The sequence below is a fragment of the Marmota monax genome, unplaced genomic scaffold (assembly GCF_021218885.2).
Source record: "Marmota monax isolate L192 unplaced genomic scaffold, Marmota_monax_Labrador192_F-V1.1 WCK01_AAM20220418_F8-fsc00010, whole genome shotgun sequence".
In the NCBI taxonomy this organism is placed as follows: Eukaryota; Metazoa; Chordata; class Mammalia; order Rodentia; family Sciuridae; genus Marmota; species Marmota monax.
The window spans coordinates 13,971,615-14,043,703 of record NW_026692321.1 but is presented as its reverse complement, the minus strand read 5'-3'; the positions used below and the strand labels follow the sequence as shown (position 1 = coordinate 14,043,703).

Sequence of the window (72,089 nt, the reverse complement as noted above, 5' to 3'; positions counted from 1 at the left end):
ATATCAGCTTTATGATCAGTGAAAATATAACATGGCAATTTAAAATTTCCCATTTAGTTTATGATGCTGTATTTCAAAGGTACATTTAAATGATAATGGGAAAAATGATTAAAGTTGGCCCAGTGACATTTTTCAGATAGCTGAGAAAAAAGAAATATATTTTACCCTTCATAGCTTTAGGTTTCATTGTTATTAAATGATATGTTCTTTTGCTAAAGAAGCGAGCTGGTGGGGGGCGAGGGTGTCCATGTACCAGTTGAGTTCATATTTCCAATTCTAAACTATTTCATCTTTTTAAATATCAATGAATTTTTAAAGCAAAAATGCATCTTATTACTAAATAATAAAAAATAATTAAAAAGCATACTCAATGCTTTTTCACAGAGCAGAACAATGTTTTATAAAGCATAGCACTAGAAGGAATTTCACATGACCCAAAGGAGAAACATCCTCTGTTAAACTGACCAGAGAGTAGAAATTGCTGAAGTTTATATATTGCACTAAGAAATTATTTTTTGCCCTTCAATAGTCTCTAAATATTGTACTGTATTAGATTCTCTTGTATCATGTTATGGTAAGAACACTTAGCAATCTACCCTCTGAACAAATTTTTAAGTATATAATACATGATTATTGACTATAGGTACAATGCTGTACAGCAATTATCTAGCAGTAATTCACTTTGCTTGACCAAAGTTTTATACCTATTGATACTTCTCCTTCTCCCTTCCTCCTCCCCTCTGGAAACCACCATTCCATTCTGAGTCCATGAATTTGACTATTGTAGATGCCTCCTAATAAATGGAATTATGCAGTTTTTGTCTTTCTGTGACTGGCTTATTTTACTAAGCATAACCCCTCAAAGTTTATCCATGTTGTTGCAAATTGCATAATTTCCTTCTTTTTTTTAAGGTGGAATGGTATTCCCTTGTTTGAATATATCATATTTCCTTTTTTATCCTTTGGGAATATATTATTATTATTATTATTTGGGTGCTGGAGATTTGAACCCAAGGCCTTGTGCATGCAAGGCAAACACTCTACCAACTGGAGCTATATCCCCATCCCAGAAATATTCTATAATTATTAAGTACATGTGTACAATATATGTTAATCAAATCAGGGTAACAGCATTTCCATTTCTTCAATCATCAATCATTTATGGGTTGGTAATTTTGTATTCTTCTTTTCTAGTCAACTTGAAATATATTATGGCTTGTTTTGTACAATCATTACCCGACTTGCTAAAGAAGAGCCAAAAGTGAGACTTCCACTCCGTGTTTTGACGTTCCTTGTTGAATTACTGTCTCTCCTGTCTTCCCTTCTACCCTTGCCAGTTTCTAGCAAGCACTATTGCATTCTGTTCTTCTATAAGGCTGACTTATGGGTTCCCACAGATGAGTGAGAACATGGTGCTTTGTCTTTCTGTGTCTGGCTTGTTTCACCTAACATAGTAACTGCCAGTTCCATCCATGTTGTTGTAAATGGCAAGACCTAATTTGTTTTATGGCTGAACAGTATTGCACTAAGTAAATATACCACAGTTCTTTATCCATCATCCACTTAAGAATAGATATAGATACATAGATGTTTGTGTGTATACATATATGTATACATATATTTTTTTCTCTAATCACTATCTGTCAGTGAACATTTAGATTTTCTTACCTTGGCTATTGTAAGCAAAATTGAGATGAAAATAGGAGTACAGTTATCTCTTTGAGATCCTAATTATAATTCTTTTGGATAAATACCCAGAATTGGGATTGCTAGGTTGTATCATAACTTATTAAGTGTTTTAAAATTTATGGATGAAATAGAAAGAGAACAAGTGAACTGAAAGTGATTCTTCAATTATTAATTTTTGTTAATCTTTTAAAATGTGCACCAGATGAAAACAATGCTCTACTCTTAAGATACAGATGTCTTTTTCAAATACAACTGTCCACCCAGGAAGTGTTTCTAACATTACTATGATTTAATTCAAAGGATGGTTTATCCATAGGACAATGGAAACTGCCTTGGAGGACAAAAAGCTTATGTTTCACTTCTTACAGGCACCAGGGACTTGGGAAAGAACAAGTTATAAATGACCTATGAGAACTAATAAGTTATGAATCTCCATTAATCAAGATGTGATTAAATATTTGTCACCAAAGGTAATAAAGATAGCTCCTTCCCACACTCAAGATACAAAAGATGGGAAAAATCTGTTCAATAGATTCATTTATTCACTTATTGAACATGTCACTTTTGAAATATGTGTGGGGCATTGTGTCAGGCACAAATGTTTTATTGTGCCTGGAACTAAGATGACAAAAATGAAAATATGTAGCCTCCACTCAAAATGTTCAGAGTAATGGAAAGACGGATTGCCAAATGAACAATCACAATAAAATCAGATATTTCTGTAACCAAAATATAAACAAACCACATGAGTAACATGAGAAATATAAAATAAAATTTGCTGGGGACATCAGGGAAGTCTACATAGAAGGATTTAAGTTTGTTGGTCAATGGAAAGGGGGCATTCCAGGCATAAATATAGGCCTCATCAAGGACTCAGAATCATGAGACAGCTTGAAATATCCAGGGAACCACAAACTGATTTGTGTGACTTCCGCTGGAAGGCAGGGGGGCTACTGCAGTAATGCAGAAGAGACATGTTCAGAACAGAGGCAGCAAAGAAGGGCTAGAAGAACAGATGGAGGAGATGCTTAGCAGACTTTATAGGTTTCATGATCGACAGGGTGGATGAGTAGGTAAGGAGAAGACATGATGAGTGCTGGGTTCCTGGCTGGGCATGGGAGGACAGCACCACTGACTATAGTACGAGAGGTATACAGGAAGAGATTTATTTAGCTTCACCTTCTGTTTGATATGCCTTCAGGACATCCAATTAAATATGCTCAGTTGGCCAGAATATCTGTTAGATGAGGAGCCCAGAGAAGAAAATTGGGCTGAAGATATAAATGTGGAGCCATAAGCAAGCATAGTAGCAGAAGTTGAAATCACACGAGAGATGAGATAAGGAGTTGCTGGGACAGAGCTGGGTAGAAGAGTGACCTGGAAAGAACAAGGAAAGCAATCGTTGAAAAGTAGGCTACACACAACCTGTATGCAAGCTGGGAGAAGGACTAGCAGAACATAATGGCCTGAAAGCCACCAGGAGAACAGGGCTTCAAGACACAGGCAATGGATGGTCTGCTCTCATTTAACAGGATAATTACTTTTGTCCACTAGGTTTGATTCCTTAGGGAAACTAAGTCTTAAAGGAATGAGGGTTCATATCTATCTGAAAGTCTTTATAACCCTGGTTAAATAAACAACTGTTATTTTAGGTTATGGCAATACAATGAATACCCTAAACATATATGACTAGAAAGATCTACACAGCTTCTTGTCCAAGCTTTGTTTAAGTGTAAACGTTTATAAAATTAAAGCTATGTAGGTTTGATATCGGCGAGATAACCAATAAACGCTGTCCTTTATACATGGTACTGATATAAAATGGCCACATTGTCACTTTTTTAAAAAGCTGACTTACATCTCTTTATTTAACCACACAAATGTTTTATGCAAATAAAATGCATTTATACATCAGATAATAAGTCTATTTCTAATCATTAGCACTGGCTTCCTAAACTTAAAAAATTAAAACTATTCTTTGATTTTTTTCATACTGCTATCCTATGCAAACCTGTGATGATAGTTATCCTACCATAAGGATTCCCAACTTTATTTTTAAAGTTAAAACTAAGTTAGTAGAAGGACATCTGTGTAGTTGTGATGCCAATTATTAATGATTTTTTGTATATTAGATGTATTTGTGTTCTCCAAGCTTTTCAAATGTAAAGCTTAAGAGAGCACTTAACCAATCTGGTGACCTCCAAAACAAAGGTGTGTGTAATGATAGATAGTTGTATGTAATGACAGAAAAATAACAAACTTAGTTGGGGAAATTTTTTAAAACATGAGGGGTGGGGGATGTACATTGGTGTGAAGATCTGCAGTTACTGCTTGTTAGTTTTTGAGGAACCTGTACACTATTTTCCATTGTAACTATATGAATTTACACCTACAGTGTGGAAAAGTTCTTTTTTCTCTACATCCTTTCCAGCATTTATAATGTTTTGTCTTTTTGATTATAGCCATTCTAACTGGGGTGAGGTGCTACCTTATTATGGTTTTGATTTGCAGTCTCCTGATGATGGGTGATGTTGAATAGTTTTTCATACACTCATTAGACATCTGTCAATTTAAAAAAGAGAGCTGTGGTTAGTTCAAACAGAAATGATTGATAAGCTGCCACTGGATTTGTTAAATAGACTTTAGCAACATTAATAAGGCATTTTTGTGTTGTTGAGAGGTAGAGAGGGCCTACACTAGATTGCGTTGAACTGAGCAGTGAAGGGGAGTGAGGAAATGTAGGCAAGGTGTGAAATACATGTTGGAGAAGTTTGTGGGGAAATTAAGGAGAAATAAAGGGTGGTAGTTAGTGATTCAGTGTCGAATTTATTTTTAAGATGGTAGAGATTTAGCAAATTTGTATGCAAACAGCAAAGCACGCTTTATAAGCACTGTTCAATCCTTCTTATATGTGGCTTCCTAGTTAATCCTCAGAATAACTGCAAGAGATAAATATTTAACATTGGTGGAGTACTTACTATGTGTCAGGCATTGTTCTAAGAATTTTACATTCATACTTCACTTAACTTCCATATCTCTTACCAGGCAAGTGCTGATATCACTCCCATTTTGCAGGTGAGAAAACTGAGTGGCCAAGAAGCAAAATATGTCTCCAGGGCAGAGAGCTAGGAAACAGCAAAGCCTAAATTGATCCAGAATTCTTGTCTCAAAGTCTGTACAGTAATAAGATAGTTCTGTTTGACCCAGTGAAAACTGACTCTAAGAGGTTAAACAATTTGCTTATTGTTCTGCCAATCACTGAGCTCTAGAGCAGGATGAATACCCAAGCCTGATTCCAAGGTTTCAGAGAACCATGCTGCCAGTTTCACAGTCTGAAGACAGAAGAGAGAAGGCCTGACAAGTGGAACAAGAACCTGCAGGTGCAGGAGGGGGTGACAACACAGGTGGAGCAATTAGTCTGTTGTCTGAAACATGTCACCAGAGTCAGCAATGCACAAATCACAGGATTGGAAAGAAACCCTGAGAGGCCTCCCTTCCGTCTCTAAGCAGTCTAAGCAGCCCATAAGCAAAGTCAAACAGGAACAAATGTATCTACCAGCCCAGGGAAGAAGTTTGGCAACCAGAGGGTGGTGGGAACAGGGATGGAAATAAACTACCATTTTCTTTTTCTTTTTTTTTTTTAACTGTCATTCAGCACTTTGAGCTACTGAGATTTCTCAATCCAAACAATGGCTTCCTGTCTCCTCACAGACATGGCTCTCTGCAGGGTCTCAAAGCACTAGGAAAATATTTACTCCAGCACCCTCCCCTGAAAGATAGAGGAGATCTAGGTTTGGTGTCTCCTGTGGGGTTGCATTTAGCAGGTAGCATCTTGTCTTGACTTTACTCTAAGGAAAACAGATGAGTTAGGACCAAGTGGGGTTTCTCTACCCTCCTGTACTGTCAGATTCACCTGCTTGGTTTTTCACTCATATACTGAGGATGAAACAAGCCTCTGAATTGTGAACCAGAAGCAAAGAAAAATCAGGAGTGCAGCATTTTCTGCTGTTGCTTGCTGTTCTGCCTTCTGATGTTTCAGGAGGCCAAAGAGAGTGCCATAGATATGTCTCCCGGGTGGACAGCACCATGCCGAGTACTCAATAGGGCTCATGGCAGAACGACTGACAAGATGAATGACAGTCATAAGGAAAGAGAACATAAAGCACATTAATACAGGATGATCTTGCATTTTGTAACTGACCTCACAAAGAAGCTTTGCCTTTAGAAACTATGGCTGAATAAACAAGTGCTAGTGGATCCAGAGAAATGAGAATACGAGAAGATAGTTGTCCCCTTCCTCTTCCTCCCTTCAGGGGATTCGCTCTCTCCAACACCAAGGGAGGCTATCATGGGATGACTCAGAGTAATTATAATTGTATTTTTCTGATAAGATAGAATAAGCCTCTTTTAGTAAGTTTAAGAATTATTCCCCTTTTTTGTGGACTATTTAGATACTTTGCCTGTGTTTCTGTTGGTATGGAAAGATCAACGTTTTGTGATTATCACTACTGTGTGCCCAAGGAGCTGTCCCAAGATTCATAAATATTTTAATGGTAAACTGCAAGTCAACAATTTCTGTCACTTGCAAATTATCATTAGTTTTTCAATGTTGGGTGTCTTCATGAAGCTGATGGAATTTAAAAAAAACTATCACATGGATATATATATCCTATGATATGGTTATACCCCAATATGAATGTAGATTATCAGCTGAACTATTCCATGTTGGGTTAATGTCTGCTTCCCTGAGAACTCTCATGTATAACCTTTAGCCAAAAAGGATCCTACATTATTTCTGTTAATTATTTTTATCCCACAGGTTATTGGAGGGACTGACAAGCTAATGGGCAACACCAGGACATAGAGAGCTAACAGGGCTGGTCCTCAAGGCCACGACTCACAGTGATCTGAGAAAGTGCTGATTTTATGTCAAGAGCATTGCTTATTTTAACTATTTATTTTAGGTTGAACTATAAGAGATTTTCAATATTCAATAAATTTGCCCTATGGAAATTCTGATATGATATTTGGTTCAAACTAATAGTTAGGCGGGCACTTGTGCTTCCAGGGAAATCCCATCCTAGTTGAAGCAGAGGGCAACAGAAGAAGGGCTAGCCAGGGCTGGGCAGCATCTAGGCAAACCAGAGAGCCAGTACAGACTGAGGCTTGGACATGCACAGCAGTGGCAATGTCTGATCCAGTGACTAAGTGATTGCAGAAGGTCTCTTATTTTTGTTTTTGAGCCCCAGATTGATTTATAGTTGGAGACTTCAATACCCGACTCTTAGCAATTCATAGAATCAACAGGCAAAATCAGCAAGAATATAAAAGAACTTGAGAACAACATCAACCAAGAGAATTTAATTGACATTTGTAGAAAATTGCACCCAACTCAGCAAAACACAAATTTTTAAGTGCCCTTGGAACTTTCACCAATATAGACCATATTCTAGACCACAAAAAAACCTCAACAAATGTAAAATAATTTAAATCATACAGAGCAATTTCTCTGACCATAATGGAATCAAACTATTATTGGGTTTGGTCACACTCATCAGGCAAGTAAATTATTATTTGTGTGTTTGGGTATCATTTTTTCTAATATACTATTACTGTGCCTTTCTTTATAGGCTTGTTGATGTTCCTGGGGTCACTTTAAAAAAATCTCATAAATAGCCCAAAATACTTCTTCCAGAATTTCTTTGAAGAAGCCTGGATTCTCAGGTAAATGAACCTTTTCTAATTTCCAGATTTTTCTTTTCTTGCAAGAGACACCTTTTTTCCTCTTGTTTCCCAACTGAAGCATTCACAGTATCTCACCAGCAATCTTCCCTTCCTAATCACACCAAGGCCTGTGGCTGTGTTGTCTCTTGAGCCAAAGGGATTTCTGGCTTGAAGGTGCAGAGGTCCCACAGCCCTCACCTTGCTCTTAATCCCTCAAGACACGTTCACACTGCTAGGCCTTCCTCTGAGGGCCAAAAGTCAACAAGTGTTATCGTTCTTCTATCTGGGTTATTTGGCTGCTATTGACAGGCTAAGTCTTCCGGGCTTGTCCTAACCCTGGAATGGATGTACTGGGACTTCATTGTTATGTAGCCACCCAGTGCAGGAGGCATGCTGCCCAGGGGAGTGCCCTAGAAGCACTCTCCAACAATGTCCTTGCACACAACAGTCATCATGCCAAAACCCTTCTCAGGAAGCCCTTGGATACTGAGGAAGCCACACGTAGGGAGCAATTCCAAAACCTTTTGGGCCACAGTCCCTGGTTAGCTAATGAGCTGCTCATCCTTGAGAGTCTTTCAAAGCCCCTCTCAGGAGACATGGAGCCTCCAGGTCTACACCACTGCCTGCTATAAGAAGCTCTGCTGCTGTTTGTAGAGTCTGCATTCGGGCTGTTATGGGTTCAGCAGTGGCCCTTCAAATTCATACACTGAAGCCCTCTCCTTGAGGTCATGAGTTCTGGACCCTCATGATGGAATGAACGACCTTTGATGAAAAGGCCCCAGAGAGCCCTCCCCACTCAGTCTCCCTCCATGGGAAGACAGAGAAAAGCATCTGCTTGGAAGCCATGAGGAAAAGCTTCACCCTAATCTCCTACTTCCAACTTCCAAAACTGTCAGAAAATAAATCTCTGTCACATAGACCACCAATCTATGGTATTTTTTATGGCAGCATATGCACACTAAAGTACGCACTGAAACCTTAACACGCAGTACCTCAGAAAGTGTTTGTAAAGAAAAGGTTTTTAAAGAGGTCATCAAGTTAAAGCAGGCCATTACAGTGGCCCCTAATCCACTATGACTGGTGTCCTCACCAGGAGAGATTAGAGATTAGACAAAAACAGAGCAAAAATGATATGAAGAAGCAGGGGGAAGACAGCCATCTGCAAACCAAGACCCCAAAGAAACCCACCCTACCAATACCTTCACCTGGGACTTCCAGAGTCCAAAATTGTGAGAAAACAGATCTCTGTCAGCCGAGCCACCAGGGCTCTGGAATTGTTCTGTCAGCTTGAGCTGATGAGTGCACAGGTCGAGTTGAGAGACTGTGGAGCATGCCACATGTGCCAGCATCACAGCCATAACTCAGAAAATAAGTGAATCAGAGATCTTGGGGCACCAGGTGGTGGAGATGAGGAAGACCATGTGAAGGAGAAGGAAGGACAGGGCAGGTCACATTCACAGGAGAGTGGAGATTGGAGCTGAGGTCTGGTGATGGGGGCAGGCAAGTGAATGCCCTGAGAAACAGTGAGGAGAGAAGGAGATGAGAAGGTGGAAGGAGAAGGAGGTCCCACCCAGGAACACTCTCTCTCCCTCCATAAAGTAGCAGGCATCAGGAAGAGGGGGTATCAGGACCCAGAGGGGCAGCTATTAGTCTGCCCTGGGGGCCAGCTCATTAGTGGTATGGGCTTGAAGCTACCTAAGTTTTCTTACTCTCCCACCTTTCAGAAAGCTTCTAGTTTCTCTGACCAGTGAGAGAGCAAGTAGCTCATCAGCCTTATAACAAGGAGACATGGCTATGTTATGATAAAGTGATAATGAAGTAATTATCTGGATAATTCAAGCATTTATCATCACTTTCAGCTAAAATGCCCAGAAGAAGAAGTGCAAGAATCAAGAGAAATACATTGATTTGAGTTCACTACCTCAATTTACCATTTTATATTGGACTTGTCCAGATTAAGGGATACAGACAGCCTCCAGCTCTGCTGATAGTCAGCCAGTGTTCCCCCAGGGTATGCAGTTGAGAGGATGCCCACCTCCCCTCATGCTGACTTGTTCTCTGAGATGTTTTATGGGTGGGCTGCAGACTGCTGATTCAGTAGGATTAGCTATGTAACAAGTCACTTTCACAAGTGCAGGTAGCTATGGGGAAGGACTGAGCTGTCCAAGCCAGCTTCTTATTTACCTGCTTGCAGAAAATATGTGAAGGCATTTAGAAGGGGGAAATTGCAAGGAACAGCATTTACATTAAGAATACACCCAAAGAGCAGCAGCCTCAAGGGTTTCAGCATGTTTATGCTTCTCCCCTAAACACATTTTCTCAGAAATCTGGATATCATCAAAGGCATATCCTAAGAAATGCCCCCAAACACCATTGCCATAGTGAATCATTATGGTATTTCCATGTTTCCTCTCTAAGTGTCCTTCCCAGGAGCCAGTAAGACTCAGAACTCTCCTGTCTTATTTCTCTAACAAACACCATAATGAGTCCTGAATTTCCTAATCCTTTTATTGAGATTCTGGATGGCAGAATATGAACTGCATGGGATATAAATTTGGAACACCTGCATTAGAGTTCTAGCTCATCTGTTTACGTGCCAGATGATCTTGAAACATCATTTAACTCCAGAGGGCTTTGGGTACCTAACCTATGGTATGTAGCATAAAACTCAAAGTTATTGAGATTTAAAAGAAATAACGGATACCAACGTCCTTTATAAGAAATAAAGAATTGTGCAATTGCAGCTCTTGTTAATAAGACACTAAGTAGCTCATTTCCCAGATAGAGGGCAATTTTATGTGTGCTACCAGCACTGAGATACTGTCTTACATTGCTCATCTGCTCTTCATTTATATTTATAATTGTTCCTTCTAGGTACCTGTACTTGTATAATAAAGGCAGTCAAATTGGTTTATCACAGAGAACTTAACCTTGGCTCTCTCATTTGTACGAATGGTGGTTAAAAACATCTATTTTGCAGAGAACATTGAATGAGATAATATATAAAAATTGGCTTCACAATGATTGGTATTATTTTGGTACTTGATAAATATTAAGGTTAAAAAAATTATAATTCTAAGACTATTTTTCAGTTCCTGATCAGGAGCAGAGAGACAAATTGCTTACCGTCTCCTATATCTGGTACCCTGCTACCATTTATTTGTGAGGGGCCCTGACCTCACTCCCTACCCCCATTCCCAATCTCATCCTCCTCCTTTATACCAAAAGTGACCATTCTAAGGTGTTTGATACCACTTTATTTATTGTATTTATTTGTTACATTATTATTAGTAGTAGTAGTAGTATGCTTCCTGTAAAATTGTTGAGCTATTTTGGGTGCTTTATTTCTCTAACCACACATACTTTTTGAAGGAAAATGGAAGAATAGTTTTCAGGGCTTTGGGGACTCCAAAAGGAGCTTGAACTTTTAGAGACCAAGAACTGATCTCTCTCTCCCTCTCTCTCTCTCTCTCTCTCTCTCTCTCTCTCTCTCCCTCCCTCCCTCCCTCCCTCCCTCCCTCCTTCCCTTCCTCCCTCCCTCCTTCCCTTCCTCCCTCCCTTCCCTTTCTCTCTTTCTCTTCCCCTCCCTCTCTCTCCCACCCTCCTCCCCTTCTCCCTCCCTCTTTCTCCCCACCCCTCCCTCCTTCCCTTTCTGTCTCTCTCTCTCTCCTTTGAAAATGCCAGGGCTCAGGGCCTGTGGCCTCAGGACTATGGCTTTTAGCACCAGCTGACTAGCCACTGCTTTGGAAAGCCCCAGGGAGGAGAGACCTTGATAAGGACTGATCTAGCTCATTAAGCAACAGGACTGATGTCATCCTCTGTCATGCCCCATTAACAAGAGGCATAAGAGGTAACTCAGGGCCACTTACAGGCTCACAGATCCTCGAACTTTCTAAAGGAAGGGTCAGAAGGAATCCTCTATACACAAAAATTAATTCAGAATGAATTGTAGACCTAGTATAAGGCCAAAAATGATAAAGCTCCTAGAAAAAAGCAGGACCAAATTTTCTTGACCTTGCTTTAGGCAATGTCTTCTTAGATATGACACCAAAAGGACAACAACAGAGGGAAAAGAAAACCAGACTTCATCAAAATTTAAAACTTGTGAACCTGCATTCTATCAGATCATAATGGAATGAAACTAGAAAATGATGATAAAATAAATGCTACTCCAACACCTGGAGACTAAACAATATGCTACTGAATGAACAAATGGTTGCAAAAGACATCAAAGAGGAGATTAAAAAATTCTTAGAGGTAAATGAGAACACTGATACAACATATCAAAATCTCTGGGACACTATGAAGGCAGTACTAAAAGGAAAGTTCATTGCATGGAGTAAAATCCTTAAAAGAAGAAACAGTCAACAAATAAATGACCTAACATTACATCCAAAAGCCCTAGAAAAAGAAAAACAAACCAACACCAAAATTAGTAGAAGACAGGAAATAATTAAAATCAGAGCTGAAATCAATGAAATTGAAACAAAAGAAACAATTGAAAAAAAATTGACAAAACAAAAAGTTGTTTCTTTTAAAGCATAAATAAAATTGACAAACCCTTAGCCATGATAATAAGGAGAAGAGAGAAAACTCAATTACTAACATACGTGATAAAAATGAAATATCACCACAGACACTACAGAAATACAGAAGATAATTAGAAATTATTTTTGAAAACTTGTACTCCAATAAAATAGAAAATATCGAAGGCATCAAAAAATTTCTAGAGTCATATGATTTGCCCAAATTGAATCAGGATGAGATACGCAATTTAAACAGATCAATTTCAAACAATGAAATAGAAAATACCAGTAGAAGCCTACCAACCAAGAAAACTGGATGGATTCTCAGCTGAATTCTATAAGACCTTTAACAGAGAACTAATACCAATGCTCCTCAAATTATTTCATGAAATAGAAAAAGAGGGAGCACTTCCAAACTCTAAATGGAGAAAAATTGAAAGCATTCCCTCTAAAAACTGGAACAAGACAGGGATGCCCCCTTTCACCACTTTTATTTAACATGTGCTTGAAACACTGGCCAGAGCAATTAGACAGACAAAAGATATTAAATGGATACAGATAGGTAAAGAAGAACTCAAATTAGCACTATTTTCTGATGATATGATTCCATATCTAAAATACCCAAAAAAATTCCACCAGAAAACTTCTAGAACTAGTAAATGAATTCAGCAAAGTAGCAGAATATAAAATCAACACCCATAAGTCAAAGGCATTTCTGTATATCAGTGACAAATCCTCTGAAAGGGAAATGAGAAAAACTACCCCACTTATAATAGCCTCAATAAATAAATAAATAAAATGCTTTGGAAATAATTGAAAGACCTCTACAACAAAAATTACAGAACATTAAAGAAAGAAATTAAAGAAGACCTTAGAAGATTTAAAAATCTACTTTGTTCTTGGATAGGCAGAATTAATATTGTCAAAATGACCATACTACCAAAAGCACTATACAGATTTAATGCAATTCCAATTAAAATCCCAATGATATTACTCATAGAAATGCAAAAAGAATTCATGAAATTCATCTGAAAAAAAATAAGAGACTCATAATAGCTAAAGCAACCCTTAACAAGAAGTGTAAAGCAGGTGGTATCATGATACCAGACTTTAAACTATTCTACAAAGCAATAGTAACAAAAATGGCATAGTATTAGGACCAGAATAGACTGGTAGACCAATGGAACAGAATAGAGGACACAGAGACAAACCTACAAAACTACAGTTATCATATATTAGACAAAGGTGCCAAGAACATGCATTGGAGAAAAGATGACCTATTCAACAAATGGTTCTGAGAAAACTGGAAATTCATATATAACAAAATGAAATTAAACCCCTATCTCTCACCATGTACAAAACTCAACTCAAAGTGGATCAAGGACCTAGGAATTAATGAGAGACACTGTGCCCAATAGAAGAAAAAGTAGGCCCAAATCTCCATCATGTCAGATTACGCCCTGACTTCCTTAATAAGACTCTATAGCACAAGAATTAAAATCAAGAATCAATAAATGGGATGGATTCAAACTAAAAAGCTCCTTATCAGCAAAAGAAACAAGCAGTGAGGTAAATAGAGAGCCTATATCTTGGGAGCAAATTTTTACCACACGCACATCAGATAGAGCACTAATCTCTAGGATATATAAAGAACTCAAAAATCTTAACACCAAAAAACAAATAATCCAGTCAATAAATGGGCCAAGGAACTGAACAGACACTTCTCAGAAGATGATATACAATCAATCAACAAACATATGAAAAAATGTTTAACATCTCTAGCAATTAGAGAAATCCTAATCGAAACTACTCTAAGATTTCATCTCATTCCTCCAGTCAAAATGGCAGCTCTCAAGAATACAAATAACAATAAGTGTTGGTGAGGATGTGGAGAAAAAGGCGCACTCATACACTGCTGGTGGGACTGCAAATTGGAGCAGCCACTATGGAAAGCAGTATGGAGATTCCTTGGAAAACTGAGAATGGAACCAACATTTGACCCAGCTGTCCCACTCCTCGATCTATATCCAAAGGACTTAAAAACAGCATATTACAGGGACACAGACACATCAAGGTATATAGCAGCACAATTCACAACAGCTAAACTGTAGAACCAACCTAGATGATCTTCAGTAGATGAATGGATAATAAAAATGTGGTATATATATACACAATGGAATACTATTCAGCATTAAAAGAGAATAAAATCATGGCATTTGCAGGTAAATGGATGGAGTTGGAGAATATAATGCTAAGTGAAGTCAGTCAATCCCAAAAACCAAATGCCGAATGTTTTCTCAAGGATGCTGATTGATTCATAATGGGGTCAGGTGGCGGCGGGCATGGGAGGATTAGACAAACTCTAGATAGAGCAAAGGGTGAGGAGAGAAAAAGAGGGGGCATGTGGGTGGAAAAGATGGTGGAATGAGATGGACATCATTACCCTAAGTACATGTATGAAGACATGAATGGTGTGACTCTGTGTACAACCAGAGATATGAAAACCTGTGCTCCACATGTATAATATGAATTTTAATGCATTCTGCTGTCATACATAACAAATTAGAATAAAATTTTTTTTAATTTAAAACTTGTGTACTTCAAAGGAAAGTAAAAAGACAACTCACAGAATGAGAGGAAAATACCTGAAAATCCAAAACACAGGAAAAAAAAAACTCTTATAACTTAATGATAAAAAGTCCAAACAACCTAAATAAAAATTCAAACTCAAGGGATCTGAATAGATATTTCTCCAGAGGAGATACACACAATGCCAGGAAGAACACTGAAAGATGCTTAACATTATTGGCCTTTGTGGAAATGCAAGTCAATGCCACAGTGAGACACCACTTCACATTCACTAGAATGGCAAAGACAGGGAGAGATAGGAACCTACAACACTGCTGGTGGGAAGGCAAAAGGTTCAGATGCTTTGGAAAATAATCTGGCAGTTGCTGAAATTATTAAACACAGAGTCACCATACAACCCATCGATTTAATTTCTACATACCTAAAGAGAAACAAATAGGTATTTCCATATAAAATCTTGAACACAAATGTTCCATTAAGTGGAAACAACACAAATGTTCATCAATTGATGACTAGGTACACAAAACATTGTAAATCCATACCATGGAACATTGTTTGGTATGAAAAAGAATGGAATGCTACAATATAGATAATGTTTGAAAGTAGTATGCTAAGTGAAAAGAATACAGATTGCATGATTCCTTATGTGACAAATTAAAAAGAGATCAAAGTTAGATCCAGGTTTGAAGGAATGAGTCTGATTAACTGATCCCAGATTTCTTCGTGGAGTAAGCGAGGACCATTGGGATGGTCATACAATCCAGTGAATACACTAAAAACTACTGAAATTTCACTTTAAATGAGTATATTTTATATTACGTAAATTTTACCTAATAAAATTGTGTTATTTTTTTAAGTCCCTTTCCAGTGTGGACCTTGGAACAGCTAAGATAGTCATTATTTTTAAAAATGACTGTATTAAAAGCTAAGTGTCACCATTAATAAAAAAAGAAATACAATGAAACCCTGATACTAAATAGCATATTTCTACCCATTTTTTGCTTCAGAAACTGTAATAGTCATCTTCTCATAACTATAACAAAATACCTGAGGCTTAGCTTTAAAAGAGAAATTTTTGTTTATGTCACAGTTTTGGAGATTCAAAGTTCAAAATCATGTTTAAGAGGATCTGGTTTAGCCTCTGACAAGGGTGGCAGATGGTGGCACATCATGATGCAGGCACCTATGTGTGGAGACCCTTATAGTATCAAAAAGGAAGTCAGAGAAAGAGGCAGGGGTCAGAAAATTCCTTCAAAGGGCACTCCTCAATGACCTAAAGGTCTTCCTCTTGGGCCCCCAAAGTTCCCACAGCACTTCCCAGTGTCTCCCCAGGGACAAGCCTTTAACATACAGGCCTTTGGAAGACATTCAAACCATAGCAGAGATCAAGTAGCATTGCAGGCTGGGTTCTGGTGGTGGCCTAAGCCCCTGTGCTAATAGAGAAGGAAGGATATACAGAGGGAAACATCAGGCAATCAAAGATGATTTTACAGATATAGAGATACATAGCAAGATTTTTTTTTATTTATTAAAGAGTTAAAATATTCATGCTTCAAAATCCAAACAGAATAAAAAAAGAAACACAGAGGAGTCTCCCTCCCACACCTGCCCTCGGGCATCTAGCTCTCCTCACCTCAGACAACTAATATTCCAGTGTCTCCTGTACGTTTTGATGAATGTTTTATATATACAAAGCAAATACATGAAAAGGAGTGCACAATAATGACTATAATATGTCACCATTTGAAATGATTTGGTTTTGACTTCAGAATACAGGTACAGACAGTGTCAGAGAAACTTGCCCCTCATTATAGACATCCCAGCTTTGCCTATGATGGATGGCCTGTGACCCAGATGGAGGACAGAAATAGCAGAAGCTGAGATGCGACCACAAAGCATTGCTATGGCCGTGCTGGACCCATCTGGCCATCTGTAGGCAGGCTTGGAAGTTTCCCTTTTAGGGACTCTTAATTGCTATGCTAACTGGAACATTACTTGATTTCATCAATTCCATCAGTTAGGCAGCCCATTAATGGATGCCCAGGTATTCTCAGATTGATGAAACATCTATATTGGGAGAAGAGTTGGATTCAATAGCCTATGCCCTTTTAAGACCCTAAACCTCTATTATTCTATGTAGTTAGAAACATAGTAATATTTATTCTAAATATAAACCCACAAAAAACAACCAAATGTTTCACTTTTAATGAGCAATAGATTGTAAGAACTACCCTAATATCAAAGATTCATCTCTATAAAGCAATCTATAGGCAATTTTATGAAGTTTAAATAGACAGTACAAGGAATATTAGACAGTAGAATATATAGAGAGTAGAAGAAATATTCTTGATTATAAACTAGGAGACCCCTGTCCTATTTTCATGATAAAAAAAATATTTTAACCAAATTTTAATACAAAACAATAAAAACTTTATGCTATGTAGGTCTCAGTTTCTCTATTTATGAGAATATTCATATAGAGTAGGTGTCTGAGATGCTCTCTCTGACTCCATGAATTCCTGTTCCTGTATCTCCCTTCACAGCTCTTGAGAAGGAGAATTCAGCCCAGTACTCATGGCCTTCTGTACAATCTAGTTTTAATGCCATATGTACTGCATTTAGTGCCAAGTATATTATGTGCAGTGTTAGAGTAACCCCCAGTTAAATCAAAGATTTTAATTAGCCTGGCATCTCTGTCTCTGGCCCAGGCACAGCCAACTGTGTTCCCACCCAAATCCCCCATCTCACATTGAACTTCTCCACGGACTCCAGTTGGCTGGCTATGGCCCAAATTGTCAGATGCATTGAATATATTCTCAGCTTTCTTCCACTGCTCTTTCAGAAATGCCACTCACTCCAGTGACCCAGATCCTACCCACCATCCAAGATCCAGTTCAAGTCTTACCCCTCCAGGAGCCAGGAGACCTTCCCTAGACAAGTACAGTCTGTGTCAACCCCAAAATTTAAGCACTTTACTTGTGGTTGACTGTGATACGTGATTAAACCCTTCTCCTCATTTGTGAGCTCTCAGAGGACAAGGTCCAAGGCCTCCATGACACTTGAAGAGAATCAGCAGTCATGTAGGAGTGGGAAGCTTGTTTATCCACCCAGCATTCTACCCTCAGCACTGGTCTCAGCCTTCTGAGGGTATTATGTTCTGGGTCTTAGTCTTGTGAGGACATAAAGAAAACTTATAAAAACTTAGTAAAGAGCAACTGGCAACACCAAGTTAAATCCAAGAGAGAGGTTTTCCAAGGTCAAGGCCAGGATGAACCCTAAAGCAAGACTTGAGGAAGAACTTCCTCAGAGTTATGAGTCGATGTTCCCCAGTGCTTCCAGGAGAGCATGCCTTCTCCTCACTTGGAAATCTGTTTAAAATTTACCTCCTGGACACATGAGTGTAAGTCTGTGTAAAGTAGGCAGCCTTCCAGAAAATCCAAATCCATGCTCCTCAATGATCCTGAATCCTCAGCCACAGCTCCCAACCACCCTGAGGTTCTGGCCAGTGTAACTTGTACCTTTCTTTCTTAAGTCACAAAATTTCTATAGAATCACACAGGCCTCCCAGGTCATCTAGTCCTTCCCTGTCACACAGGTGAGGGACTGACAGCATCTCAAAGGCTGTCCCATGACCCTTACTCACAGGTCCTGCCTCAATCATGCATTCTGGGTATAAACATAGGCAGCAGCACCCAAGAGTAAAGAGAAAGGTATATAGGAAGGAGACCTTTCTCGCAAGGACCATGTGATGTTTCAGCCTTCACTCTTTAGCTGTGCTCTGCCTCACCTGGTGCAAGAGGTCAGGGAGGGAGAGAGAAGCAAGACACAAGGTATCAACTACACATGGTGCTTATCCTGAAGATCAGCTCTCCAGTTGACAATGTAAGTAGGTGAAAGTTTTTAAATGTCACAAGAGAAAAATAACGAGAGTAACGAGTCATGTATAAAGAGCCCTCATGATCCATTGTCTTATATAGAAATTGACTGACAAGGAGATCAGGGTCAGAAGACCTTACTGGGATGGTTCCAAAGACAGATTCCTTGCAGGAGGTGAGTCAGCTGGAGCTGGCTATGGGAAGGTGGAATGAAAGATCTGCATAGTGAAGGGAGTGACAATTCATATGTGTAGGACCTTGCTCCACACTGAATCCTCTTGACCTCTGACTCCTCTCCCCAGTAAGAACTGCTCAACATTCTGACCTTATCTCTTAGATAGCAGAATGAGGGAATAGGACTGTTTCTTTTTACTTTCATGGGAGGTTAATGCATGTGCAATGTCTGCATTTGACTGACACGGGCCCACTTAGCATCTTTCACCTAAGTACATCATTTTTTCCTTAACATTTCTCTCGTGTGTGTGTCTATGTATGTGTGTGTACACATGCCAACATGCCTTCTCAATGGCATGTTCAGACCACACTGAGTATGATTTCATCTACAAATTCTTGAAATTTACTTTCCAGCTTCTGGGTATTGTTTGCAATTATAATGCTGTCATAGGCAGAAAAGAGATAGGCTAATTAATCATTGTCAATACTGGTCCCTATTTGCCAGATGAATTTTTTGAAGACCGTGGCTAGGAATAATTTTTATTTTCTTGCTTTATGTCACTGAAAGCATTTATTTAGCATCATGGTCACTGTACATAAATATCTTTGAAGCAATGGGGAATAACTAAATGGAAGATTCATTCATTATATTCAGCAAATTATGTACTGAGTACCTACTTCAATATGTGAAATACACTAAACTCAGAATATTGGGCTGCTGGGGAACTTTAATAGCTTCTATAGTTCCCTGAACTTAGCTAGGACCCTTCATGTCACCTGCAGATAGGCAGAATGGATAGTTTTGCTTCTAGAGACTGTAACTGGGACATTGAGCGTGATCTAATTCCTTGAAATTCCACTAGTCAGGTGGCTTTCTAATGGGCACCCAGAGCCCTGTGATTACTCAGATTGATGGTTCACCCAACAGGACTTTGCATTCATGAGCTGATAAGTCACAGTGTCATAGCAACTAGCTGAGATTCATCTGCATGACAGCAGAATGACAGTCACTAGTCTGATAGCTTTGGTAAGGCCTCCATTTGCTCAGAAAGGACAGTGATTTCAAATCTGAGGAATCATCAGAATTGGATGCTCAGTCACGGCTACACAGCACCCTTGTTCTGGCCCTTTTCCACTCCTGCTCCCTTTCATAGGCTCTGGCTTCCTCCCTGTGTTCTGTTAACCTCTGTTTATATACAGGTTGTGGTTAGCCAGCTCACAGAGTGCCAGCAAACACATTCCCATGTAACACACAGAAGGCATAGTGACAGTCACTTCGCATTAAGTACCTCTTATTTCCTGGGCATCTTGCTAGCTGTTTTATGTTTACATAATTGTTTTACCTGATTTGCACTGAAATTCCTAGGTGGTTGATAGCATTAGTCCTATAAACATACAGAGTCCTTCAGGGGATGTCCCTTGCCCGAAGTTGCAAACCTCACAAAGCTAGGATTTCAGATCAGTTCTTCCTGAGTCTAACAACCACACTGACTTCCTTTACAACTGCTGACCTCTTGGCACCAGGATTTTCTCTGTTAAACAAGTACCTTATACGCAAATATTTCCTGATTCCTAATCCTATCTTAAGTTTCTCCTAAAACTGATCATTATCCTTTGAAACCCAGAACTTGTTTAGGAAAAAGAACTGCGAAAAGTTCTGCTTAAAGGAAAGGGGATGAAGGGGGGCATCTGTGGTTACACACAGTAATATATTTGCAAATAGCTTTTAACAAAAGATATGAGTATATTTTATAAGCTTAAAAAATTTACATATTTACATATTTATCCTTACAGTATTTCTGTGGATGTACGCAAGTTATCTCAGCAATTGGCCGTTTGCTCTGTGGTCCTGTATGCTGGATCCTATTGAAGGATGAGTACCCAACCCAGGAGACATTTTCCAAAGGCCATCAGGGAAAGAAAGGGAAGCTGAACAGAGCATTTTGGAATCTCACGTTTTCTCCTTCAGAGATGGTGACTGCTCATGCTGGGGTCTTCAAACATCTCACAGTGTTTCCCTGCATTGAAGTTATCAGATTCATTTGTAAATATCAAATTGTAAAAATTATGTTTTCTATTGATGCTGACCTTAGCATCTATCATCCAACAGAGAAATCCCAAACTTGTGCTTATAAATTAATGTTAACCATCTCTTTTTGGTTTCTCTGCTTCTAAATATTCTTGCCCATTCTCCTTGAAGTGAATATGCATGAGAACGGGACCATTTCCTCAAACACTGACAGGGCTAGTCCTGTGGAAAGTCAACCCACATAAAATAAGGCACATAAAATACTGAGAAATGGTGTTTCTAGGCAATTACTTTTCCAGGCCTTTCATATTGCATGAAACCAGCGGTACACATTTGGCCAACCTTGGGTTGAGACCACTGTAATATCCACCTTTAACAATGATGCAAAGCAACTGATCACTAGAGAATTCAGGGACACCCAGGGAGTTTGTGACTACAGACAATACCTATAAGAGATGTGGAGGCCCAGGTGTTGCAAACAAGACAAACATCATGGTATGTCTCTTCTGAGGAAACAGGTGCTTTTATACATGAATTGACCTTTCTGGAACCATCTGCATGCCATCAGAACATTTAGACATGCCATCAGAACATTTAGACAATTTTACAAGTAGTTTGTTGCACACATCTGGATATAGCTTACAAGTCAAACAAAGCTGACACTTTGAAGCAATAAATACTGACTTCCCTAATGCTTCCAAGATACAGTCCCTATTACTCCCACTCCTTTCCTCCTGGGTTACCACCTAGTCTCACTGCTTAGTTAGTGCCCCTCCAGCAATTTTAACCACCACAGTTCAGTGTTCTTTACATCCTACCTTGATGGAGTACCCACAGTTTCCTGTCAATGCATCTTCGCTTCACAACCAGATAAGAATGCCTTGAATTAAGACATAACCAGGCTCAGACATTCATCCATCCTGTCAATAAACCTTAATGATTGATCTTGGGTTAGTGAAATCAAGACTGCTAAAATGTCTATACAAACACAAGTTCCTGTAGCCAGGAAGAGGAAGAGAGGGCAAGTTTTCTCTGGGTCCCATGACCCAGCACTTAGAATTCTGAGAAAGAAAGGATTCCTGAGAAGGTTCTGGGCTATTGGTAGGGAATGTGCTCTGTTCACACCTTACCTCTGGGGCTCTTCATTGGCCTCTCACTATAGGAGGAAAGTGGGCAGATGGGGAGCGGCCTCCTCTCCTCAGTTTCCCAAGAAGACCCTGCCCAGGGGTCACTCTTGGGAGCTATCTCCCCTGGAACCATCTTCACTGGGTTTCTGAAAGACTAGGGCACCTGGACTCAAACTGGGCCTGAGAAGGTATCCACCCCTCAGGGCCAGTGCCCATCACTCATCAGACCTTCCTAGTTTCCTCCCCTCAGCCACACGTACTGATCTGGAGTGGGCCTTCCCTGCGGACCCAAAGTCCACCCAAATGGAAAAGGACTAGGAAAACATCTCAATCAGGAGTTAAGAACTGGTTTGCTAAAGGCTCCAGAGTCAGCGGGAGGGGAGTGGATTTTGTCCTTGTGATCAGCCAGCTCCCCAAGGCAGCCAGCGCAGGCTGGCTCCTCAGGCAATAAGCCCACTGCCCCCACCGCCCACCTCCAAGCCCCAGCAGGCCAGGCCAGGCAGGAGGAAAGCTCCAGGGCGGCTGTCGCTGGGTCTGAGGTGAGCCCCCTCCCAGGCCCCTCCTCAAGGCTCAGAGACAAGCCCGTGTGGAAAAGCAAACAGGCCAGGGATGCGCCCTTTGGACCTTTTGCAATTCTTAATCCAGGGCCTCCTATAAATAGGGTGCTTGCGCGCGGGCGTGCAGTCCCACCCTCCCCTACTGCCCGCGGAGCCAGTGTAGGTCTCAGGGCAGCCTCTGAAGAGCCCCTGGAGCCAGCAGCGGCGCCAGGCCGTGGCCAGGCCACAGCCAGGAAGCCAAGGAGCCTTCTCACCCACTCATCCGCCATGGGCCCGGCGAGGCCCGCGCTGCTGCCGCTGCTGCTGCTGCTGCTGCTCCTGGACTCTGGCGCCTGGGCCCGTGAGTAGGACGGGGTGCAGGGGGAGCCCCGGGTGCGGGCTGCAACCTCTGACCATGACCTAAACCGGAGCAGGTGGAAGCCCATGGCGGGGCCGTGGCTGGGGCAGCTTGGGCTTGGGTCAGAGGGAGGGCAGACACAGGGCTCACAGGCTCACTGGGACAGGGACCAGGACGAACTGACAGCTCCTCCAGACTCCGGGTAGGATGGGCAGGTGGCAGGCCTGGGGCCTGAGCTCTCCAGACCTGCTTCCTGCAGGAAAACAAGACCTATGCAGTGGTCCTCCCTGTCAGACCCCAGGACCTCAGTAGGACATGGAAAAACCCAGTCTCTTTTTTTTCTTTTCTTACAGAAGACGAGGCGTTGGAAAATGTCAGCCCAAGCTGTTCAAGTAAGGCATTTCTTCACTGGGCATGGATCGGCACCCCCCACACCAGGCCAACTGCCCTTTTAGACCTCTGGTCACCAAGGCCACCTCGCTCTACATAGTGTTGTATGTTCAGATTGGTGTTTGCTGCTCAGACCCTAGGAAACAAGTGCTTTGAGCCTCTGCCCACCCCCAAGGGTCTCCACCCTCATCTACCAGTCCTTTTGTTCCAAAAATTTGGCCTGGGGATGGGGAAGGGAAGGGACTGCCACTCTGACAGCCTTATGAACACTTTAAAGAGACATCACTGTCCTGTTTATCAGTTATTAATCATTGATTCAGAGTGTGTGGGGATGAAGAAATACTGACTTTAACCTTTGTGCAAAAATCCAGCCCCCCACCCCTTGGTGTTTACCTGACCCCTGGAGGTCAGAGGAGCTGGCCTTGTGCAGTACTCTATGTTCTCTAGAGAATGCCTGAGCTGACCTCTGATGGTGCCACACCGCCATCTGGTGGACACCTGGAATCACTACATTGGGCTCATGCTGTTCTGTCTCAAGTTTATAAAATTTCCTCATAGTGGAATCCTCCAGAAATTTCTTCTTCTTAAAGTTAACCAGATATCCCTAATGCCTAAAGAAATTTGCCTAAGGTATTTGAAATAATTTAAAAAATAGTCACATAATTTTGGTATTTTCAAGCTGAGAAAAGTACTATCCCTTTGCTTAGTGCTGTCAAATCTTAACTTTTTCAAAGTTCTCTTCTATACATTTTGGAGCCCCATTATTTAATGCCTGGCACTCTCTTCCCTGTATCTCAGATGATATGTTCAAGGAAACCCAGCTAATTTAAATATCAGGTTCAGCAATGCTTAATTAACATAATGTAAAGAAAATTAAAAATAATTTGAGCTCAATTACAATTTTTAAAATTATCTATACCACCACCCCTCTCTGCCCAGAACTGACTGCCTGGGGAGAGCTATTTCTGATATGCAAACTTATTTCTCATTTTAGAAGAGGCAACTCGATTCAAGCACCTCCGGAAGTACATGTATAACTATGAGGCAGAGAGCTCCAGTGGTGTCCCTGGGACTGCTGATTCAAGAAGCATCACAAAGATCAACTGCAAGGTATGGAGGATGGGCGCTGGAGGAACCTGGAGCCCAGGCTTGCTCCACAGGTGCCCAGAACTGGACCTTCCAGGAGGTCCCAGCACATGCCAGAACTGTTGTGACCTCAAAGTGCTAGAACTGGCCCTCAGCTTGTAAGTCAGCCACATTGCTGAGAAGCTGTCCACCACAGAAAATTTTGCCTGGAAAAAAACATTCTTCCTTTAATTTCCATGCTACAATTTGAACACATGGTCTAGATTTACCAGAAATGTAGGACTACAGATTTCAACACAAGGGAGGCCCGGTAAGTAAGCTAAGAGAGGTGGGCAAGGTGGTATTTACAATCAAAGTCAAACTGTTGCTAGAAAGAAATGGAAAAAAAACTTAGCATGTAAACATGTAGTTCATTCTAAAATGAAACGTTGCTTATTCTTGAGACTGGCTATAGTCCTGTCCCTGTCCATATGGAACAGATCAGAAGGGTACTGTCAAGGTTCATATGGGGAGGAGGAGGCAGGTTGAGAAGCTTCCCTGTTCTCCATAGGGCTCTGTAGTCCTTGTCTGTGCTGTCAGATGAGGTAAGCATTAGCCACACGTGGCTATGTAAATTAAATAAAATTAAAAATTCACTTCTTAGTCTTATTAGCCACATTTCAAGTGCCCAATAGCCGTTGTGGCTCATACTACCATATCACACAGTACAAATATAAAGCTACCTGTCATGACAAAAAGTTCTTTGAATAATGCTGGCTAATGCTCTTTCAACCGCAGCTGTATGTGAGACCCTCAATAGGCCCTAGAGGATACAGTTTTTGGGTGACATGAAGGAAATATTTGCTGTGAAAACCAATGATAGCCACTTACTACTTCCTATTTTTCTTACTAAATTCTTACTTTTAGTCTTCTGTCTTCTAACTAAGTGCACCAAGTTCTTTGTAACTGAAGTGAATAATTTAAAGCCAATAAAAAGACATCCTCCTTCCCATGCGTAGGTGCAAACTTAAGAAACTTGTTATCCTGAAAGAGGAAAAGACCAAAAATAGGACAGAGCCTAGGTTGATGCATGGAGACCCGTGAGAGAACCATTACCCCGGTGCCCTAGTTAGACATGAAGCTCTGGGTTGTGGGAAATCTCTTCGTGCTTGATAGAGAAACTCAGTATGCTGCTACCCTCCATTCTCAGGTCGAGCTAGAGGTTCCCCAACTCTGCAACTTCATCCTGAAGACCAGCCAATGTACCTTGAAAGAGGTATATGGCTTCAACACTGAGGGCAAGCCTTTGCTGAAGAAGACCAAGAACTCTGAGGAGTTTGCAGCCGCCATGTCCAAGTAAGGGTGGACTCATGCATTTATATTTCTGAGCTCTTTGCATCCCTAGCTGTGTTGCGTGAATGCCTGCTTAATCATATGTGTGTCCTGTGAGGCATGATCATGTGTGTTCATGTTAGGTGCCTGTGAGTATAAGTGTATTATAATCAGTGTTCACCATGGATCAGGAAACTGCAGAATTTTCAGAACTATCTAAAAGAGGAAAAAGCATTACTTACCCTCCCTTAGTCAGGTTGCCTTAATTATCATTTAAATGTGTTTCTAAAAGATCTCATGCTTTTAAACTCTTTGAGGCAATTTATTTAAACAAAATGGTGGCAAAGGGTCTTTAGTGCCAACATATAGTGGCACAGGGTCTTTTCAGTGGGAGGCAAAGGGGCACAAGGCTTTAGTGGTCCTCTACCCAGGGTGGCATGCAGCCACTGCATACCAGAAGGCCAGGACTTTGTTTACAACTGGCATCTCTTCTGACACTCCAGCACCTGTGTTGTAACAGCCATTAAATATTTTTAACATTATCTCTGCTTTGTCCCTAATTACAGTATAAGCAGTCAGTTTGTAGCATAAAAAATTCTACCCCTGCCCATCTTTCAATTTGCTAACATCAGAAACCAGTCCTTTCTCTATGAAAGAGGCTTACGTGGACTCTTCTTTCTTCCATCCAAACACCTCACTTTACCTGAGATTCTGATGTGCATGATGGGAAGGGGTTTGGTGACAGGAAGGAATAGCAGTTATTTTTTAGTCCCTTACTCTTCTCTAAACACAAGGGACTCTTAACTCTCGATCATGAGGGCTTTCTAGGCCTGCATCACCATGTCTGGAATTTTCTGAAAGGTGCAGAAATACAGGAGAAAATCCTGGTCTCCTTGTCCTTCTAACTTAACTAGAACAGGTTCAGCCAGGCCCTCAGGCACCCAAATCATCCTCAATGAGAAGGTTCTAAAACCAAAATCAACATGAATTCCAGACATGACCTGAGAACATATAAAAACAAATGTATGCTCAAATTCATTAGTAGTCAGGAAATGCAAATTACTGTTACAATAAGATAGGGATTACCGCACGCCCATCAGACTGGACAACTTTAAAACAGCAATGGCACCTGTTGCTGGTGAGCCAGGGAGGAAAAGTCATCCCCACACATGGCTTGTGGGAATGAGAGCCACAGGGTGATAGCTATTCCAGTTGAAAATACTTATACCCTTTGACACAGCAATTCCAATCTCTGGGACCCAAGCCCATGAAAATAAAAGCAGTAATGCATGAAGATGAAGATAAACACATAAGGATATGTATTTCAGTATTGTTTGTGTGGCAAAAAAAAAAAGGGAAAAAAAGTCCAGTAAATGCCACCAAATGGGGCAATGTGTTGAATAAACTATATATAACAACAGAATGGAATGTTTATACAGCTTTTGAAAAAAAGAATCTTTTAGAGCTTACCAAGCGACTCAGGGTTTTCCTAGAATATAATTAAATGAGAAAAACATGAAGGGAAGTATGCATAATACGATTCCATTTGCATAAAACAAATAATTACAACATCTTTATGTATCTGTGTTTGTACTCACAATCTATGTAGAATTGTATGAACAGGGAGATATGAACGAAATACCCACTCGGGTGTCCATACTGGTGGGTGGAGAACAGACAGGGAAGAGATGAGCCCAGCAAAAAAAAAAAAAATAAGAGTAATAATGACAAAACTTTACCAGTTTGTGTACTTTTTTGAAAATATGTATGTGTGTGTGCATATATTGGTAAAGAACTGATGTTAACAACTGAGAAGGAGCCTGCCAAGCAGAAGCTTCCTTCCAGCAGGCTCAAAGTGGAGAGGGAACCTTTCTGTGACCACATGCTCTCTCTGGGACAGGTATGAGCTCAGGCTGGGTGTTCCTGAAGGGAGGCAAGTCTTCCTTTACCCAGAGAAGGGTGAACCCAAACACATCCTGAACATCAAGAGGGGCATCATTTCTGCACTCCTGGTTCCCCCAGAGACAGAAGAAGACAAACAAGTGTTGTTCACGGTGAGAATTTAGAAAGCTGAAAACCCTCTAAACTTCACTTCCCATGTCAGAGACCAGTCACATGGTACCTGAAATGGATTGTTGGCTTGGGTTACATAGGGAGACCCTGTATTTGGTGTATAATACCAGAACCTGTGGTTCTTCCTGTCCCTTGGGGTCATTGATGGACATCCCAAGCAGGTCAATCATGTTGGGTCTAATTTTAAATCACTTACTGGGACTCCTGATCTCTCTATCTATGTTGGACTTCTTCCCCCTCCAGTTCCCACATGTTACAACATGGTAAAGTCTGTGTGTATTGCAGACTCCAAAAAGATTGGAATATATTGCCAGCCTCTTTCTAAAAATGTCAGATTTCAGCATAAAGAGAATCCAACTTTCTTCAGCCCTCTGAACATTTTTCAGTCCTTCCTGTGCTCTGAGTTCTCAGCTCCACGGTGCTTGGAGAACACAGAGATGCATCCTGCACAGGCCTTTCCTCCAAGCTGCTCTTCACCTTTTCTTCTCCCCCAGCCCTGGCTGGCCAGGCACCAGCAGTGCAGGCAGGAAAAAAAAGTCCTTCCCAAATCTACATTCATTTTGCCTTTGCTCTCAGGCTTCTTTCCCAGCCCTTCCCAAATACCTAAAGGCTTTTCCCATGTTGAATGCTCCTGAATGTGTCTTCTGCTCCCACAGGACACCGTGTATGGAAACTGCTCCACTCACGTTACCGTCATGACAAGGAAGGGCAATGTGGCAACACAGATATCCACTGAGAGGGACCTGCAGCAGTGTGACAGCTTCCAGCCCATCAGCACGGGCGTCAGCCCACTCGCCCTCATCCAGGGCCTGGTGAGCCTCATACCAGCCTTCAGTCTGCCCTGAGCAGCATCCTTCTTACAAACCCTCAAGAATGTTCCAGCTGGTAGGGACCTCTGAGAAGATCCTGCCCGGCTTGTTCCTGAGCAGGACACCAAGGACCAGGCACTAGAAGGACTGCTAAGGCCGCACTGCTTTTTATTAATTGTGCCAGGACTAGAATCAGGCCAGAGCTCTGTCCTTCAGTGGTCCTCCTGTTGTGACACTGAACCCTCTGCCATCAATTGAGTGTGATGATGATTCATCCCTGAGAAGGCAAAGTCCTTTGCTGTTGCTTTCTGTGGGCGAGCTGGTTGTCCCAACATCTGACCTCTATTAAGGTCCTAAGGCCTGTGTTCACTTTTCTCCCTCATCCCAGCCACCTGTCCTTATACACTACGTGTGACCCTGACCAAATCAAGGCCCACTGGCCTCCTGCCTGGGCCACCCACTCAGTATTGACCTTCTCTGCTGCTAGCTAGGTCACATAGCACCACATGACCTGAGTTTGCCTAACCTCTTGTCACATCATCCAGAACATGAGGCACAGGTTATCTCAGTAAACATGAAAGATGAGCAATCACTGCCCTGCTGGGCCATGTTCAAGGTCCTTGTCCTGGGGACTAAACACAAAGAGTCTGGTGACCATGGGGGCCATAGTCAGAGGAGGCTCAAGCACTGGTTTAGGGTCTTTTCAGAGAGGTTGCTCTATGTTTACTCCTACTGAGGGAGGGAGAGTAGTGGGTAAACCATGAACCTTACCCTGGAGATGCTTCCAGGCTAATGCAGAAGCAAGGTTCACATGCATGCCCATAAAATACAATGCACAGCACACCTGATAAAGTAGTCAACTGAGCAGTGTAGACAAGCATTTCTAAGCCTGAGTAGGAAGGATGCAGCATTTGCACGTAGCTCATTAGGCAAAGTTATGGAGGATGTGGAGCACAAGCCTGAAAAATACAACGGATGAGCAAATGGGAGAGAGCCAAGGATAGGCTTCTAGGCAAAGAAAACCTAATAGGTAGTAGCATGTGTGGCGTTATGTGGGGGCAGATGGGTATGTGGGACATAAGGCATATACATGTGCAGGATGAGAGCTCTGCTGAGGTGAAATAAGAAGAGTCCACAGCCTTGAGCATGCTGACTTTTACTGAGCTTGTCTAGTGGTGCAGGACTCCCATTCTCCTACCTTGGAGGAAAATGACTGTGACAGAAGACTGAGGTCCAAACCCCAGAAACTGTTCAAAATGCTCACTCTCCAACCTCATGCACAGGTCCGCCCCCTGTCAACCCTGCTCAGCAGCAGCCAGTCCTGCCAATACACCCTGGACTCCAAGAGGAAGCATGTGTTGGAAGCCATCTGCAAGGAGCAACACCTGCTCTTGCCTTTCTCCTACAAGTAGGTCTCCTGCTGCTCCCCCAACTCATCATCAAGGGTTTTATGTGAGCTGAACTCTCCTGTGCCCTTGTCCAAGCTAGGCTGTGTCTGGGTGGGAGTTATGAAGAGGTACAATGCAGAGCCCATACCTGACCTCCTTTTTAAGCAAACAGGCAATTTGACAGAAAATTCTTAGGCATGTGAAACAATTTTGAAACCAACAAAATACATCTCAGACTTTAAGGGCCATGGACCCAGAAAATTAGGTAACCATTGCAGGATGCCCTGGTTAGGAATAGTTTCATGGAGGATTTGGGATTTTTGACAGGAGACTTGTGTATCCAATCAGTTTTGAATTAACTAATGTTTATTGGGTAATTACTGTATTCTTGGCACTGTGCTGTGGGAGATATGAAGAATTTTGAGGCTCAGTGTTAGTCCTTGCCCTCTGGGAACTCCAGGCTGATATAGGATATAAGATACATTTGACCTTGAATGTGACCAGGGGGACATGGGTTCTGTTCATTAGGGAGTGAAAGATAGCTAGATTTAACCATGCTCTGAAAGGTGGGCAAAATAGAGCAGTAGTAGAGATAGGAACTTTGACATGAAAAGACTAGTGTGTTCTGGGTTGGTGGCCCTTCATGAGGCAGGGTGCTTCCTCTGTTACCAGGAATAAATACGGGATGATGACACACATTACACAGACTTTGAAACTTGAAGATACACCTAAGACCAACAGCCGCTTCTTTAATGCAGGTAAGACTTTATGTCCTCATTGGTGCAGGGGAGTCTGTCCAACAGGTGCCAATCACAGCTTAGCTCATGGTTGGGCCCTGTTAAATGTCTGCTGTGTTAAAAAGTGAAGCAGACACTGGAATTTGGCTACTGAGTAGGTAGATTCATTTCAGAACATCAAGGGGTAGTGGGATAAAGAGAAGTTGCCAAAGCTGCTTAGGTTTCCTAAGTCAACCGTGACACCTTTGGAGGAGTTGACAGTCTCATAGACTCTGTGACTAGACTTGTGCCTGTCCTGGACCAGATGGAGAAAGCGGGAAAAGATCTTTAGGGCCAGACCAGAGAGTAATCCAAGGAACAGAACTTCAGAGACCTCTACTCTAACCCTAGCCCAGCATTATATTCTACATAAATCAAAATTCTTGCTTGTGCCTCACCTCATTTATTTGCCTATGATATTAGGTGGTAATGGCAGATGAGTTTATACCCATTCTGTGGAGGGAAAATGGACAAACAGGGAGGCTTAGTGATGTAGTCAAGGTCCCAGAACCTCAAAGGTGTGTAAAATGAGCATCCAGGTCTAATTAAAACCAGGACTCTGCCCATTATTTCACAATTCCATGCCCACCTTCACTCCTCTCCCTATACAAGTGAGGGCAGAAAGATGGGAAGACTGCAGAAGGGTCTCTCCTCATCAGAAACTGCTAGAAGGTTCAATTAGAAAGACTGGTGGTGAAACCACTAGTCCAGCCTCAGCTGTCACTGGATCAGTTGCCCCATCTCCTCACCATTCTTTCAGGCAGAGGTAATTTGATACCAAAGCCAGACAACCTGGATTAAATTCTAGCTCTGCCTCTTAGTTCAGAGAGCTCTTGTGTAAGGACTCTCAAAGTAAATTGCTCACCTCTGGATCTTAGCTCCTTTTTCTTAAATTGGGGAATAATACCAACCCCCAGGGATGCTGTGGTGAGTCAATTAACAACACCTAGCCCAGAGCCACATAGCTACTAGGCATTAAGAAGACAGTTGTTTTCTTCTCTTTTCTACCTGCTAGTACCTCCCTAGTTTCTATTAGCTGACGACATGGTTGAGATGTAGAAATAACCAAGAATTCCTTTGGCACTTTCTAGGTACTGAGAAGGTGGGTCTGGCCTTCGAGAGCACCAAATCCACATTGCCACCAAAGCAGGCCGAGGCTGTCTTGACAACACTCCAGGAACTGAAAAAGCTATCCATCTCTGAGCAGAATGCCCAGAGAGCAAATCTCTTCAAAAAACTGGTTACTGAGTTGAGAGGCCTCAATGAAGAGGCAGTCAAATCCCTCTTGCCACAGCTGATCGAGGTGTCCAGGTAGGTCTTCAGTGGTTGCAGCTCAGTCTCAGACAACCTATGGAAGCTGTCAGAACTTTTGAACTTTGGTCAGAGAACCTCAGGAACCATTTAATATCAATCTAGTTAATCAGTCAAACAGTTAATGTCTTCTGGGCAGAGAAATATCAGCTAAGATGCTTAGAGTTTCAAGGGCAAGACACACACACAGGGCATTCGAGGAAGGTACGCATTTGTGTGTTAAAACCAGAGGGAGGTAGCACCTCTCATTTGATGAGTATCTTCTCATCCGTGCTTCTAGAGGGTTCCTTGAAGAGTGTGAGATAAGAAGTTTGTGCCCTCTGGAACTTACAAGCTAGAAGGGAGAGAGCTCAGGCAAACAAAATAATGTGTGTTCTCTGTACTTCAAGGGATGGAATCCAGGTGCTCTGAATGTCATAAAAGTTGCTGAGGCCAGAATGGACTAGGCCAGTGCTGGCCAGGCATGTTCTATGTCCTGACCAAAGGGCAGTAATAACATGCCCCTTTCAGCTTGAGGCCTAGAGGTTGTTCTTCAGATTTCTCTCACAGTGTTTCTCCAGTGGAAAGACTCTTCTTAGGGAAGGATCATGGTTCTTGGGCTCAGAGTTGGATTTTGAATTTAGACAGTGAATAAGAGACATAGGGCACTCCTGGAAGAGGTCACACCACAGACCAAAGAGGGTTCACCACCTTGATGCTGCTCTGTGTAACTCTCTCTTTTCTTCTCAGCCCCATCACTTTGCAAGCCTTGGTTCAGTGTGGACAACCCCAGTGTTACACTCACATCCTCCAGTGGCTGAAAAGTGAGAAAGCTCACCCCCTCCTGATAGATGTTGTGACCTACCTGGTGGCCCTGATCCCAGAGCCTTCCACACAGAGGCTGCGAGAGATCTTCAACGTGGCTAGGGAGCAGCAAAGCCGGGCCACCCTCTATGCACTGAGCCATGTGGTCAACAAGTGAGTCTCTGCACTGAATTTCTTCTCCACCTGGGAGCAGAGGAAAATCCCGCCTCTCTGTACTGACATGGCACCCCTCCTTCTACCTTCTAACCCTAGTTCTCACTCTTTTCTACTGGACATTTTGAGAAGAACAACTTGGAATAAGAAATCAACAAACACAAGTTTGGATTTTAAGAAAGCTCATCTATGCCTTCCAAATTAAGAGAATGTTAACACTCTTCTCTTATTCTGTAGCTATCATCAGATGACCCAGGAAATGACCCAGGACCTTCAGGACATTGCTGATTACCTGTTGGAACAGATTCGCAATGAGTGTACTGGGGATGAAGATCACACCTATTTGATCCTGAGGGTACTTTTAGTCTTCTGTATAAGATGCATCATTTCAGCAATGCCCTTCTTGAACAACCTTTACTCCTCCTTCTGTGCTGTGATGAGTTCTTATTTCATTTCTTCAATGCAGGTCATTGGAAACATGGGCAGAACTATGGAACAGGTAATGCCGAGACTCAAATCTTCAGTCCTGAAATGTATCAGAAGTGCAAAGCCATCGCTGCTGATTCAGAAAGCTGCTATCCAGGCCCTGAGGAAGATGGAACTCAGAGATGAGGTAAAGTGCACATGGGTGTTTGAAAGTGAAAGTCCATGCTGATCAACAAGGTCTGGGGAAGTACAAGGGGAATGAGGTTCTAAATCCCGTTCTTGTGCTGACTTTCTTTTACTGTTTTCTCATTGCAAAACTTCAATGAGCCTATTGACTGCCTAGTGGTATATGGGATGAGAAACATAGTCAACTTGCTGCTACTCCTCTCTCACAAAGAACATGAGATTTTTGCTATATCATGTCCTACTACCAGATTGACCATCACTTTTATTTTGAGAAAACATACCTGATTTTTCCAGTGGCACCAAACTGAGATAGTGAACCTGGTCCTCCTACCTTAGGTGGCAGAAACTCCACAGCTTTTGAAATCGCCTTATTTTTTTAGCTCCAAAATCTCACTGTGCCTTCCCACCTTCATTCTTACATTGAAATAATTCATGACAAAACAATTTTGTCTTCACTTAGTAGCAGATCGCAAAACAAATAATCACTTGGTCAAAATTTATGTATTCTAATGCAATTGATTTGAGCACATATTTGATAGGAATCTTCTGAGAACCCAGCCTTGAGCTGGTTGCTTTAAGGAACACTAGCAAGAAGATTCAGCATTATTTGAAGAGTTATTAGAGAGAGATTAGACTTGTGTTAAGAAAGAGCTAGCGGACCATGCCAGTATTGGCCAGGCATGCTCTGTGTCCTGATAAACAGTTGCCTCTTTTGGCTACAGGTCAGGGGGATCCTTCTCCAGACTTTTGTGGATGGTGCTGCTCCAGTGGATAAGCGACTGGCTGCCTATCTCATGCTGATGAGGGGGCCTTCCCAGGCAGATATTAACAAAATTGCCCGAATTCTCCCACGGGAACAGAATGAGCAAGTGAAGAACTTTGTGGCATCCCACATTGCCAACATCTTGAACTCAGAAGAATTGGATATCCAAGAGTAAGTCATCCCTTGCACCAATCTGCTACAGAGGGCCCTGGGTTGGAATTCCAAGTCTCCATTCGGGCCCAGGCCCTGTCTGTCCTTTATGGAGTGTGCTTTCTTCTGGAACGCATGTGAGTGTGCAGCAGACCCTGAGCCAAAGTCTTGGGGCAAATGAAACCCCATATATTTTAGTAGCAATTGGAAATCCATATTTGCTCAGGATGCATGAGATGATGAATAAGTCACATGGTATGTTGGCTCAAAGTATATCTCTTCTTTTCATCTAGCCTGAAAAATTTAGTGAAAGAAGCCCTGAAAGAATCTCAACTTCCAACTGTCATGGACTTCAGAAAATTTTCTCGGAACTATCACCTTTCTAAATCTGTTTCTCTTCCATCGCTTGACCCAGTCTCAGCCAAAATTGAGGGGAATCTTATCTTTGATCCGAATAATTACCTTCCTAAAGAAAGCATGCTGAAAACAACCCTCACTGTCTTTGGATTTGCTCCAACTGACCTCGTCGAGGTATGTGTGAGACTAAAGAAGAGTCTCAAGTTCTCTTGCCTGGTCTGTACACCACAAATACAAAGTCAGGGGAGCTGTGAACCAGCCTGGGGAGGAGCAGGAATCATCAAGGGATTGGTACCTTCATTTTGAGGCTTTTCTTTCCTTCCTTCCTCGCCTTCCTCTCTGTCCACTAGGGGTCATCTGAAACATTATTCCTTATATTAATGGAAATGTAGATGTCTCAGAGAAGCCCTTCAACTCAAAGTCCAACGAAATACTTGAGCTAACCAATCATTTCTGGTTCAAACCCTAAATCCTCTCCAAGTTCTGAATCATCAGTTTAATTATTTATCCTCTCATCCCCGTCTTTTCTAGAAAAAGGCAAATGAGTTCTACCCTTCAAGAGTCTAGTGAAATTTAAATAGAGAACTTCTGTGAAATGCTAAGCCCAGCTCCTTCCCTGCAGTGTTCATCAAATACGTTTTTAATTAAGTAGACATAAAAGGGGGAATGGGAGACTGATGTATAGCCAGAACACCCAGTGGCATATTCTTGCTTGATTTTCTTTCTCAGATTGGCTTAGAAGGAAAAGGCTTTGAGCCAACACTGGAAGCTCTTTTTGGGAAGAAAGGATTTTTTCCAGATAGTGTCAACAAGGCTTTATATTGGGTCAATGGTCGAGTGCCTGATCGTGTGTCCAAAGTCTTGGTGGACCACTTTGACTATATCAAAGAGGATAAACATGAGCAGGTATGTATTGGATATGTATTCTCTCAAGGAAAGATTTGGGTCTCAGTGCAAAAACATTCTTTTCTAATCACAGAAGTCATCAAGGTCCTATCTAACTGAAATAACAACTGTGGATGTGTATTAACCAGTCCTACAGGGCTAGGGTCCAGGATCCTCAGCAGTTAAGGGCCTTATGGAAATGCATTGTGTCCAGGAACCAGACTCACTAGGGGCACTCTAGCAAAATGATTAAGAGTATAAAGTATGGGACCTCGGTTTGATTCTAACCTCAGTCTTTAAATTGTGTTATTCCAGGCAAGTTAGTTAATACTATATATGTCTGTTCCTGCACCCTCAGGGTACTAATAGTAATCCACACTTCACAAAGTTATTTAAAGACTACATTAAATAAGGTACATAAAATGCTAAGCACAGTGCCTGACACCAGTCTCGGATACTCAATAAGAAGCTACTATTATAAGTTTTAAATTGTTATTTTTTAAATATTTCTTTATTATTAGCTGCTTCCTTTGACTATCACTCATATCAGTGCACTAGTTAATGGGACCAGAATCCATTCTGAGGCTGGCAATGAGTCCCCAGTGAAGGAGTACAAACTAGCTTGTATATCTGCAGCTTCTTAGTCTTTAATTTTTTGCTATCTAAAATGTGGTCTGATGATTGACATTACATGATAGCTTGTTATAAATGCAGGACCTCAAGCCCACAAAGACCTACTGAATCAGAATCTGCATTTTAATAAGACCCCAGGGGACTTGTGTGTACATTCAAGGTTGAGAACAGGGCAATAATTTGCTCCCAGATAGTCTCATTTCCATCTTCTGATTTGCCAACCTCCACTTGAAGTCGATATCCTTAGATATGTTTGGGGTCTAGCAATTTCTTTTCCTTCACAATATCTGTGCATTGGTCTATAGAATTCTTCCTGTCTCTAAGAAGAACAGGTCTACAAGCTCTTGACTTACTTATAAGAAAACTATACTTTCTTAGAAAACCCCGGTACTCTTCCTTAGTTGAAGCAGAGAGGGCTGAGTAGGGAAGTGGGACAGAGGTCTTTTAATCCTGAGGAGCTCTGTGGATCTTGGAATCCTGGAGACCAGGGATTCCCCTTACTATTCCTGCATGTTTGTTTTTGTTTTTTTTCAAGTTAAGGACAGCTTTGAAAGTACTACTAGTCCTGAAAAGATCTCAGGTGTTTTGATCTTTGTTTAGATGAATTATCTTTCAGTAAAAGGAACCTGATTCCCTAAAGCCCCAGCTCCAGAGTTTGTGTTTAGGCCAGTCATGTCAGCAGGAGACAGATCCCCCTCAGACAAAGCTGACCTCTCACTAAACATTGTGTTACTAAAATCCCAGGACATGGTAAATGGAATTATGCCCATCGTTGAAAAGCTGATCAATGATTTGAAATCCAAAGAAATCCCAGAAGCCAGAGCCTACCTCCGCATCTTGGGAGAAGAGCTTGGCTTTGTCAGGCTCCAAGACCTCCAGCTCCTGGGAAGGCTGCTGCTGAGTGGTGTTCAAACGCTGCAGGGAATCCAACACCTGGTAAGTGACCAGGCCCCTCGGAGGGCCCACAGATTAGCAGATCTCCTAGATCTCCCAGACTCCCTTAAGATCCTTGCCACACAGAGCAGAGAAAGTGCCTATATTTCCTTCAAAGATACAAGTTTGCTCTGAATTTCAATGAAGAAGATCTTTAACTCACAAGGAATTGGCGCATTCAGAAATGAAGCTATTCATAATGTTAGCTGTACTTTTAAGAGCATTAGTTTGATCTTCTAGAAAATGCTGTTAAGAATACCTTCCTCCACCTGCAAGAAAGACTACTTTTAATATTAAAAGGACACAATGATTATTTAAGAAATGTTTGGCCAACTGTAACACACTATCTAAATATTTGCCACAATTTTTATTATAATTAATTTACTAATAAAAGAGAAAATATATCCCCATGATTAAATAAATATTCATGTTGGTTTTAAAAAAACACTGAAGTTATTTTATGGAAATGTTACAAAACAAAAAACCATGTATGTTAATATGTACATCATTTCAGGAGCTTTTTTATTTAAAATTAATTTTACCAAAATATAATACACTTCAAGTAAACTCTCATTTACATTCAGATTTTTAAAAAGAAAACAGAATTAAGCCAAGCCATAGATTTTACTTGGAGCTTATAAGGCTCTGAGGCCCTGTACTATTCCTAGGTACTTTCTGAACCATCAGTTGAACATGATATTTAATTCAGAGCAATTGCATATATCCAAATGCATTGATGTGAGTAACATTAACCTTTATTTATGAAATTATCCAGATAAATATGCTAATTCTTTTTTCTGGATAAAGAGAAATTATTCCTTTATATTTGGGAGGTTGCATTTGACAAAACTCACTCATAGAAGGCTTAATTTACTCTCCCCTGTTCAATTTGCAGATTGGACAGGCCATAAGGGAAGGCTCAAAGAGTGATTTGTTTCTTCACTACATCTTTATGGACAATGCCTTTGAGCTTCCCACTGGAGTGGGGTCACAGTTGCAAGTGTCCTTATCTGGAGTCATCACCCCTGGGACTAAGGCTGGAGTAAAACTGGAACTAGCCAATGTAAGACCCTGTTTACATTGATTGCAAATAAGTGGGTGTTGTTCTTTTCCTCTTGTGGGGGGGAGGACATTTTAAATGTTTCACATTTTAAAAACATGTTTCTAGTTCACAACAATGTACATCATCCTAGTAATCACCTCATTAATTTTTATGAAAATCTTTAGGGTTCCACCAGCATGCACTACCTTACCATCGCCAGTTGAATTATGGCAATAAGATGAAAACTCAGTTGTTTGCTTCATAAATGAGTGTTCTGATCATCTTTCTGTCTAAGTTGCTTCCTAGCCCTTCATAGTGAAGTCTGGCTCTGGAGAACTGGGCACTGGGCTTTCTTCCTCTAAATAAATCACAATACTATTTCCTGAGATGCAAGTTATCCAGAGATATTTGCCCAGAGATGGGAAAGGTGGGGTTGATCTGACAACCAGGGGACTGAGGAATTTAACAATACTGAATAGGTTGTTTTCTGACTTGCAGATGCAGGCTGACCTGTTGGTAAAGCCCTCTATGACTGTGGAGTTTGCAACAAATATGGGCATCATTCTTCCTGGCTTTGCCAGGAGTGGTGTCCAAATGAACACCAACTTCTTCCATGAGTCAGGCCTGGAGGCTCGTGTGACCCTGAAGACTGGACAACTGAAGTTCATCATTCCTTCTCCAAGGAGGCCAGTCAAGTTATTTAGTGGCAGGTAATTCTTTCAGCCAGGTGTGCCTGGCCAGTTTCAAAGAATTGAAAACATATCTGTAGGATTTGGTCAGGCTAGATAACCAACAGGGAAAATTCTAGTCCCAGAGAAGCAGAAGAGGGAAGGAAGATTCTTGATTACCTATTTTTAACCTAGCCTAGATGCAAACACACAAAATAATTGCCTTTCTACATTTTACTAAATTGTCCTATATCATCCTTCATTGAGACTTAATATCTGTTTAGTTGGTCATAACTCTGCTGTGGAGGATTTTGTTGTTATTGTTGATTGCTTAAAGAATGAAGTAGCACTAGCTCTACAGAAATCTCCCTTGAAAAAAAAATGAACATTTTTCTCTAGGAAAAATACCAAAGGCCATATTTATTTGTGGTAGCTAGCTCAGTGGATAAAGCATGAAAAACCATGATAGATTATAGGATTCAGCCTCTGTTGAGAGTTCCATTTTCAATGATATCCTCCACCACTGATTGACCTTAGTTTTTGATATTTTGAACACATTAATTTTCTCATTCAGACATAGAATTTAGGTCTCTGGGCTTCTATAGCTTAACTTTATAGGGAGACGTACAGTGGAGAAAACTGCTGCAATGGAGTGAGAGCTAGATTAGAGGCAATATTACAATACTGTGAAACTTGAGGGAGTCAGAGCAGGCTTTCTGACACAGGTACACTTGATCTGCTGCGAAGGACTGAGACCGACCCAAGCAAAGTAAAAAGAAATGAGTGTTCTAGGCAGAGAAAAGTATGTATAGCAGCCTAATAAAAAAGAAAATGGTTCATGGAACTGAAAGAAATTGAGTATGCTAAAGTGCACCGAGAGCATAATTGGCGGTGGTGGGGAGAAAGGGGTCTGGGGCAACCATGGACCACCTTTTCAGCCACCATAAAGAACCCAGACTCTTCTGAAGGCAAAAGAGTTGAAAAGGAGAGTATAACTAAGGCAAGGCTGGTGTTTTAGATGAACTACTCTGACTCCAGGGTGGAAAATGTGGGAAAGTAGCAAGACTGGAAGACATTTAAGAGTTTGTTTAAAATACATATGTGTGAGAGGTGACAATGGCCTGCATTGGAGGTGACCATGGTCTGCAGAGAGGAGTGAGAGGTATCAGAAATTGCATGGAGATAGGAATCAGGAGCACTTGATTCTTGACTGGATATGGGTATAAGGGAAGAGAGAAGGGAAGCAGAGTGACCTTCATTTTAAATAGGAACTACAGAGGGAGAGCTGTTCGGTTAGAGAAAGATGACAAATTCAGTTTTGGATGTGCTGTATTTATATCCTATGAAACAACCAACTAGAACTATCTAGGTGGCAGATGGACTTATGACCCTGAGCCTAGCAAAGAGGTTTGAGCTCAGTCGCGGAGTTGGGCATCACCAGTATATAGCATAGCGAGGAAATAGCAGCTGGTATAGAGAGCAACCAGAGAGGTAGACGGAGAACCAAGGCCATAAGGGTCTAGAAGCCAAGAAGACACTAAAGGCTAGAACAGGCCATAGGCAGGCCACAGCTGGCATGTAGGACTCCAGCCCATCAGCAAAGGTTGGTCTTGGGGAACCACCAACAATGAGAAAAAAAATACTGGGGAAAGGATGGAGTATTTAAAAGAAAGCATCCTTCAAAGATACGGGGACATTTTTTAACTTCCTTGTATTTTCACTAATTTAAAGTACATATATAAGAGGAGGGTACCATGATCTTTTCAGAGGATAAAGATTCTGGCATCTTGATGTAGCCATAAGTAAACAAGTCTACTGAATGCTCCTGAGAGGTCAGAGATGATAAAGCCTCACTAGATTCATTGGATTTAGGAGCATGAAGGGGTCTGGAGATATTGATGAAAGCATTTTCAGAAACGTGACAAGGGTAACATTCAGAGCACAGTTCAGCAAGAAGTGTGTTGGAAGAACCCCACAAAGGCCAACACCCTGTTGATAGGGTTATGAGAGAAGGTGACAAGGGAAAGAAAGAGGGGTGTGTGTGTGTGTGTGTGTGTGTGTGTGTGTGTGTAGTGTGAGAATGGGAGAAGAGACTTATGCATGTTTAATGCGGGTAAAAAAGAAGCCAGCAGAGCATGAGAGATTTCACATGAAAGACCGACAGGGTTCCTCTTGCCCTGTATCATATATGAAGGACGGAGCACCCTAAGTTCAGTCCCAGTGACGAGTTAGTTAGTGTCTCTGAACCGTTGTTTCTTCTGTAAAATGAGAATCCTATTCCTGCTTTTGTGGGGATCAGAGGTAATGCACAAAAAGAAATTAGTGCAATGTCTGAAGCCTAAGAGTCACCATTTGTTTCTCAGTAAATCAAATAAGATGGGTATGGACAGAGGTGGATAGGAGGAAAGGGAGCATGTGTATAGTAAGAACTATGTTTATTTTTTAAAAGAATGATGTTCATTTTTTTAAATCTTTTAAAAAATTTTAGTGCATGATAGTTATATATAATGATAGGGTTCCTTTTGATATATTCATAAATATATAACATAGTTTTCTCCATTTCAATTCCCAGCACTAACCTCTCTCCCATCCTTCCCCTGATCCCTTTCCTCTACTTTATTAGTCTTTTTTTAATTTTTAAATTCATTTTGTAATTAATGAATTATAGTTATATATAAAATTGGAATGCATTGTGGTGTAGTCATACATGCACCTAGTATAATTTGGTCAATTTAATTTCCCAGTTCTTCCCCTTTCCCTTCCCTCCTCCTCCCCTTTGATTTCCCACTTCTACTCTACTGATCTCCCTGTTCATTTGAATTCCTGGCTTAAAGATAACTTTGATTTTTCATCCTTCACCAGCAACACATTGCATTTGGTCTCCACCACCAAAACAGAAGTGATCCCTCCTCTCATTGAGAACAGGCAGTCCTGGTCAACTTGCAGGCCTTTTGTCACTGGACTCAGCTACTGCACCACAGGAGCTTACTCCAACGCCAGCTCCACCGAGTCTGCCTCCTACTACCCACTGACAGGTGACACCAGGTGAGAGATGCTCAGTGCACAGCCTGAATCTGCTTGCCATCCACATTGTGGCGACCTGGCAGGGCAAACAGAAAAAGGCCATATGATGTAGCCTTATGTCAATCTTAGGGGCTTATACCATCCTTTGGGTATTTAAAATAGTGGTCGTGTGGCCAGCACTTCTTTTCCCTTCATGTGCTGGATGAGAAGATCAGAGCACATTCCAATTTGCTCCTACCTCATCGTCAGAGTTTCTGAGCCTCCAGACCCATGGGTAGGAGCTTCCTAGAGCTCACCAGCATGCCCAAAGCCTCCACAGTGCTCAGGGTCCCCTGTCTTCTTCCCCTCACCCATTCTGTTGTCAGCTTTTGCTGACAGGGCCAGCCAGCTGTTCCTGTACTTGTACAAAAGCCTGGGAATCCTAGGATTTGTCCTTGTCTTAGGCTCTGGGAGGAACTGAAGGGATCATAAAGATCATTATTAGTTACAGGCAAGAGATAAGGTTAAAATAAGGACCTTACTTTTATTGCACTTGATACTGAATTGTTGGGGGATATTATTGCCATCATTCGCTGTAATTTCTTTAGATATGAGCTGGAACTGAAGCCTACAGGAGAGGTGGAACAATATTCTGCCAGTGCAACCTATGAACTCCAGAGGGAAGAGAGAGCCTTGGTGGACACACTGAAGTTCATAATTCAGGCAGAAGGTGAGTATACAAAAAGAGGATGCTGCCTCTCTACCCTCAGTCTCAGGTTCAGGACTCAAAGGGAGAAATACGTAATGTAACGTATTTAACAAATATTGACTGAGTGCCCAACTAAGTATCAGGCCTGTTCTGAGAGCTGAGGCTCAAACAGGGAACATTGAAGTCTCTATCTTTGTGGAAGTTACAGTAAACAACCAAACAATTAAATATTTGAGCTGTCAATCCATGGTAGGGACCAAAACAGAACATAGATGGGCCTAGGGAATGCTGGGAGTGTTGGGGAGGAGAAAAGTTGGGGAAGGGAGTGATTCTGGGAACAAAAAGGGAAAGTCTCACTGGTAAAGTAAACACAAAAGGAGATGTGAGGGAGGTAAGCCCTGTGCCAAGAGTGTTATACGCTAAGGCGCCAGCAGTTGCATGGACTCCAAGGCTGGCATGGGGCTGCCAAGTTTGAAAAAAGGAAAGAAAGCCAACGTGATTGAAGCAGAGAGATCCGGGAGGAAAGTGATAGAAAATGAAATCAGAGAAATAAGGGGAGGTAGAGGAGAGATAGACTTGTAAGACATGGTAAGAACTTTGACTTTTTCTGTGAATAAAATAAGAAGCCACTGAAGGTTTTTCATGGTTTATGTTTATGTTGGCAAAAGGTTGCAAAAGAGGAAAGGACACTGATGTGTAGGTTACAACGATAATTCAAGCAAGAGATGTAGTTGCTTTGAATGAGAGTGGTAGCAGAAGAGGTATGAAAAGTGGTCAGATTCTGGCCATATTCCAAACACTGAATGTGCTGAGCGATCCCTACTTCAGAGCCTTTGCATATCCAACCTTCTGCCTGGAAGGCTCCCTGCAGAACTGGCATGGTGCATCCCCACAATCTACTCATTGTGGTATCTGCCCACATACCCATCTTGCAGAGAGAACTTCTCTGACCACCACATATTAAATAGCTTCTCTTTTATCCGTTTCTTTCATCTTCATATCCAGTTTTACTTTTCTTCACATTTAGTACCATCTGATGAAAGTAATTGGCTGGCCTGTTGTCTGTACAGCCCTACTAGAAGGTAAACTCTATAAGGGCAGACTCCCCAATGCCAAGAGCAGTGCCCAGAATATAATCCACCATCAGTAAATACTTGCAAGTTGAGTGAATTATGAATACCACAGAGTTAAAAACGTAAGGTAAAATTTTCAACTGTGTTCTTGTTTAAGCACATCGAGTACCCAGGGTTTCTCTACCTTATCCTTTCCTTCCTTCTCTAAGTAGATTCTCTTAGCACACCCTCTTAATTATTTTGTACATTTTCAGGTGTGAAGCATACAGAGGCTACAATGATGTTCAAATATAATCGGCAGAGTAGAACTTTATTCAGTGAAATCCAAATTCCAGATCTTAATGTTGACCTTGGAACAGTCCTCAGAGTTAGTGATGAGTCTGCTCAGGACAAAAAGTCTTACAAACTCACCCTGGACATTCAGAATAAGAAAATCACTGAAGTCGCTCTGATGGGCCACATAAGGTAAGGAAGGCATGGGAGATCCTACCTGAGCTGTAGGCCCTGGTAGCTCTTTCCTTTCTTACCCCAGCTTTAAACTAAGACAAATGCATCCCTCATCTATCATCTGGCAAACAGCGTCCTCAAGTGTCTTGACCCTCTGCACATTTTTAGTTGGATCTTCCTATTATTTATCTTGCACTTATTATCCACTTATCAAATACTGTGCTCAGTACACTAAAAAATTTTCTGAGTCCTCACCTTAAACTGCAAGGTAGGTATGAATTTCCCTATTTTATAGATAAGGAAATGGTAGCTCTGAGCAGTTTAATCTTTTGGCCAAGGCCAAGAGTTCGTAAACAGCAAAGCAGATTGAAACAATTTTCAAAAAGTTCATCTGTTCCCTGCAAAGTCCTGCACTTTTGCTGAGTATTAGCCTTGAAGTTAATGCATTTGGTCTGTCTGTGGCCTTGTTTTTCACCCATTAATGTATCTTACTTTTATCACTAAAAAATGTAATTCCTAACTGTTGAATTCTGCATATCTCCTTGGAATGGAAAAATCATTGAAGCCAAATGATTTTCTTTTCCATAGTTATGACACTAAGGAAGAAAGCAAAATCAAAGGTGTCATTTCCATACCCCGCTTACAAGCAGAAGCCAGAAGTGAGATCCTGACCCGCTGGTCCCCAACCAAACTGCTCCTCCAAATGGACTCATCTGCTACAGCTTATGGCTCAACAGTTTCCAAGAGACTGGCCTGGCGCTATGGTATGTGCCTCTTCTTCCCACAAGCACTTCCAAGGGCACTGTGTACTTCAGTGTAACTGCCAAGTGCCATGGACACAGGCTGACCTGTGTTGTACCACTGACAACTATTTCATATGTGCCTTTCTAGATGAGGAGAAGATTGAATTTGAATGGAACACAGGCACCAATGTGGATACCAAAAAAGTTGCCTCCAATTTCCCAGTGGATCTCTCTGATTTTTATAGAGCCTTCCTGCTGCATGCCAGTAGTCTCCCAGATAACAGAGTTCCTCAAACAGACATGACTTTCCGGCAGATGGGATCCAAATTAAGAGTTGTAAGTATGAATCAATCAGCAAAATAGATTCATGGTTAAAAGTGCTAATCACATTCTTAACTCTAAGATAGGTGTATGAGGGTATCCAAAGATGCTTAAGGCATGCTTCCTGCACCTAAGGAATTTCTGGAGAGAAAAGAAACATCAAGCATGCTTAGTTCTCCAGTTACACAAAGCTGAATATGATAAATACCCAGTGAATGCTATAAGCAAAAGAGTTTGCTGTGTCTACATATATGAACAGAAACTTCAAGACATGGGCTAGGAGTCTATGTTACATATTCTTAAAATAAGGGAAGAGATCAGTGACTGGCAGCCCAAAATCATAATTTTCTGTAATTAATAATAATAATTATTATATATTATTATTAATTACTATTATTTTATTTATTTGTTTATTTATTATTAATAATAATAAATATTATTATTATTATACCAGAGATTGACCTCAGAGGTGCTTAACCACTGAGCCACATCCTCAGCCTTTTTTTATTTTTTTATTTTGAGACAGGGTCTTGCTAAGTTTCTTAGGGCCTTGCTAAGTTGCTGAGGCTGACTTTGAACTCATGATCTGCCTGCCTCAGTCTCCTGAGCCACTTGGATTACATGCACCACCATGCCCATCACTATAACTTATTTTTAACTTTTACTTCATTGTTCTGCTTGATAACTGACCTGTCAAATCTGAATTATCACGTAATGTTAATTTCACTTTGAGGATCACCCAGTCCCATTTCTTGCTCTAAAAATCTTCTATCATTTTGTAGGCAACAAACAGCTGGCTTCAGAAGGCATCCGAGAGTCTTCCGTTTGCCCAGACTTTGCAGGATCACCTCAGTGGCTTGACAGAGTTGAGCTTCCAGAAAATGAGATTTCCAACCTTCCAAGTCCCAGAAAACCTCTTCTTAAAAAGGTAAAAGAAGAAACTAAAGAAGTTTCTCAAACCATGCAAAGCACATGGAAAATTTGACATAGTATGATTGTTACTGTTTTTATTTAATTTTAAGGGAAATAATATAAGCATTTTTAAGGAGATGAATAACTATAGCATAAATACTGTGACACTTTTGCATTATTAAACATGAGGTCTGAATGTGACGGTCAACCCAAAATGAACCCAAAAGACAATTGAGTAATTCTGGTACTTTCCTCCTAAGATGTTTTATTTACTACAATCTGAATTTGAAAGGTATTCAGCTTTCTTCCATCACAAGTAAACACCTTATTCCAGACCAGAGTATATTCACACTTGTTTGACTGTGAAGAGTTCAAGAGAGGCTGGAGGAATTATTGACTATGGGCTTGCTGTTTAACTATGGAGGGTCAGAACAACCATTGAGCATTGAATAAAGGCAGCATTTGGAGAGAGATTCAGTTTAGCAATACAACTTAACCCTTACCCAAAAAGTCAGATTCCAAACTGCTCAGTCCGTTTCTGTATTTACAAAAAATATATGAAATGCTCTGCTTGTCTTATTTCATGAAAATAAGAAATCAGAGCACAAGCTGAAAAAACTAGAGTATTTTCTAAGTTGACTGATCTCTATACTTTACTCCGTTAAAAAAAAAAAATAAGTGGCCTATGTCATGTGGACCCTCCCATGGTCAGTGGCAGAGGAGCAGTTTAATAGGCCAAATTATTGTAAAAGGGCAGAAGTCTGCCAAAGCACCCATACGGAAAAAGACTGTAGGAGATGGAAAAGGGTGGCAGCACAGAGGACTCAGGAACCCTCCTTCTCTGCTGGTATTTCAGGACCTACGAATTGGACAGGGCCTGACTGGTCATTGGTCATCCTCCTGCTGAAAGCAGGCATCTTTTTGCAGCAATAAAATGAACAATTTATTTGCACATAATAGCTAAACCCCTCTCTCCCCCTTTATTTTTTTTTAAGTTATCCTGTTAGTACATTGCATGGGTATGACATTGAAAAGATTGCAAAGTGCTTTTAGGTATTTTTTTCTCATTTGATAACCAAGGCCATCTCTGTGAGTTCAACAGAAAGAATACTGTTATCCCCACTATGCAGAAAACATCACAGAGACTCAGAGGCACTAATTCACTAAGATAACATTACCATTTAGTGGAAATTGAAGATCTCACCCAAATTTATTGCCTTTTATTCCTGTGTACATTCCACATATCAAGTTACCTCAATTTAGTTTAGCTAATATGTACCAAGGGTCCACTACATGCAAAATACTAGACTAGGTACAGTAAGAAGATAGACACTAGATAAGGTAGAGTTCTTCCTCCCAGGGAAGACACTGTACAGACATCAAAAAATGAACAGATAACTTATTATCTAAGCAGAACTAGGACATGCTCTTTGAGATAGGTGTAAGAGACTCTATCACTTTAAGAATGAGAGAAATTAGTTATGACTTGGGTGGAATGGAAATGCTAAGGGATGGCTCTTAGAAGGGCATAGAAAGAGTTTTTTGGGCAGGTAGAGGAAAAAGCAAAGGTATCCAGGCATGGGAAGCAGTGCAATAAAAAATAGTTTAGAAATGGAGTAGATGCAGTATTTCTTGGAAGATCAGATGGCAGAGAGCTGAGTTCTTGATGACTGACTGTGGGGACATTGTTATTCATTTCAGTGATGGCCGGGTCAAATATACCTTGAACAAGAACAGTGTGAAAATTGAGATTCCTTTGCCTTTTGGTGGCAAGTCTTCCAAAGATCTGAAGATGCTAGAGACCATTAGGACACCAGCCCTCAACTTTAAGTCTGTGGGATTCCAGCTGCCATCTCAAGAATTCCAAGTCCCGACTTTTACCATTCCCAAGTTGTATCAACTGCGAGTGCCTCTTTTGGGTGTTCTGGACCTCTCCACAAATATCTACAGCAACTTGTACAACTGGTCTGTCTCCTATACTGGTGGCAACACCAGCAGAGACCACTACAGCCTCCAGGCTCGATACCACATGAAGGCTGACTCTGTGATTGACATGTTTTCCTATAGCATCCAAGGTGAGCCATGCTCAGGTGAAGGGTTCACAGGGCTAACTCATTGCAGTCTCTGGTGGGAGAACCCCCTCTAGGGAGGAAAGGACATGGACTTTCTTATTGTCCTTGCTACTCAGAAGTCTTTTCATCCACTCAACTCATAGGAATATTTATTAAACATGTAATATGTATTTGATATGCTCCTAGGTAAGAAAAAGGAAAGGAGTACATAAACCAGCAATTATAACTCAGTGTGAGAAGTGCTATGGTAGGGTGTATAAGGTACATCAAGTTTACTTTATTAATCATAATTCAGCTTGAGTGCCACAGAATATACTAGTATAAGATACAGTGAAACTCTCAATAAGGGAGCCCAAAAAGGTCTTCAGCAGTCAGGGAAAACTTCCTAGAGAAATATATTATGCTTTCAAATTTTATGTTTGCATTATAGATGAAGAGACTACTACACAACTGACCCAGATAAATGGGACTTTTTAATTGAAATATTTTCAACAATGATTGTTCTGGACATTTTTTTCTTAATTTAACCAATGTCTTTAATTTTTAACATTAGGATCTGGAGAAACAGCTTATGACCAAAGGAATATGCTCACATTAGCTTGTGATGGGTCTCTACGACACAAATTTCTGGATTCAAAAATCAAGTTCAGTCATGTAGAAAAAATTGGAAACAACCCAGCCTCAAAAGGTTTTCTAACATTTGATGCATCTAGTGCCTGGGGACCACAGATGTCTGCTTCAATCCATTTTGACTCAAAAAAGAAACAACATCTGTATGTCAAAGATGTCAAGATTGATGGGCAATTCAGAGCTTCTTCATTCTATGCTAATGGCATTTATGACCTGTCTTGTCAGAGGGATTCTACCACTGGCCAGCTCAGTGGAGAATCCAACCTGAGGTTTAACTCTTCCTACCTCCAAGGCACCAACCAGATAACTGGAAGGTACAAAGATGGAACCCTCTCCCTCACCTCCACCTCTGATTTGCAAGATGGCATCTTTAAAAATACTGCTTCCCTGAAATATGAGAATTATGAGCTCACTGTGAAATCTGACAGCAATGGGAAATATGAGGACTTTTCTACTTTTAACAAGGTGGATTTGACCTTCTCTAAGCAAAATGCATTGCTACGTTCTGAGTATCAGGCTGACTACAAGTCACTGAGGTTCTTCACCCTTCTATCTGGGTCACTGAATTCCCATGGAATTGAATTAAATGCTGACATCTTGGGCACTGACAAAATTAATACTGGTGCTCATAAGGCAACACTAAGGATTGCCCGAGATGGATTATCTACAAGTGCAACCACCAGCTTGAAGTATAGTCCCTTGTTGCTGGAGAATGAGCTGAATGCAGAGCTTGACCTCTCTGGGGCATCCATGAAATTAACAGCAAATGGTCGCTTCAGGGAGCACAACGCAAAATTCAGCCTGGATGGAAAAGCTGCCCTCACAGAGGTATCACTGGGAAGTACTTATCAGGCCATGATTCTGGGTGTCGACAGTAAAAACATTTTCAACTTCAAAATCAGCCAGGAAGGACTGAAGCTTTCAAATGACATGATGGGCTCATATGCTGAAATGAAACTGGACCACTCTAACAGTTTGAATATCGCAGGCTTATCACTGGACCTCTCATCCAAACTTGACAACATTTATAGCACTGACAAGTTTTACAAGCAGAATTTTAACTTACAATTACAGCCCTTTTCTCTTGTAACTACTTTAAACAATGACCTGAGATACAGTGCTCTGGATCTGACCAGCAATGGGAAATTACGGCTGGAACCCTTGAAGCTGAACATGGCTGGAAACCTCAAAGGAGCCTACCAAAATGATGAAATAAAACATATCTACACCATTTCTTATGCTGACTTATCAGCAAGTTATAAAGCAGACACTGTAGCTAGGGTTCAGGGTATGGAGTTTAGCCATCGGCTCAACACTGATATTGCTGGGCTGGCGTCATCCATTGACATCAGTATAAACTATAATTCAGACTCTCTGCATTTCAGCAACGTTTTCCGTTCTGCAATGGCCCCATTCACCATGGCCATTGATGCACATACAAATGGCAATGGAAAACTGGCTCTCTGGGGAGAGCACACTGGACAACTCTATAGCAAATTCCTGTTGAAAGCAGAACCACTGGCCCTCACTTTCTCTCATGATTACAAAGGGTCCACAAGTCATCTCATGTCCAGCAAAAGCATCAGTACAGCTCTTGATCACAAAGTCAGTGTCCTGCTCACTCCAGCCGAGCAGACAAGCACCTGGAAACTCAAGACTCAATTGAACAACAATGAGTACAGCCAGGACTTTGAAGCTTACAACACTAAAGACAAAATTGGTGTGGAGCTTAGTGGGCGAGCCCTGGCTGACCTTACTGTGCTAGACTCCCCGATTAAAGTGCCATTTTTACTCAGAGAGCCCGTCAATGTCATTGATGCTTTAGAGATGAAAGATGCTATTGACAAGCCCCAAGAATTCACAATTGTTGCTTTTGTAAAGTACGATAAGAACCAAGACGTTCACACCATCAGCCTCCCCTTCTTTGAAACTCTGCCAGAATATCTGGAGAGGAATCGAATAGTAATTATAACTGCTCTGGAAACTATTCAGAAAGAATTGAAACGCATCAATATTGATCAATTTATGAGGAAATACAGAGCAACCCTCAACAGACTCCCACAGCAAGTTAATGACTATCTGAATGCACTTAATTGGGAGAGACAAGTTTCCATTGCCAAGGAGAAACTGAACACTTTCACAGAAAATTATAGAATTACAGAAAATGATCTACAAATTGCATTGGATAATGCCAAAATCAACTTTAATGAAAAACTCTCTCAACTTCAGACATATGTGATACAATTTGATCAGTATATTAAAGATAATTATGATCTACATGATTTTAAAACTGCTATTGCTAAGATTATTGATCAAATCATTGAAAAATGGAAGATTCTTAATGAACATTATCATATCTGTGTACATTTAGTAAAGACAATCAATGATCTGTACAAATTTATTGAAAATATTGATTTTGACAAAACTGGAAGTAGTGTTGCCTCCTGGATCCAGAATGTGGATACTAAGTATCAAGTCAGAATCCAGATACAAGAAAAACTGCAGCAGCTCAACATGCATATTCAGAATACAGACATCCAGGACGTTGCCACAGTGTTAAAACAACGGGTTAAGGATATTGATGTCAGAGTCCTTTTAGATCAATTGAGAACTACAATTTCATTTCAAAGAATAAAGGACATTATTGAACATGTCAAATACTTTGTTACAAATCTTATTGAAGAATTTGAAGTAACTGAGAAAATCAATGCTTTTAGAGCCATAGTCCATGAGTTAATTAGGAAATATGAAGTAGACCAACAAATCCAGGTTTTAATGGATAAATCAGTACAGTTGGCCCACCAGTATAAGTTGAAGGAGACTGTTCAAAAACTAAGCAATGTTTTACAGCAAGTTGAGATAAAAGAATATTATGAGAGATTGGTTGGGTTTATTGATGATGCAGTCAAGCAGCTTAAAGCATTGTCTTTTAAAAAATTCATTGAAGAAGTAAACAGATTGCTGGACATGTTGGTAAAGAAATTAAAATCGTTCGATTACAACCAGTTTGTGAATGAAACCAATAACAAAATACATGAGATGACTCAGAGAATCAATGGTGAAATTCAGGCTCTAGAACTGCCACAGAAAGCTGAAGCACTAAAACTGTTTGTAGAGGACATCAAAGCCATGGTCGCTATCTATTGGGAAAAGCTAAAAGACACCAAAATAACTTTATTCATTGATTGGTTACAGGATGCTTTAAATTCTGCATCTTTGGTTCACATGAAAGCCAGATTCCAAGAAACTCTAGAAGACGTACGAGACCGGATCTATCAAATGGACCTTCAGCGGGAACTTGAGCGATACGTGTCTCTAGTAGGCCAGGTTTATAATACACTTGTCACCTACATTACTGACTGGTGGATTCTTGCTGCTAAGAACTTTACTGACTTTGCAGAGCAATACTCTATCCAAGACTGGGCTGAAAAGGTGAAATCCTTGGTGGAACGAGGGTTCACTGTTCCTAAAATCCAGACCATCTTTGGGACTATGCCTGCCTTTGAGGTCAGTCTCCATGCTCTCCAGGAAGCTACCTTCCAGACTCCTGACTTCATAGTTCCCCTGACAGATCTGAGGATTCCATCAGTTCAGATAAACTTCAAAGAGTTGAAAGATATAAAAATCCCATCCAGGTTTTCCACTCCAGAATTCACTATCCTCAACACCTTCCACATTCCTTCCTTTACAATCGACTTGGTAGAAATCAAAGCAAAGATCATCAGAACCATTGACCAAATGCTGATCAGTGAGCTGCAGTGGCCACTTCCGGAAGTGTATCTGAGGGATTTGAAGATGGGAGACACCCCCCTTGCTTTACTCACACTGCCAGACTTCCATTTGCCAAAAATTACAATTCCAGAAGTCATGATCCCAAATCTCAACCTGAAAGATTTTCAAGTTCCTGACCTTCAAATACCAGACTTCCAGCTTCCCCACATCTCACACACAATCAGAATACCTACTTTTGGCAAGTTGAATAGCATTTTGAAAGTCCAATCTCCCCTTTTCACATTAGATGCAAATGCTAACATCCAGAATGTAACTAGTTCAGAGCACAAAGCAGAGATTGCAGCTTCCATCACTGCCAAAGGAGAGTCCAAATTAGAAGTTCTCAATTTCGATTTCCAAGCAAATGCACAACTCTCAGACCCTAAGATTAATCCACTGGTTCTGAAGGAATCTGTGATATTTTCCAGCAAGTACGTGAGAACAAAGCATGAAAGTGAAATACTATTTTCTGGAAATGCCACTGAAGGAAAATCAGATACAATGGCAAGTTTACACACAGAAAAAAATACACTGGAGTTTAATAATGGTGTGATTGTCAAGATAAATAACCAGCTCAAACTGGAAAGCCACACAAAATACTTCCACAAATTGAACATCCCCAAACTGGACTTATCCAGTAAGGTTGACCTGAACAATGATATCAAGACACTGCTGGAAGCTGGACACTTAACATGGACTTCTTCTGGAATAGGGTCATGGAAACTGGCCTGTCTCAACTTCTCAGATGAGGGAATACATGAATCACAGATCAGCTTCACCATGGAAGGACCCATCACTTCCTTTGGATTGTCCAATAACATCAGCAGCAAACACCTAAGAGTAAACCAAAAGATCGCTTATGAATCTGGCTTCCTTGACTCTTCTAAGTTTGAAATTAAGTCTGAAGTTGAATCCCAGCATGTGGGCCACAGTATTCTAACTGCTAATGGCATAGCACTGCTCAAAGAAGGGAAGGCAGAGATAACTGGCATCCACAATGCTCATTTAAATGGAAAAGTTATTGGAACTTTGAAAAATTCCCTTTTCTTTTCAGCACAGCCATCTGAAATTACTGCATCCACAAAAAATGAAGGAAATCTGAAAGTTAGTTTTCCACTAAAATTGGTAGGGAAGATAGACTTCCTCAACAACTATGCAATGTTCCTGAGTCCTCATGCCCAGCAAGCAAGTTGGCAAGCAAGTGCTAGGTTCAATCAGTATAAATACCATCAAAATTTCTCTGCCGTGAACAATGGGCACAGCATGGAAGCCCATGTACAGATCAATGGAGATGCCAACCTGGATTTCTTGAGCATTCCTTTGACAATTCCTGAAATAAATCTACCTTATACAACACTCACAACACCCTCACTGAAAGATTTCTCCATATGGGAAGAAACCGGCTTAAAGGAATTCTTGAAAACAACAAAGCAATCATTTGATTTAAGTGTAAAAGCTCGGTACAAAAAAAACAAAGACAGGCATTCCATTGCAATTCCTTTGGGTGTGTTTTTTGAGTTTATCAATCAGAATATCAATTCCTTTGACAGACATTTTGAGAAAGTCAGAGATGACGCCTTAGATTTTCTCACTACATCCTACAATGAAGCAAAAAGTAAGTTTGATGAGTATGAAGTTGAAAGATCTCTCAACAAGCTCCCCAGGACCTTTCAAACTCCCAGATACACTCTCCCAGTCATCAACATGGAAGTATCTCCATTCACAGTAGAGATGTCAGCCTCCAGTCATGTGATCCCCAAAGTGATCAGCACCCCCAATGTCACCATCCCAGGGTCTGGCTTCTATGTGCCATCACACACATTCGTCCTCCCATCCATTGAGTTGCCAGTCCTTCATGCCCCTAGGAATCTACTCAAGGTCCCTCTTCCAGATTTCAAGGAACTGAGTACCATAAACAATATTTTTATTCCAGCCCTGGGCAATATTACTTATGATTTTTCCTTTAAATCAAGTGTCATCACGCTGAATACCAATATTGGACTTTATAATCAATCAGATATTGTGGCTCATTTCCTTTCTTCCTCTTCATTTGTCATTGATGCACTGCAGTACAAATTAGAGGGCACTTCAAGTTTGAGAAGGAAAAGAGGGCTGAAGCTAGCCACAGCTCTGTCTCTCAGCAACAAATTTGTGGAAGGCAGTCATGATAGCACTATTAGCTTAATCGAGAAAAACTTGGAAGCATCAGTGACAACAACTGCCAAAATCCACGTTCCAGTTTTGAGATTGAATTTCAAGCAAGAACTTAATGGAAATACCAAGTCAAAACCTACTGTCTCTTCATCCACTGAATTAAAATATGATTTTAATTCTCCGAAGCTGTACTATACTGCTAAAGGAGCAGTTGACCACAAGCTCAGCTTAGAAAGCCTCACCTCCTACTTTTCCATTGAGTCATCTACTAAAGGAGATGTCAAGGGTTCAGTCCTCTCAAGGGAATATTTGGGAACTATTGCCAGCGAGGCCAGTATGTACCTGAATTCCAAGGGCACTCGGTCATCAGTGAAGCTGCAAGGGGCTTCCAAGGTCGATAGTATCTGGAACCTTGAAGTAAAAGAAAATTTTGCTGGAGAAGCCAATCTCCGACGCATATATGCCATCTGGGAACACAATACAAAAAATTACTTACAGCTGCAGGGCCTTTTTTTCACACAAGGAGAACATGCAAGCAAAGCCACCTTGGAACTCTCCCCATGGACAATGTCTGCCCTTGTTCAGGTTCATGCCAGTCAGCCCAGTTCCCTCCTGGACATACCTTACATTGACCAGGAAGTGACTCTGAATGCAAACACTAAGAACCAGAAGGTCAGCTGGAAAAGTGAGATCCAGATTTATTCTGGGTCTCTCCAGAACAACATACAGCTTTCTAATACCCAAGAAGAGGCACGCCTCGACATTGCAGGATCCTTAGGAGGGTCAAACCTTGAACATATCATCCTACCAGTGTATGACAAGAGCTTATGGGACCTCCTAAAGCTGGAGGTAACCACCAGCACCAACAGGAGGCAGTATCTTCATGTTTCAACTGCTCTTGTGTACACCAAAAATCCCAATGGCTATCTTTTCTCTCTCCCCGTGCAAGAATTGGCTGATAAATTCATTATATCTGGGTTGAAACTAAATGATCTAAATTCAGTTTTTGTCACACCTACATTTCGAGTCCCATTCACAGATCTTCAGGTTCCATCCTACAAAGTTGACTTCAGTGAAATGAAAATCTATAAAAAGTCAAGAATGTCACCATTTGCACTCAACCTACCAACATTACCCAAAATAAAATTCCCTGAAGTTGATGTTTTAACAAAATATTCTGAATCGGAAAACTCCTCATTTCCCCTTTTTGAGATAACTGTGCCTGAAGCTCAGTTGATTGTAACCCCGTTCACCCTTCCAAAAAGCATTTCCATTGGCAGTGCTGTCTTGGACCTAAATGAGGTGGCCAACAAGATTGGAGGCTTTGAATTGCCTACCATCATCATGCCTGAGCAGACTATTCAGATTCCTTCCATTAAATTCTCTATACCTGCTGGAATTTGGATTCCTATTTTTGGAGAACTGACTGCACGGTTTCGGGTGGCCTCTCCCCCATATAATGCCACCTGGAGTGCTGGTTTGAAAAACAAAGCAGATCATATTGAAACATTCCTGGATTCCACATGCAGTTCAACTTTAAAGTTCCTGGAATATGACCTAAAAGGTAAGAAAATGACCTGACTCCTTTCCTAGATACTATGTTCTAAATGAAAGTTGTAAGTAATTATATATTTAGTTATGACCAGAGTTACTATTACTCTCAGTAAAATTAAAAGAGGAGATACATATATACCCCATACATTAAAAAAAAAACTGTAGAAAATAACTGACATTCAAAAAGGATAGGTTCAAAGAAGTAGATTTTTCTGTAATGATTTTAGGACTTACATTGTCTTCTCACTATTTACTTAGATTATTGAGCAGAGTGTATAGTTCAGTGATAGAGCACATACCTAGCATGTGTGGATGCCCTGGGTTTGATCCCCAGCACCAAACAAAAAAAATTATTTCAAAACACTATGAACTAGACATTGCATATTAAAAACATGTAAGTTAGGTGTTTGGTTAAAATAGAATGCTCCAAGTTTCCCAATGAAAATATCTCTGTATTCCATAATTATTTGCCCCACAAAATGTAAACTCTCTCCCCTACAGTGGTGGAAACATATAAATTTGAAGACTACAGTTTCATCTGTAAGAGCAACACAACATTTGTACATCGTGACTTCAGTGTGCTGTATAAAGAAGAGGGCAAATACAAAGGACTGCAGTATGAAACTTTTATTGAAACTTCATTCCTTTTCAAAGCTCATTGTGATGTGTGCCCTCTTTGTGCCCATTATATTGTGACCCAGCTGCATTTCTGCTTTCAGGGACTCGGAAATACAGGCTGTCCTGGACATCACCAGTCCGGTGTTCACTGACCTCTACCTGCGCTATCAAAGAGATAAGCAAATCCAGACCTTCTGGGCAGCCTACCCAGCCATAGACACTGTGGGCCTGAACCTGGGAGAAAAAGGAAACCATGGCATAATAAAGAACCACTACTTCTACCCTCAGGTGAGTCCTAACCAATGGGTTGCCAAAGCCCAAGAGCAGGGAGAGAATTGGGACAGATGATTTAAGACAATTCTTTTTTTATGAATTTATTCTAATTAGTTATATATGTCAGTAGAATACATTTTGACACATTCTACACAAATGAGGCATAACTTTTCATTCTTCTGGATGTACATTGTGCTGAGTCACACCAGTAGTGTAATCATACATGTACATAAGGTAATAACGTCTGACTCATTCTACTGTCCTGCCCATCCCCATCATCCCACCCCTCTCCTCAATTCCCTCTGTATAATCCAAATTTCCTTCATTTTCCCTACCCCGACTCCACTGTAGATTAGCATCCATCCCCTTATCAGAGAAGACATTGGGCCTTTGGTTTTGGGGGATTAGCTTATTTCACTTAGCATTATATTCTCTAGTTTCATCCATTTACCCATAAATGTCATAATTTCATTCTTCTTTAAGGCTGGGTAATATTCCATTGTGTGTATGTACCACAATTTCTTTATCCATTCATCTATTGAAGGGCATCTAGTTTGGTTTCATAGTTTATCTATTGTGAATTGAGCTGCAATAAACAGCTGATGTGGCTGTATCACTGTAGTATGCTGATTTTAAGTCCTTTGGGTACAAACTGAGGAGTGGGATAGCTGGGTCAATTGATGGTTCCATTCCAGGTTTTCTGAGAAATCTCCAAACTGCTTTCCATAGTGGTTGCATCAATTTGCAGTCCCATCAGCAATGTATAAGTGTACCTTTTCCCCCACGTCCTCATCAACACTTATTATCGCTTGTATTCTTGATAATTGCCACTATGATTGGGGATGAAATCTTTGCTTTGATTTGTATTTCTCTAATTGCTAGAGATGATGAACATTTTTTCATATGCTTGTAAAGAGTTTGTTCATTTCCTTATCCCATTTATTGAGAATGTTATTTGATTTTCTTGTGTTAAGTTTTTTGGGTTATATATCCTGGAATTAACGCTCAATCTGAGGTACATGTGGTAAATATTTTCCCCCATTCTGTAGGCTCTATCTTCCCGTTATTGTTTCCTTTGCTGAAAAGAAGCTTTTTAGTTTGAATCCATCCCATTTATTGATTCTTAATTTTACTTCTTGTTAAGGAAGTCAGGTTCTAAGCTGACATGATGAAGATTTGGGCCTACTTTTTCTTCTATTAGGCTCAGGGTCTCTGTTCTAGTGCCTAAGTCTTTGATCCACTTTGAGTTGAGTTTTATGCAGAGTGAGAGATAACTTTTAACTTCATTTTGTTACGTATGAATTTCCAGTTTTCTGAGACCATTTGTTGAATAGGCTATCTTTTCTCCAATGTATGTTTTTGGCTCCTTTATATAATGTGAGATGACCATATTTTGTGGGTTTGTCTCTGTCTTCTATTTTGTACCATTGATCTACATGTCTACTTTAGTTCTAATACCATGCCATTTTTTTTACTGTGGCTCTGTAGTATAGTTAACCATCTGGTATTTTGATGCCTCCTGCTTCACTCTTCTTGCTAAGGATTGCTTTGACTATTCTGGGTCTCTTATTTTTCCAAATGAATTTCATGATTGCTTTTTCTAGTTCTATGAAGAATGTTATTGGTATTGTAATAGGAATTGCATTAAATATGTATAACACTTATGGTAGTATGTCCATTTTGACAATATTAATTCTGCCTATCCAAGAACATGGGAGAGAGATCTTTCCATCTTCTAAGGTCTTCTTCAATCTCTTTCTTTAGTGTTCTATAGTTTTCATTGTATAGGTCTTTCACCTCTTTTGTTTAATTGATTCCCAAGTACTTTATTTTTTTTTTGAGGGGATAGTTTTTTGGTTTTTTTGTGTTTTTTTTTTGTGTGTGTGTGTGAATGGGTTAGTTTTCCTAATTTCTCTTGCAATGGATTCATCACTTATGTATAGAAATGCATTTGATTTATGAGTATTGATTTTATATCCTGCTACTTTGCTGAATTCATTTATTAGTTCTAAAAGTTTTCTGATGAAATTTTTTGGATCTTCTAAATATAGAATCATGTCATTAGCAAATATTAATAGTTTGAGTTCTTCTTTTCCAATTCACATTCTTTTAATTTATTTTGTCTGACTGCTCTAGCTAGAGTTTCAAGGACTATGTTGAATAGAAGTGGTGAAAGAGGGCATCCCTGTCTTGTTCCGGTTTTTAGAGGGAGTGTTTTTAGTTTTTCTCCATTTATAATGATGTTGGCCTTTGGCTTAGCAAAGGTAGCTTTTACAATATTGAGATATGTTTCTAATATCCCTAGTTTTTCTAGTGTTTTGAACATAAAGAGGTGCTGTATTTTGTCAAATGTTTTTCCTGCATCTATTGAGATGATCATATGATGCTTGTATTTAAGTCTATTAATGTGATGAATTACATTCATTGATTTCCATATGTTGAACCAACCTTGTATCCTTAGGATGAACCCCACTTGATTATGGCACACTATCTTTTTAATATTTTTTGTATGTTTTAATTTTCCAGAATTTTATTGACAATTTTTGCATGTAGTTCATCAGGGATATTGGTCTTAAATTTTCTTTCCTTGATATGTCTTTGTCTGCTTTTGATCTCAGTGTGATACTAGCCCCATAGAATGAGTTTGGAAGTGTTCCCTCCTTTTCTATTTCATGAAATACTTTGAGGAGTATTGGTATTAATTCTTCTTTGAATATCTTATAGAACTTGGCTGAGAATCCATCTGGTCCTGGGCTTTTCTTGGTTGGTTGGCTTTTAATGGTGTCTTCTATTTCATTGCTTGAAATTGATCTGTTTAAATTATGCATGTCCTCCTGATTCAGTTGGGGTAGATCATGTCTCTAGAAATTTTCAATGAAGTTAAGACAATTCTTTCAGAAAGTTCTCAAATTAGATGAAAGATACTCACTAAGGAATTATTCTTCAGAAAGTCTTACAATGAATCCTTCATTGAAATTGATTATTAGTCATGCACATGGCATCATATTAGCACTATTATTATTTTATTACTTCTGGGAAAATCTAGAAAGATAAGGGTCATGCCTAATCATCCAAATACACTTTGTTTTTTGGTGGTCTTGAGGATCTAACCCAGGGTCTTAAACATTCTATGCAAGCACTTCACCACTGAGCCACGTTCCTAGTCCAACCCCACCATCTGCCCTACTTCCAAATATTTCATCATTGGATTTATTTTTTTATTTTTATATATTTTTTCAGTGCTGGGGATTGAATCCCAGGCCTTGCACATGCTAAGCAAGCACTCTAACCCTGAGCCACAGCCAAAGCCCTCTCATCACCTAAATCATGGTTTCGGGAGGTTTCTTGAAGCTTAAAATTCTTTCCCTTAACAGAACAGTTTGATGAGACTCAAGGACTCAGTCTTTTATAAGCTCTACTAGGGCCAAATCAAATATGTCATTACCAGAGGGGGAGACCTAACCTGATTCTATCATCAAGGTTTGTCATAGGTTAGGAGCATGAACACGGAGATGGGGACTCTGGCTCTCTGCTGGTTGAGCTCTGGACATTTTCCTTTTTTGCTACTTCTTTCCCTGAATGTGCCTTTCTCTGCCTCTTCCCTTCTTCCTCTGCCTCCTCTTACTCCCTATTCTTCTTCCCTATCCTTCCTCTCCTATCCCCATTTTTCAGTCCTAGGAAGGCCTTAATGTTAAGTGTTCCTGTATAAATGCCAAGCATGGTTTTTATCCTTTCTGAGGCATATGGTAATGAGAAATTAACAGTGGGTTTTTTTAACCATAAAACAAACATACAAACTGACATGTGAAAGATAAATCCCCTTCAGAATATGAAGGATCCTCTGATCTTTACTTTTAACTGCTAATGAAGTTTTAGTGTAATGTATTATGTAATCAGAGTAATTGAAAACATGTCCCCCCTTTCTTGTTTTAGTCCTCTGCAGAGAAAAAACTCATCATATTCATAACTGAGTGGGGGAAGAAATCTGATGAGGAAATTCAGATCAAATTTAATTGGGATGAAGAGGCAGCATCCATATTGCTAAGCTCTCTAAAAGACAGTGTGCCCAAGGCCACAGAGACCTTTTATGACTATGTCAACAAGTACCACCAGGAGTACACAGGACTCAGCCTGACAGATGCTTCTGCAAAGCTGAGGAGAAGTCTACAGAACAGTGCTGAGCAAGCCTATCAAGGGGCCATGAGGCAAATTGATGAGATGGACATGGGTTTCCAGAGAGCAGTCAGCAGCACCACAAGAACTTACCAGGAGTGGAAGGACAAGACCCAGAATCTGTACCAGGAACTGTTGGCTCAGGAGAGCCAGGCCAGTTTCCAGACAATCAAGGAGAAGGCATTTGACAGCTTAATACAAATCATCAAGGGGTACCATAGGGCAATTAAGCATCTGATTGACTCATTCATTGATATCCTGAAGTTCTCCAGATTCCATCTCCCAGGGAAAGCTGAGATGTCCACTATTGATGAACTCAACAGTATGGTCATGAAGGAAGTAGGGAAGATACTATCCCAAGTATGTTCAAATATCCAAAATGGGTTAGATAAACTGCTTTCGTATGTCCAAGACCTAGTGGAGAGAACTGAATTAATCAAAGACCTACAGATTAAACTTCCTTTTCATTCAACAAGCTCTAAACTAAAAGATGCAATTCCGGACTTGAGGGAACAGTTGAAATCTTTATCAGGAGAAATTCAAGTAACATTAATTGACTACTTATCTATCAATACTACAGAGACACTAAGTGTCCTTTGCAACGTTTTACAATCATTTGTTTTTGAAGAGATAGAAAAAGACATTGAAATCTTAAAAGAGGTGAATTTTACTGATCTTGTTAATGAGATCCTACGTGAGAAAGACAATTTCAAAGATTATGTTCTATATGTTTTTCAAAATCTGAAAGAAAGTCTAGACTTTATCCTCAGTAGGTTAAATGAATTTATTCAAGACCAACTTCAGGACAGCTCTCAAAACTTACAGCAGGTTCATCAGTACATAAAGGCTCTTCGTGAAGAATATTTTGATCCAAGTACAGTTGGCTGGATGGTGAAATATTATAAACTTGAAGAAAAAGTAATGGATTTGATCAGGAGCTTTGTAATTGCCCTTAAGGACTTCCATTCCAAATATACGTCCAGTGTTACTGGATTTACTTCTCAACTCTCAAATCAAGTTAAGCAATTTGTGGACAGAGCTTTCCAAGAATATGTTAGCATCCTTACTGATGCAGATGGAAAAGGGAAAGAAAAGATTGAAGAGCTTTCTACCACCGCTCAGGAAATAATTAAAAGTTGGGCCACTGCAATGAAGAAAATCATTTCTGATTACCATCACCAGTTCAGATCTAAACTACAGGATTTTTCAGACCAACTTTCTGATTACTATGAAAAATTCATTGCTGAGACTACAAGATTGATTGACCTGTCCATTCAAAGCTACCACATGTTTCTAAGATATATCACCAAGTTCCTGACAGAGCTGCAGTCAACCACAGTCAATGATGTAAGCCCCCACATGAAGTTTGCTCCAGGAGAACTGACTATCATCTTTTAATTTTTTAAAGCATTCATTTTTTTTATTTGTTCCAATTAAACTTTCATATAGTAGGGGGAAATCCAAGCCACTGATAAAACCACACATTGAGCCAACCCTGCAGCAGGCAGCTGACTACAAGCAGAACTATGTAAGAACTGGACCTGCACTGACGCTGGTGTGAGAGCTCTGGAGGTCTCTGATCTCTAGGGAATTACATTTTTAGCAAGTTAAAGAAAATCAGGATCTGAGTTATTTTACTAAACTCGGGGGGAAGAGAAAAACAAATAAATGAATTCTTTATTGTATATCAATATGACTCACTTGTATTAAAAGATAGTGAAATGAAGGTATCAATTCAAATGTGCTGGCATTTCAAAACCTATAGAAGAATATATTCTGTGATTTAAGTAATAGAATAAAAGGAAAGGGAAAGGGAGAAGCAATGGAGGGAAATATTTTGTCATGTAACAAAAAGAAGTTGATCTCAGAAACTGTACTTGCCAAGTGAAAAGGAAAAAGTATTCATAGATATTTTTACATAATTTGATCATGAAGAGCATATCATCTGTGTTCATGTACCACACAATCTTCCTTACCAACCCATCTGCCTTTGCCAAGCAAGGCTGTGAGGCTTTGAGATACACCAAAAGGTCCATTATTTCACTCAGCCTGAAAGGGATGGTGAGGGAGTCCCAGTCCCAAGGGTTTTATGGCAATAGGAACCCCAGAATTCTCCTTGTACTTCCTCCAGGATCCATTCAAAGCAAAGGAAGTATTGGCTTAGAGAAGGTATGGGTACTTGGATTCCTAACAACTCTGCAACCAAGCATGCACTTATGTTCTTGAACTTTATTATTTTTTTCAAATTCAACATCTAATAGTAATCAAAGCGTAATCAAAACCCAAGGGTTTCTCCTGACACATGCACTCCAAGCTCCAATTTTAAGCATTGGCAATGTTCAGTCAGAGTTCCCAGCCTGAGATCTCATAAGGGAAAGCTGCAAAGATTCGGTGCAACCAACTTTCACTAATATTTTTGGTATAGTAGCTATCAAATGGCACATTCCTTTCTATGACATTGAAAAACAAATTAGAGTATATCATTCAGGGAATAAAATTAGAGATTACTGACCCCTAAGTCCTACCTAATGTCTCTTTGGAAATGATTCATTTTTATCCAAAAATATCTCAACCACTCTGAGTTTTCCATAAAGTCTTTGTATTGTCTTAATGAAGCCCACTGTTAAAATTCACAAGCATTATCTGGAAAAGGAAACATAGCCTATTGGTGCCTATGGAGAATTCTTCTATCTGGAACTGAATAGCCAGAAAAAAAAAGTCCACAGAGGATGGACACATGGAGGTCTATGGATCTGGTACTCAAGGAAAGTGTTAGATGGATAGGTGGATGGATGGATGATGGATGGATGGATGGATGGATGGATGGATGGAAGGAAGAAAAAAAATGAGTTGGTAAATGGGGGGTCATTTCAGGATGAGAGAAGGGGAAAATTAGGTCCACATCCCAATACAACAAATGAGTGGTTCCAGATTAGTTTTGCACGTTTTCCTGATGAGCTGGGAGCAGCAAGAATCTACCAAGTCTTCAAACTGAAAGGAGGCCTGGAGTCATGGCTTAATTTAAAGGGAAGGAATTATGCCTTAATTTTAAGGTCCCCTTGGCTCATGAGATGATATCTATATCTGGAACTGAAATGAGGGAAACATACCAACTTCAAAATGATTATAACCAGCTCTCTGACTGCTGTCCTTCACATGAGGTGCTCATGACCAGCTTCCACTATATCTGGTCCAAGTAAAAGATGAACCCAGCTGTGAGCACCTCACTACAGTAATACATGTCAGAAACGGCAAGGAGGGGTCGGATAAAAGTAGCATTATGAAAGCAGAATGAACAGGATCAAGGTAGCTGAGTTTTAAAGACACAAAGGATGAGTTTAAAAAGCCATTAGAAATTAGAGATGCCTGGGTAAGTCACTGGAACCAGGAATTGGAGCGGTTGTGAGAGAGAGGAAGAATAGGAAGATGAGTAAGTGTCTTAGTTTTCTGCTGATATAATAGAATATTTATATTACAGGGAAAATAAAATCGTTTTCACAGCTCTGAAGGCTTGGAATCCAAGAGCATGGCCAATATCTGGCAGAGGCTTTTGGGCTGTGTCATAACATGACGAAAAAGCAAGCTAGCTCAAGAGAAAAAATAGAAAACATACAGAATTCCCCCTTTTGTCACTAGTTCACTCCCTTGATAACAGCCTTAATCCATCCATAAGGTCAATGCTATCATGATCAAATCACCTTTTAAAGGCCTCACTTCTTAATACCATTGCTTTGGGGATTAAGGTTTCGAGACCTGAACTTTGGGGCACATTCAATCCATAGCAATGAGTAAAGCGGAGCTCAGAGCTATGACATTTTGAGCCTGTGCAACCTGAGGAGTTATAGGGCCACAACAGAAGCAGGAAGAATGTGTCAAGGGAAGATGATTAGTATAAGGACTCACAGAATGTCACCACTGGAACTGGCTATGAGATTACATGGTGAGTTTCAATTTGCTGTGATATGTTCAGGTAAAAAATATCTAGCAGGAAAATTGGAGATGTGGGTTAGAGAAAGAAATAGGAACAAAGGAAAGTTTTCACCAATTATTGTATAATGTCATGTAGCTTTAGAAACCTAAGAAAACAAAGTTTTCCTCTTGTACAATTAACTGGCCTATTGTCCCTTAGGACAATAGGTACATGTCCTGAGAATATACTGTGAGGTGACATGGAAAGTACTGCAATAAACACAGATATTCCTCCTACAAAACAACTATCAAAGTTGAAAACCAAAGGAGAAATCAAATAATGTAGTCCAGCCCATATTCCTGGAACTTTGGAAGCATGGTCAAACTGTATGCTTTGATTTGATGTCAAGATGTGGCACTGCCCCAGGATAAACCTTATAATGAAAGAGTCCTTTTAGATCAGGCACTATAAGATACTTGTTTTTGTTGTTGTTTTGTTTTTGCAGTTTTGGAGACCAAACCTAGGGCCTTTTGTATGCCAGGCAGGTGCTCTACCACTGAGATACATCCCCAGCCTTCACAAGATGCCTTCAGACTTATTTACCCCCCCATTTTCTTCAGTTTTTCACTTTAAGACTAGTTGGCTGAGGATCCCAGGCCCTCTTTTTTGTTGAGATGACCAAAGTTCCCTCTGACTCCCATTCTAGGTCCCCCTTTTGGCACTAATTTAAGGTTTGTTCCCATTGAATCAGAGATAAGGTCAAAACAGCCCTTGAATGGGGCCTGCAATATGAGAACTGAAGCGGACAAACAGATGTTTACTCTAAAAGTATCTAATAATCAGAGATAAATGTGCAGAAATGGACCTCACCTCTTAGCTCATCTTCTGTATGTTTCACATTAGGAGGTCAGACACATCTTCCTCAGAGGTTCCATTTGTCGGTGGGATGGCTGGGTGGTCACCAACAAATAACATTCCAGGGCCTCATAAAAGCTGGTGGAGTAGATACATATGTTTCCACAAGGAGAAGATGTCCCTTTTTGTATTTTTTCCTCCAAACTGGTTCTTGCCTCCCCAATTCTAAGAAGTGTTTCAGGCCAGTGATACGGGTACTAGTCACTAAGCTCTAGCCCTGTGTCCATTTTTCCCCCAGAATTGACACTCTTGAGGGCCAGTCTTGAGGTGAAAGGGATGAAGCAAGCCTTGGAGGTAGCCTGGTGCCTGAGCTCAGACCTGCATTCCTACTCTTGTAAGCTTTGGCTCAGCTGTCAGCTGTGCAGCAGCACCAACCACACCACACAGAAGCTTCTGGAGTCTAGGTGCTAAACTAGACAGTGGCCTGAGCAAAGGGCAATGCTGTAAACAGCCCAGCTCCACCAGATTCCTCCAGCAACCCAGGGGTCTCTTTGCTTCCTGCCTTCTCTTCTATCAAGTGGGGCCCATACAGGCTGGTACCAAGGTCCTTAAAGAGTAATGGAGCTCAGGACAGCTTCAGAACAGCTCCAGTGATGGCTTGAACTGGGGCCAGACTAGCTGGATGGAAGCTGAGGTCACTCAAATATTTCTATAAATACATGATTTTGGGACCATGGAAAAGGTCAGCAGAGGGAGGGCAGGGTGCTGCCCTGTAGCTGTGCTGAACAGCAGTAGAGAAGACCCTGGCAGCCAACACATACCCCTCTTCTCAGAAGAAGGCTCTAGGGCTAAATTCAAGCTTCTCTGTTCATGAATTATGTAAACTCAAGCAAGTAACTTGAAGTTTCTAATCTTCAGTTTTATCCTTAAAATGGAAATCATGAAAGGATAAATTGAGCCACTCTGAGCAGGAGCAGAGAGTGTTTCCTTTGTATTTTATAGAGTTGTTATGAAGGTCAAGTGAGATAATGTATATTGAGCATGGACAAATTGGTTGTGTTATATTGACAAAAGTCAAAATGAATGCCAAACAATGACACTTGTACACAACTTCATAGAGGAATGTAAAGTAAAAAGCCAACAGCAAAAACCAAGGGCAGTGTGCTACCTTTGGAATACAGTTAACATCAACTAAAATCATGCACTGTGTTTTCTAGGATTATAGTTTTAGAGCAAGCAAATGATAAACTCAAGATGCTGGATGGGTTAAGCCTGGGGCTGGGGTGAGGCAGGGGGAAGGTTGGAGAGGACTCACAGGTCACGGGTTGATGGAAGCTGCTGTCATCATGCTCTCACTCTCATGCTTGGGGGTAAGTGCAGGGTGTTTATTATGCTATTAATTAAATCATATTGATTAATTAAAACAAAAAAGGGAAAGAAACTTCACATATGGTGTGACACTACATTGTGTACAATCAGAGAAATGAAGAGTTGTGCTGTGATTGTGTACAGTGAATCAAAGTGCATTCTGCTGTCATATACACCTAATTAGAATAAAGAAAGAGGAGGGGGAGAAAGAAAGAGAGAGGGTGTGCACGCACAGGTGGGCAGAGGCAAGGAGGGAAAGAGAGAGAAAAGAAAAAAGAAAAAAGGGGAGGGACTTTATAAAATGATTAAATCATAAAGGTGAAGCCATCATGAATGAAACTAGTGACCTTATAAAGGGGATAGAGGGAAAAGGCTTGGCATTTTTGCCCTTCTACTCTCCCACCATGTGCAGATGAGGCAAAAAGGCCTCAGCAAACACCAAACATAAGCACCTTGATCTTGAACTTTCCAGCCTCCAAAACTGTAAAAAGCAAATTTTGATTATTTATAAATTTTAAAAAAGGTGAGGGGAGTCTTTAAGTGCCTGACCCACATTAAGCACTTAAGTTATTTTGTGCCCCTTTTCCTCTTAAAAGTACCAGGAATTTTTAAAGGGTCCAACTCTCCCTTTCAAATAAAAATTATTTCAGATCTTTGGTACATTTATTAAGTCCCCTCTCTAAGCCAGGTATTGTCCTGAGCATTCAGGAAAGAGAAGTCAACAAAGCCCTGTTATGGGAGGCTGGAGGTGACCCTCTGTCTGAGAGGAGCCCAAATAAGGAGGACTCACAGGGATCCTGGGATCAGCACAGAGGGAAGAAGGGGGAGCAGACCACACTTGGGAGGGAGTTCCAAAGTTTGTGCCTTACTAGCTGTGGGGATCAGGGAGAATCATTTCACCTCTCTGTTCCTCAATTTCTTCAACTACAGAATGGAAACTCGGAAAATAATAATTCATTCCAGATAAATTGAATGAGTCGGGGTCCTACTATACTGACTCCTTGTTCAATAACTGGTTCTTTTTAGTCTCCCTAGGAAAGTATTTCAAGGCCCCACAAAAAAATGTCCCTTGGTCCTTGCAGCCTGCTCTGAGCACTGATAAAGCCACCCAGCCCTGTGCTGCATGGTCTCTTTGTCTTCCTGACCTATGTTGCCACCCAGCTCAAACTCTGAAATCAATAAGGGCTTCCTCTAGGGTCTTGTTGGTTTCCTTTGGTGTTTCACCTTGTGGCTGGGTAGGCAAAGGGCTTCCTACTGGGGGCTCCCTGAGTTTGCTGAAACAATCCTCGCCTTCTGTGGCTGCCTTTGAGACACCTCACTCAACACAAGGCTGTTCATCCACTGAGGAAATAACCCTTCACAGGGAGGCACAGCTGTGAGGCTTGGGAGGGTTGGGGGCACTAGGGTGCCGGGAGGCTGACCTGGTCTTTGGAGAGAATAATCCCTGTTCTCCTAGGAGGTGGGGCTGGCAGGAGCTGCTCAGGATGGTGGGAGGTTAAGCATCTCTGTTCTTTCCTCTACACCTGTTTTGAGCCCTGGAACTGCCCCACCCCATGAGTTCTGGGCTCCTGCCCTGAACCCCCAATCCCACCAGGCCTGTCTGCTGCCTCCCCTTCTACTTCCTTTGCCCCAGGCAATGCTGAGGTATGGATTTTATTTTATAAAATGAGTTTCCAGTCCACTTGGTCCATTTTTTTTTATTTTAAATTTTTTATTGTTGGCTGTTCAAAACATTACATAGTTCTTGATATATCATATTTCACAATTTGATTCAAGTGGGTTATGAGCTCCCATTTTTACCCCATATACAGATTGCAGAATCACATCAGTTACACATCCATTGATTTACATATTGCCATACTAGTGTCTGTTGTATTCTGCTGCCTTTCCTATCCTCTACTATCCCCCCTCCCCTCCCCTCCCCTCCCCTCTTCTCTCTCTGCTCCCTCTACTGACATTCGTTTGTCCCCCTTATATTATTTTTCCCCTTCCCCTCACTTCCTCTTGTATGTACTTTTGTATAACTCTGAGGGTCTCCTTCCATTTCCATGCATTTTCCCCTTCTCTCTCCCTTTCCCTCCCACCTCTCATCCCTGTTTAATGTTAATCTTCTTCTCATGCTCTTCGACCCTACTCTGTTCTTAGTTACTCTCCTTATATCAAAGAAGACATTTGGCATTTGTTTTTTAGGGATTGGCTAGCTTCACTTAGCATAATCTGCTCTAATGCCATCCATTTCCCTGTAAATTCTATGATTTTGTCATTTTTTAATGCAGAGTAATACTCCATTGTGTATAAATGCCACATTTTTTTTATCCATTCATCCATTGAAGGGCATCTAGGTTGGTTCCACAGTCTAGCTATTGTGAATTGTGCTGCTATGAACATCGATGTAGCAGTGTCCCTGTAGCATGCTCTTTTTAGGTCTTTAGGGAACAGACCGAGAAGGGGAATAGCTGGGTCAAATGGTGGCTCCATTCCCAGCTTTCCAAGAGATCTCCATACTGCTTTCCAAATTGGCTGCACCAATTTGCAGTCCCACCAGCAATGTACAAGTGTACCCTTTTCCCCACATCCTCGCCAGCACTTGTTGTTGTTTGACTTCATAATGGCTGCCAATCTAACTGGAGTGAGATGGTATCTTAGGGTGGTTTTGATTTGCATTTCTCTGACTGCTAGAGATGGTGAGCATTTTTTCATGTACTTGTTGATTGATTGTATGTCCTCCTCTGAGAAGTGTCTGTTCAGGTCCTTGGCCCATTTGTTGATTGGGTTGTTTGTTCTCTTATTGTCTAATTTTTGGAGTTCTTTGTATACTCTGGATATTAGGGCTCTATCTCAAGTGTGAGGAGTAAAGATTTGTTCCCAGGATGTAGGCTCTCTATTTACCTCTCTTATTGTATCTTTTGCTGAGAAAAAACTTTTTAGTTTGAGTAAGTCCCATTTGTTGATTCTAGTTATTAACTTTTGTGCTATGGGTGTCCTATTGAGGAATTTGGAGCCCGACCCCACAGTATGTAGATCGTAGCCAACTTTTTCTTCTATCAGACGGCGTGTCTCTGATTTGATATCAAGCTCCTTGATCCATTTTGAATTAACTTTTGTGCATGGCGAGAGAAAGGGATTCAGTTTCATTTTGTTGCATATGGATTTCCAGTTTTCCCAGCACCATTTGTTGAAGATGCTATCCTTCCTCCATTGCATGCTTTTAGCCCCTTTATCAAATATAAGGTAGTTGTAGTTTTGTGGATTGGTTTCTGTGTCCTCTATTCTGTACCATTGGTCCACCCGCCTGTTTTGGTACCAGTACCATGCTGTTTTTGTTACTATTGCTCTGTAGTATAGTTTGAAGTCTGGTATCACTATACCGCCTGATTCACACTTCCTGCTTAGCATTGTTTTTGCTATTCTGGGTCTTTTGTTTTTCCATATGAATTTCATGATTGCTTTCTCTATTTCTACAAGAAATGCCGTTGGGATTTTGATTGGCATTGCATTAAACCTATAGAGAACTTTTGGTAATATCGCCATTTTGATGATGTTAGTTCTGCCTATCCATGAACAGGGTATAATTTTCCATCTTCTAAGATCTTCTTCTATTTCTCTCTTTAGGGTTCTGTAGTTTTCATTGTATAAGTCTTTCACCTCTTTTGTTAGGTTGATTCCCAAGTATTTTATTTTTTTTGAAGATATTGTGAATGGAGTGGTTGTCCTCATTTCCATTTCAGAGGCTTTGTCGCTGATATACAGGAATGCCTTTGATTTATGCGTGTTGATTTTATATCCTGCCACTTTGCTGAATTCATTTATTAGCTCTAATAGTTTCTTTGTAGACCCTTTTGGGTCTGCTAGGTATAGAATCATGTCATCTGCAAATAGTGATAATTTAAGTTCTTCTTTTCCTATTTTGATGCCTTTAATTTCTTTCGTCTGTCTAATTGCTCTGGCCAGTGTTTCGAGAACTATGTTGAACAGAAGTGGTGAGAGAGGGCATCCCTGTCTTGTTCCAGATTTTATAGGGAATGCCTTCAATTTTTCTCCATTCAGAATGATGCTAGCCTGAGGCTTAGCATAGATTGCTTTTACAATATTGAGGTATGTTCCTGTTATCCCTAGTTTTTCTAGAGTTTTGAACATAAAGGGATGCTGTACTTTGTCGAATGCTTTTTCCGCATCTATCGAGATGATCATATGATTCTTATCTTTGAGTCTATTGATGTGGTGAATAACATTTATTGATTTCCGTATATTGAACCAGCCTTGCATCCCAGGGATGAATCCTACTTGATCATGGTGCACAATTTTTTTGATAAGTTTTTGTATCCGAGTGGCCAGAATTTTATTGAGGATTTTTGCATCTAGGTTCATTAGAGATATTGGTCTGTAGTTTTCTTTCTTTGAAGTGTCTTTGTCTGGTTTAGGTATCAGGGTGATGTTGGCCTCGTAGAATGAATTTGGAAGTTCTCCCTCTTTTTCTATTTCCCGAAGTAGCTTGAAAAGTATTGGTATTAGTTCTTCTTTAAAGGTTTTGTAAAACTCTGCTGTATACCCATCCGGTCCTGGGCTTTTCTTAGTTGGTAGTCTTTTGATGGTTTCTTCTATTTCCTCAATTGATATTGGTCTGTTTAGGTTGTCTATATCCTCCTGACTCAATCTGGGCAGATCATATGACTTAAGAAATTTATCTATGCCTTCACTATCTTCTAATTTATTGGAGTATAAGGATTCAAAA

At 40.7% G+C, this 72,089-nt stretch overlaps 1 protein-coding gene across 1 annotated transcript; it reads left to right on the top strand.

The window, feature by feature from the left end:
* The first annotated feature begins 22,422 nt into the window (after positions 1 to 22,422).
* Apob (apolipoprotein B) lies at positions 22,423 to 62,909 on the top strand. The gene is made up of 29 exons (XM_046441334.2): positions 22,423 to 22,630; positions 22,981 to 23,019; positions 24,012 to 24,127; positions 25,293 to 25,438; positions 27,315 to 27,468; positions 28,144 to 28,299; positions 29,580 to 29,704; positions 30,357 to 30,442; positions 31,552 to 31,771; positions 32,501 to 32,728; positions 32,966 to 33,083; positions 33,195 to 33,341; positions 34,063 to 34,274; positions 34,547 to 34,784; positions 35,340 to 35,516; positions 36,873 to 37,064; positions 37,957 to 38,124; positions 38,602 to 38,813; positions 41,634 to 41,816; positions 42,383 to 42,504; positions 43,811 to 44,021; positions 44,592 to 44,767; positions 44,895 to 45,082; positions 45,850 to 45,995; positions 47,681 to 48,054; positions 48,605 to 56,170; positions 56,662 to 56,776; positions 56,880 to 57,066; positions 60,985 to 62,909. The coding sequence occupies exons 1-29, from the start codon at positions 22,558 to 22,560 to the stop codon at positions 62,620 to 62,622; spliced, it is 13,713 nt and encodes a 4,570-aa protein (XP_046297290.1). The 5' UTR covers positions 22,423 to 22,557; the 3' UTR covers positions 62,623 to 62,909.
* Positions 62,910 to 72,089: the final 9,180 nt, after the last annotated feature.

Excerpts from the sequence above, each read along its gene's own strand:
- Apob (XM_046441334.2), top strand. The coding sequence starts at position 22,558 with ATGGGCCCGGCGAGGCCCGCGCTGCTGCCGCTGCTGCTGCTGCTGCTG. Across the intron at positions 34,785-35,339 it reads CTCCAACTGACCTCGTCGAG|ATTGGCTTAGAAGGAAAAGG; the intron begins GTATGTGTGAGA and ends TTTCTTTCTCAG. Across the intron at positions 42,505-43,810 it reads GTTCATAATTCAGGCAGAAG|GTGTGAAGCATACAGAGGCT; the intron begins GTGAGTATACAA and ends GTACATTTTCAG.